A 72089-nucleotide genomic window follows, 5' to 3' on the forward strand; every position below is an offset into this window, starting at 1 on the left:
TTGACAGTTTTGAAGTGGGCTTGTTTAGTTAGGACCATTTGTTAGGTTGTTTTGTTTTAATTTTTCTGTTTTTGTTTTATATTTATAGTTGGTTTTTGGGAGGGTTTTATTATCTATTTGTAATTTCCTAAAGAACTTGTTTGTAACCACAATTTTCCTCTGTCATAAGTGAAGGTTTTTAATAAATTTTGGATGAGACCGCTATGTGGGTGGCTACCGGCTCTTTCTTAGAGTTGAATGGTGTTAAATGTTAGGTTAATGAATTTAGAGAACAAAATTTTAATAAGGAGGGGATGATGTAATAATCCTAAAAAATTTAATTAATTATTAATTATTAATTATATAATATAATATAATATAATATAATATAATATATATTTCAGGAGGTACTGGAGATCAGACCTAGCGAGCTTCGGGATGGGGTTAGATATATAGTTTAGCGTAAGTGTTTGTATGATATTAGTTAATTTTGTTTTATATTCCACGTAATGTAAATAATGTTATTTGGAGATACCTATGTAAATATGGTGGTTTAGTATTCTGGTATGATATTAGAGAAATTATTTGAGTCGTCGCATAACTGATTATAATATGTCCTACCAAATAAAATTTAAGAATGAAACAAATATCAAAGAATAGCCAAAAAAGGGAAGGGGAGAAGGAAAAAAATTAGGGAGCAATCAAAGAGTTCTTTTACTAAACTCACTTGAAAACTGCTATCGATCATCATAGTCCTTTGGCTCCTTCACACTATTAAACCATAACTTTCCCATTCATGGCCACCACCAATACTACCCTAGTGATGCTGCCTTCTCCTTTTACAATCTTTGCTCCTCCTTCTCCATGGCTTCTCTAGTGAATTGCCTAAGTGCAAAGAATTAGGCATAGTTGATGCAGGGGAAATGTAACAAACTTACCAATTTCAGTCATGCTTGGACAAGAAAATAACGAATACATGCTCAAGGGGAGGAGGAGAAGGATATCAAATTAAATTTGGGAGAGAAAATAAAAGAACTTACAAAATTAGCAAGTAGAATTGAGCCACTAATTTTGGTAATGCAAATGGAATTTGATAACACAATGGTAATAAAATGAGTAAAAACAGATATATAGAGAGATGAGGAGGTAGAGATTGGTGATGATTCTTTGGATTCTTCCTAGAAAGAGAGGAAGTACAAGAGACATTCGATTATTACTTATTTGGAATTTGAAAAAGGTTCCGAGAAAAGTTAAGGACATAGATGAAGGGACATGCACCAAACATTTTAGTTCTAGATTTTGGAATATAGAATATTAAAACTGTATAAATAACAAATAGAGAGTAAATTTAGAATCTTAATTTTTATCACTATCAAAAATTTTCCTTCATCCTTTTTAGGAATACTTTAATTCCATCTGCAGAATTTTCATTATTTTTCATTTAATCACAGCTTAAGGGTCTGTAGCAATGTGAATGTACTTATGAATAGAGTCAAAAGATATCCCAGGCCCATTTTCCAAGGCCCACCCGGGTGAGGCCCAAGTGTCGATCGATAGACTTTAGCTCGTGTCCGGACAATCAAGCAATAAAATACTGTAAAACAGAAACGGCCCTTTCTCGATTGTCTATCAATGGCTGCAATTGTTAATTCAACTCTTCTATGGTTCTCAACGCTAATCTCAGGCACAAAAAATCCACTGATCAGCTCCATCGTCTGAATCTTTCTCTCTCTTTCTCCTTCTGATCTTAGCTTCACGTAGAACCCTAGAGAACTCCTCCGTTCTATGCAATCTTGAATTCTCGGGGTTCTGCAATCACATACCAGTACATGCGATGGTGGTCTGCAAATGCCGCAAGGTTTGCCCCTTTCTCTCCCAATGTCATTGATGGTGTATGAGGGCTCCTCGCGGATTGACATTTGACCTGTTTGTGGTGGAAATTTAGTTTTGTGATTTGTTTCGTGTGGAAATGTATAGTAATTTGTTATTATAGATTTTAGATCTGATCGAGTTTGTGACTCGTAATTTCGGTGATATGTGCGAGATGTTGAACCAAATTTAGAGATTGCAATTGTTTAGGGATATTATTGTAAGGGCATTACTAAGCGGATCACGTTTCAGTGGCAGCGTAATTTTCTTTCACTGTTATTTTTTGGTGGTTTTTTTGAATTTAGGAGCTGGCTATGTATATTTTATTCGTTTATGAAATGTGATCTCAATGAAGCAATGAGTTGAAAACCAAATAGGAGGAATTACGAAGGCACTTTTGGGGTAGCTGTTGAAATAGCTGCATTGATCCGTTGGCTCTTTTGGAGTATATATTTTAATTTTTAAAGCCAACATCAGAGTAATTTTGGCTTTCAAAAGCATAGCAAGTATTTCTGTAAAGCTGACCAAATGATGTTGTAGCTGTTTTTACTGAGCTTCTGTTGTCTAGTGCTGTGTTGGATCATGGAGCTTTAAGCCTTTGATTTAGAATGGTGCGGACTGTGGATTTGGAAACATTCAATACAAATCTTCTTGAATTTTGAAAATTCCACATCATGCTAAATAGGGCTCAAATTCCATGTTATGTTGTGTAAGTGTTACTAGTGTTGATTTGGAAATGACATGTATTTCTGTTGTTATTTGTGACAATGGCTGTCTATTTTTAATCTGACTGCATGCTTTTTTGAATTCCCTGTTGATCAAACTTTGGCAATTGTGATTATTCTTTGACTGCTTTCTGTTTGTGCCTAATATATAAAAACTGGTTTTGGGTTGCAGGCAACTAAATTATACTGTTTTGTGCACAAGGTTCCTGTCTGTGGAGAATGCATATGTTTTCCGGAGCATCAAATCTGCGTGGTACTCTTATTAGATTTGTGTTTATTTGTTTGCATTTTATGCAATTCCAACTTGGGCATGAATTTTTTATTATAATATAAGTGATTATGTTTGTTTGTAATTTTTTTGATACTCAACAAAATTTAGTAACAAAGAGAGAGAGAGAGAGAGAGAGAGAGAGTACACTTATCATGGGAATCTGGAAAAACAAAGCAAAATAATAGTAACAAAGAAACCTAGAGAAAATTACTAATGAAGCAATGCTTCCTATCTTTTTGTCTATCAACCAAAGGCACTCCATTGAACTCACCAAGTAAGAGCACCAAAGTCAAGCAGAAAAATAGCTCTACTCCAAATTCGAGAGAAGTTCTAACTGTTGTGAAAATTCGCAAGTGCACAAAATCGTAATAAGTAATATAGTGATAAAGAAGGATGTCAAGCTCACAAGCACTATTTACCTATTAACTATTGAAATTGTTCTAATTCTAAATTATTTGAAAATCAAGAAAAGTGGTGGATTTTGAATCTCAAAAATAAAATAAAAACAAATAAAATAAAATCAACTAAATACTTAAAAAGAAGAAGATTTCACCCAATAAGAAAACACTAAGGCATCCGACTCACCTAACCAATCCAATCCCAAATCCTAATCATGCAATCAATCAATTATCATCCTATTTGACGGCAAAATATTCTAACTTATCTAAGACTCTCTCTCGAGTAAAATTAGAATTACCCAAAATACGATAACCTGTCATATGTCTATGCAAATTTAAAAGCATTTGAGTACATTAAGACTTATAATATTCCCCATAAAAGCCTCACAAATCATTTCGGCACATTCCTATCATTCGTTCAATTCATGGCATACAAGCATATGAAGCTAAACTACATGCATCATCTCTCGAATTAACATGCACAACAAATCACTCAACTATTGGTCAGATAATTAAAAACATTAAACTCAATAATGCATGCTCAAAAAGAATGATAAAATTATGATAACATATAAATAAGATTCGGAATTGTAATGGAGAGGTTACATCGTAGCCTTAGCAGTGGAAATTAGCTCATAATAGAATCAAAACAAACCATAATAATTCTAGAATTCATAATGCAAATTGTACAAAGAGAAGATGAAAACTGTGTGTAGACTGAGAATGTCAATTGTCAACAACTTCAATTTGGCCTTTCTCTTCTTCTTCTTTTTCCAAGCTTCAAATTCCTCTCTAATGGTGAAGAAAATCCTCCTTTTTTTTTTTTTTCCAACTTTGAATCCCCTGCTTTTATAAAGCTCTGGTCGTCCTCCCTTCTTATCTCCCTAAAACAAGATTCTCCAAATGCCCTCCATTTCTGCTGCTGCCTTGATGTGCAATTTTCTCTGTCGAGATCTTCCCATCTTTGAAAATCTTCAACACAAAAGTTGTGGGATTTTTTCTTAATTTTTCGTAGATACCCAGATCGCATTTTTTTGGAGTTCTCTAGCAAAAGTTATGCTCCAAATACTGAAAGATGTTTCAGGAAATTCGAGAGTGGAATTTGAGTTTGAAAAGGACTCTTGATGAAGGGAATTTGAATTTGAAAAGGAAAGTTTCCTCCTTAGCCCATGACTCCTTTAATTTATTTATTCCTAAACAAAATATAAACAAAATAAATCAAAACTCTAATAAATAATAAAATTAGACACAAACTAGCATAAAAATAGGAGTGAAAGTATGACAAAATTTGTATAGAAATTAAACACATCAAAATACCTCCAAACTTATGATTTGCTAAGTCCTCGAGCAAAAAGAAAAAGAAAAAGTAAAAATTAAACAAATAGAATAGGTTGATTTCTCACAATGATTGTCTCATGGATTGCATAAAGAAATTGATTCAAGGAAAAGTCTAAACTTTTTAACAAGTTTTTAGATTAAATCAAGAGCATGCTTAGGTTTATGTAGAAACCTTTGAGTGTGTGTGTGAGTAACCAATCTCAACTTGCTACTGTATTAACTCAGATCAATTTATGCAAACTTGATTCAATTATGATTGATCTCTAGGAGAATGGGCTTCTTGAACTTCATATGCCCATATTTCAAATCAACTCTCCACTAATGTAGTACAAACACACCACAAAAGATCAAAAGGTCTTAATAAAAGCTTGTATTGTTTGGCTTAGGGTACTGGCAAAAGAAAAAAATGTTATGGAATTCAAAGCAAGAAAATTCAACACAAGCTTCACCAATGGAGAGAGAGAAAATTTCATTTATTTCCTAGAGCAAATTATGAGCAATTTATTCATCTATATATATATATTTTTTCTTCTTTTTTTCAAGAACACATCCCGAAACAACCCGATCTACATAGACTAAGAGAAAGCACAATGTAAAAAATGTGAGCATTCAGTTAATAAATATATAAGAAGAAACCCCTTTTAAGCAAGAAGGGCAGACCCAATTCTCCCAAAAAACTCCAAACAACCCACTCTACATACTCTAAGAGAAAGCACAATGTAAAAAATGTGAGCATTCAGGTAATAAATATTCAGCCTCCTCACGTGTAATTTATTCTCTTTCTCTCTCTCTCTCTCTCTCTCTCTCTCTTTTGTTTTTGTTGTCTTTTGCATGATGTATACTGAATCTCAGGCTTAGGCAATTGAGGGATTGTATTTAATTTTAGATTTGGATTGGAATTCGGTTAATCTTTGGCTTGGAGTATATTAAAAAGAGTTCTAGTTTGAGAATAGTTTTGAAATAAGAATGCCGAACCTGTTCCATTTTTTGGTGAAATAGAGCTTTCAGTTAAGTAACATAAAATCAATTTTAAGCAGGAAGTTTTTGGCTTGTAGCCAATGCTTATTTAAATACTGAGATCCATAAAAATTTGAATGATCAAATCCCCCTGTATCTATGAAATTACTATGAATGATAAAGGGAGAGTTTGAACTCTTTAAGTGTGATCATTTAACCAGTCGAACAGTTTGATTTGTTTGATTATATGTCACTCTATTAAGCTCCTAGCAAGTCAATAGTTGATTAAATTTGGGATTAGGTGTCTATTTTTTTCAGGGAATTAAATAATGGACATCCAGGCAGGGTTGAGGCAAGATATCTCTTATACCATGTTTGGATAGACAAGAAAGAAAAGAAAAAATGGTTTCTATTAGTATTAATGGATAGGACGAAAATAAGAGTTATTTCCCTCTGTTGTTTAAATTACTAGAGAGAAATGAAGAGGAAGGAATATGGTTTCTCTCCCTTTCTGTTTGGATAATTGAGAATTTTATATTATTTTGCTAAATAAACCTTTCATTTACTAAGTTGGTGAACTTTCTATTTTCATTCACATTTTCCCTTTCTTGCAATGTTGCCTGTCCACTTGACAAATTGAATTGTACTTTCTGGCGACAAGTGCTTTATCTGAATTATAGTTTGGTGTTTTAAGTCAGAAATATATTAGAATTAAAAGAAAACATAATGATACAAATAAGCCCAATGGGCCTTTATCTTGGAGCACGTTTTTGTGACCTTCCTGTTCAAGCTGCTGTATCCTTAACCCAGTATGACCTCCTGGATAGACTGCTTATGTATCACAAATGGAAGGCGATGCTAAACAAGTTCTTGACTATTCAAAATAGTGATAAAAAGTCACCTAGAAAAATTGTAAAACTGGGGATCTGTGTAATGGAAAGAAAAAATCCTTAAGGATTTCAATGCCAGTTCAAGCTGTCTTCTAGATAGAGCAAGAAAAGGTATGCACCAGTGCAGTAGTTCAAGGCAGGTAGTAAAGACAAGCGCATAGGCAGGGGATTGGCGCAGGGGGACGTTGGGCCCTATACAAGGGGCTGCTTGCTGCTTGCCCCTATCTCTAAAGGGGCTTATGCATCATTCTTGTTACCACTAAACCATAAAGTCATAATTCCAGGCTCAAATTGAAATAGGAATAATTAAGTTTGCAATTTAGGGGGTCAAACATCATTGTGTGCCATAATTCCTTGCGCTTGTGCACTTGGCACCCAAAAAATGCTTAACCTTTTCCAGCATATTAATAAGGAAAAAGTATCTCTTCATGCATAGTTTTTTATCAATTCCTGAAGAGCTGGAAGAGGTTCTTGAGACTTTTCCATGATAAGATTTCCCTTCATATAGCCGATGCAGCATCACAAAGTGCAGACTTTTCAAAACTTTAACATTCTTTCTCAGACCCAACCTATCCTTTTTTATCTTTGAAAGAAGTTTTTCTTTTAAGTGCTTCATGAGAAACCATCTCAATCTCATATTCTTATCATTTCTAGTTCCAGGACACCAGTTTGTCAATGCTATGGATTGAATTAAGCATATTATTACTTCTTGAGGCATTCCATTCTTGTCATTTTTCCGCAGCCTTTTTAGCTGTTTCACATGTTGCCCTATCTTGTCCAAATTTCCACCGTCTTTTCATGATTGCTGGTGGCTCTAGTCGTCCATTCACTAGCCTTAGCCATTGTTTTAAATAGCAGCAATGGGTAGCGTAACAGCAACATTAATGGGTGTAGCGGGAAGCTAGGGTAGCGGACATTACATATTGGGAAATGGGTGTAATGACCGTGAATTTTTTTCAAACACACACAATTTTATGTGTAGTGGTATATTTGCATGTTTTAAGCTCTTAACTCTTCCTATAGAGTTTCAGTGTATTTTGGATCCTTTAATTCAACTCAGTTACATTGTTTAATAAGGGCAACAAATTTTACATTTGTTTTAAATTTCTATTGACAAATGTATATATATATATTTCACTTCTTCATTAGTCATATGCTTGATAAATTAATTAATTAGACTTAATTCATTGTACACTCCATTAGTCTATAAGGCACATAAGACATACAAAAAATACAATAAATTAAACAAGTTCTATTATTTTATTTGTTAAAGTAATAAAAATATAATTTAGAAATTATATTGTAAAACTATAATCTAAGCTTTAAAAAATATATAATCGTAAATTTTATCATTAAATAAATAAAGTACCATCAACTTGAACGAGAAAAAAACTAGAAAAGAAAAAGAAGGTTGAATTTAAAAAATATAGAAAAGAAAAAACAAATTACTAATATCAAAATAAATATACTTTTTTAGCAAAATATTTTTTATACTAAATTATCAGTTTTAATGTATAAATTATTAATTAATGTATTTCTTGTGAATATTTTAAAAATAAATTTTGTATCATTACTATCTACATTATGACACCCCCCCCAATGTAGTTTACCTAGAATAATTTATGAAAGGGGGAAAGAGGGAAAAAATGAGAATAAAAAATTTAAAAATAGTTTTTCCCATAATAGTCCTGTAGCAGTTATTTAGTGGCATCTGTAATGGCCGCTATGACTTTGATTTTTCTTCCCACTGACTTAGTGGTCTTTAATGGTGTTAGGGACCCAAAAAACCATTACATACGGTGTTAGGTAACAGTTGCGGTTGCTATTTAAAACCATTGGCCCTTAGGATTCACTTGTTGCAAGCTACACATATTTATTTGATAAGCACTGTGAATATCTTTTCATGCAATAATTGACAATCATATCACTACCAATTCTTTCCAAGTTCATAATAAATGCGCGGGTCATCAGGCTCCAAGCAAACCGCTTGCGTGGTTAAAAAATATATCAAAGCACTCGATTGTTATATGTAATTTTTATATATTTTAAAAGGCAATACTTTAAAGCACTTGTTAAAATTGTTCTTCTAATTTTTAAGCCGATTCTTTAACTCTGCGTTATCTAAATCAGGTCAAGTACCTCACAAAATTCATCTAAGATTTTTTCATTTGCTCGCAGAGTGAAAAATCAATTAATCCTATTTCCTTCAACTTGTTGGTTATAATGCACCAGTCATTGTACTGTCCATTTGAAGTGTCCATGAAAAATCTTTCTTTCCATTTGAAGTGTGTCCATGAAAATCTTTCTTTCTTACCCATCTATATCTATTGAATGATACATTGACCGATTTATAAAATAAAAAAATAGTTATTAAGAAAAATAATGAAAATACGTAACTAAATGTGACACAACACTATAATTTCAAGTCATAAAACATTAAAGATTTCCATCCTATTAGCTCGGTGGGAAGCATTTACAAAATCAAGTCCTATCCGTATCAGCATACTTTTGTGGCTGGAAGACAGATTATGGATGCTGCCCTTATTGCTGATGAGGTACTAGATACCTATATGAAGGAGAGTAAAAGGGGAATAGTGTGCAAACTGGATATGGAGAAAGCATTTGATCATGTCAACTGGAAGTCCCTTCTTTATCTCGGGAAAATGGGCTTTGGGGAGCTTTGGTGTAGTTGGATTGCTCAATGCATCAAAACTCCAAGCATCTCAGTGCTTATAAATGGCTGCTCTTCTGATTTCTTTAGCTCCTTGAGAGGCTTGAGACAAGGAGATCCCTCGTCCCCTTTTCCATTTATTTTGGTTATGGAGGTGCTTAGCCTCATGCTGATGAAAGCTACTGAAGAAGGGATTTTTAGAGGTCTCAAGGTGGGAAGAAAGGGAAGGCTTGCAAAAGTTTCTCATTGCTTTTCCGCAAATGATACTATCATTTTTGCGAAAATGATCCCCTTCATATCCTCAAACTCATGAATTATTTAGGGTTTGAGTTTGTCTCAGGCTTGAAAGTGAACCTTGGTAAAAGTGAGCTTATTCCTATTGGAGACAACACTTGGGGGGGGGGGGGGTGTTCCCGTTAGTTACCTCAGTTTCCTCCTCGGAGTCATATTCAAACAGAAAGGAGTCTGGGACCCCATTATTGAGAAGTTAAAAAGGAGATTGGTAGGATGGAAAAGAAATTTATTATCAAAAGGAGGCAGACTTGCCTTTATAAAGAGCACTTTGAGGAGTGTTCTAGTCTATTTCATGCCCCTCCTCCCATTACTGGCCTCAGTTGCTAGGAGGTTGGAGGGAATTCAGAGAAGATTTCTTTAGGGAAGCTTAAGGGAGTAGTTTAAATATTCACCTTGTTATATGGGGTGTGATTAAACAACCCACATGTTTGGGAGCTTTGGGGTTGGAATCCCTCCTCGCTTTCAATAATGCCCTCCTCGTGAAGTGGTTATGGAGGTTTATATGAAGGAGAAGACCACTTTTGGTGGGATATTATTGTTTCGAAATATGATCTTGAGCATAATGGTTGGATGACTCAATAGTAGGGGACCCTATGAAGTAGGAGCTTGGAAATTCATTAGGAAAGGATGGGATGAATTTTTCCAATTCGTAAGATTTCAAGTGGATGTTTACCTCTGGCATGATATGTGATGTGAGAGCAGTAATCTAGAGCTGTATTTCCTCCTACAGCTTGGCATGTGACAAAAATTGTCTTATCAGTCATCATCTCCAAATCACTGATCAGGGAATTTTTTGGAATATTTCTTTTACTAAGAATTTGACAGATTGGGAACTTCATGCACTCTCTGACTTTTACTAAAATATCTACAATTTCCATTACCAAAACATCCCCAATGAACCAAAATGGGCTTTGGACAAAAATAGTATTTTCACTGTTGAATATTTCTACAGGAAGCTCTCCTTGATGGGAACAAATTGCAACGACTTCCCTTGGATTCACATTTGGAGGACAGCAGCCCCTTCAAAGGTTGCCTTTTTTGTTTTGGAGTCCACACATGGAAATATTTTAACCCTCGACAATTTGCAGAAAAGGGGGCTTACAGTCACAAATAGGTGTTTGCTTTGTATGGCTGATGCAAAATCAGTCAACCACATTCTTCTTCACTGCCCCTGACAAGGAACTTGTGGAGTAGGTTCTATCCTTGACTGGACAGCAGTGGGTTACGTCAAATTCTGTAGAGGCGAGATTTGGGCTTGGAAAGGCATCAGAGCCACCAAGGAGAAACAAAAAGCTTTGAACCTCATCCCTTCTGCCATCTTTTGGTGTGCTTGGAAAGAAAGAAATAAGAGAGCCTTCAAAGATACAGCGACTCAGCTTTAGATTTGCAAAGAGCAGTGGATTGCTGTTGTTTCCAGCTTACTTAGTGGCATATTGTAAATGATCTTAATGTAATCCTTGATGTTTGCGACACTCTACAGAGTGGTTGATATTTTGTACTGTGGGATGGCATCCCTTTGATGCTTTGCTAATATAACTTTATCTTTACTGATAAAAAAAATTAATGATATCAATAAATAAAATGTTTGGTTTAAATAATCAAATTACAAAACCTAGATATTTCATAGCATTGAAAAGAAAGCTCAACAGGTCTGACCACTGTGCTACATATTCTGCTCACACATTAGCTGCTATTAAATTCTTTATAAGTTTTTCTTGTTTCACATCCTTGTCATCATTACTCAATGCATTCACCTCTTCTTCATGTTCTTGAAGGTTTAGAATTTCTAAAGCTTCAGAAATAATGTTTGGCTTTAGATACTCATTCATTGAATAATTATGTAAGAAACAGCTAGAACAATCTGCCTGTATCATCTATCAATAGAGTAATCTGGCTTGGCACACTGTATAGTGGGTACCTGATTACTTCGTACACCACGCTCAATTTTTTTTTCGTAAAGAATAATAGTGGAAGTTAAAACAAATTGCGGGGATTTTGTGGTGGATGGTTGAAGTACTATATCAAATGATAGGGGACAGCTCTATAAGGTGTGGTGAGATAACTACTATGACCGTATCCTGAGCCAATAAGATAGGATTTACCTATTAAAATAAAAATTATTAAAATATATAAAATTTTAAATAATAAAAAGGCACTAACATTTTATTTGAGTAATATTTACTGGGAGGAATCTGGAGAACATGTCCTCTTGCAAGTGTATTTTGTTCTTAAGTTGGATAGAGTACTCTCCCATTGGGTAAAACAAGTTTGAATTTTAAGTTCAAGAAACATGTTGGCAGCGCATTTTGTGTTGGATAACATTTCCCATCACGGCACCTTAGTACATCCTTGTTAGATTCTTACACATGAACATGTGTTCCATAAAGTGCCTGACACAATTCTAATGCAAGTTTGTTTGAATTTTTATGAGCAAATTCAACCATTCAAGTAAAAATTTGAACTATGAAATATAATAATATTTGTTTACCTTAAAATATGGACAAAACTTAGGATTTTTTTCTTATTTTTGGAGGGACTTTTGATCCATCTGGCAGTCAAAGAAACTGGTCTTCCAATGAGATTATTATTCTTAGAACTCCACAAAAATGACGACTTATAGTCTCCCTAGAGCGATGAAAAAAGAATATTATTATATAGTTCTTTACTTTATGACAATATGTGAAGAAACTCTACAACTTCTTCAATTGTCACATATTTCGTAGGTCAGGGATTGCCATTATTTTTCAGCATCTAATATAAATTTAGATTGTAGGTCAAAGACCATTATTTTTAAACATATCACATAAATTTAGAAACACTTTAGTTGCCATCCAAATAATGTTTCTACTAGTTGCATTCTTTATTTGTTATCTCTGTCATCTGTCACTTTTCTTTTTATGACTAAACTATGGTCTGGATAATTCCTATGATGATGCCTTTGACAATTAAACCACCAATACACTGCAGAAGAATCTGCTTATACAAACAGCTAATGCTGTGTTTGATCCCACTGTGATGAAGATGTTTTTTAATTAGAAAAAAGATTTCATTAATTGAAGAGAGAGAATTTCAAAGATTGGAGAATAACACATCCTCCTAAAAACAACCAGACAAACTGTCACCTAGAAGGCATATGTGTTTATGTACATGTATAACAGTATATGTATATATATATAAAAACACATGCACACACATATACATAGCTGCATCCACACCTATGAATATATATAAACTCTCACATAGAGTCGGAGCAGGCAGAGAACTATAACCAAAAAAACAAAAAGCAGCAGAAAATGGTCAACAGCAGGCCATCAGAAGCCAGTAGAAGCAATAGACAAGCTTTAGGTGCCTGTCACCTAGATCCAAAAAAACAGAGCAGGTCAACGTAGATTAAGGGGAAAAAAAACCGTTGCACAGGAGGGGGACATGGTGCATAGATCCAAAAGAAAAAATAAAAATGAGTAGGCCGGCACGTAGATTTTAAATAAACAGCTTTGGAGGGAAAACAAAGAGGAGATATTGGTTTGGAGGGAGGATGTGCCTTCTTTTGGAGGGAATGAGTAAATAAAGCCCCTAGGATATAAAAGTAATACTCTGGTTATTGTTGATGGGGTATTTTGTATTTTTAAAAAATGTATCATAAAGTCGGTCTCTTTTCTCTCCAAATCTCTTTGCTTTAGGAGAGATTCAAGAAGGGACTCCAATGGGGGTTCTCCCCCTCCGTTTCTCTTCTTTTCTCTCCATATTTGATGAAGTGCAATCCAAATGAGTGGTTTGGAGGGAGAGAGTCTCCCTTTATTTCTCCTCTCTCCAAATCAAAAAGGCTGTACCCAGTGCACAAGGCTCCCACATTGAGAGAGTCTCCCTTCATTTCTCCTCTCTCCAAATCACCCAATCCAAAAAAAGTGTTAGTGTGATAGGAGTACATGTAAGCTTAGGATACTACTAGGTGATTCTCAGAGATTGTGAGATATCTGAATAAACAATTTGAATTGCTTTATGATTTGCCAGCAAAAATAAAACTAATTGCTTTTGTTGCTGATACTTCACCCTTAGAAAGAATTTTTTAGAGGTAAAATAAGAGCGATCACATAGCTTCCATATCTCTTCTAACTCAGGGGGACGAGCATTATTCTTTGTCTGTCTCTCCATTGTAAACAATGGACATTGCAATCACTTTGCGTATTTGGTCCATTTGCAGGCCTTGTCAGTAATTTCAGGAATGCATTCCTCATCCTGAATTGAGTTGTCTTATATTGTTTTGATATGGATATTTATTACATTTTTGCTCCATTGTAACTGTCTCCTTACTTTTCTGGTTTTGTAGGTAAGATAAAATTTATTAGATGTAGGTTTATTCTAAACTTCAATAACTTCACTATTTACTAATTGTTGGATTTAGATTTTATTGACCCTCTATGTCTGACATGTGTATGCCACACATTTACTTTGGTAGTAAAGACATTCTATTGGGCTGTTTGTTTGATCTGAATGGTCTCTGAATAGATGCTATATTTGAATTGATTCACTAAATAAGTGAACCGGTCAAACATTAGGCTGTTTGGTGACAACTTTGATTCAGTAAGTGGAAAAGTTAGATGTCTCTTTTCCAATTTTATCCATTCTAAAAATTTAAAATAACAAAAAAATGAACACCGAAGTGGTTAAAATTTAAAAAATAAATTATAGTTTTGTATAAAAATAATTCATGTTATTTTTATTTAAAATAATTAATTAAATTTATGACAAGAAATTATTTATATTTGATAATGATCTTCTTTTTATGTAATTGAGGGAGGGCTGATTGCTCCTTTGTGACCTGTTGATCATGGGTTTGAGTTCAAGGAAACAATCTCTTGCATAAAAGTAGGGGTAAGGTTGCGTACACTATGATGACCCTCCCCCTACGCTTGCAAAGTGGGGAGCCTTTTGGTCCGTGGACGCCCTTTTTTAGTTTATGTAACTTTTTGGTAATTTTACAATATTAATACTTCTAAGAGTTGAGAAGGTAAAAATTGAAAAAAAAAAAAACAACACGTATTCATATATTAGATACCTAACAGTAAAAATAATTTAGTATTTAGATTTAGTGACCGGGTCAAGTTCAATTTAGAATTGGATCACAAAATCAGATTTAAATTCAGCGTTCAACACTTGACACTTAATTTTACCAATTGTCTCCTATATGTCTTTGTAATTTTATTATAAAGGCTTACCATAGATGATTGCAGTTTGGGTTGCTCCTGTCCTCGTTGCTTTGGCTAGTGTATTGGCAGCTAGTAACCATGGGCTTTTTTTGGTTGCTTGGTGAGATTTAAGTGGTTAATTCAACGACTGTGAAATTAGCTTGTTTGCAATGTGAACATATTTTGTCTTGGTAATATTGCTCACAGCCTACTGTATTATGTGCTGCTCCATCTAACCTTGTATAGATATAAATTTTGTCTCCATTGTTATCATGGGCCAAAGCATAAAGCATATTTATCAATTTTTTTCAGGTTCGTACCTACTCGGAATGGGTAATTGATGGAGAGTATGATTGGCCTCCGAAATGCTGCCTTTGTCAAGCTGTCCTTGAAGAGGGGAGTGATTCTCAAACAACTCGATTGGGTTGCTTGCGTATGTGATCGTGCAGTTATATTTACTGCTTATTACATGGAATTTCTATTGTAGTCGTACTTACTACCTCTTACTTGGAATTTTTCTCGCAGAGTTGCAGTCATATTTAATGCTTCTTACAATGGAGTTTCTCTTTTAGAGATATTTGCTGAGCTACTGTGCTAATAACTCTAAATTCTCTTTTTTCCTTAACACTAGATGTTTTACACTCAAATTGCCTGGTTTCACACATCAAAGGGCTTCCCCTGCACACTGCACCTGCTGGATATGTGTGCCCTGCTTGTTCCACTCCTGTAAGATTGACTTCCAGAAGTTATTGTAATTGTCTTCTTTAGTTGATTTCATTTTGTTTCCTTTACATTTATGAAGTCATGGCTGAAATATAGTAGTGTTTACTGCTGTGCCTTTTGGCAGACTAAATGCAAATGCAAATATCTCTTGGTTGCCGTGGTGTTCTTTTGACAAGTAATTTATTGCTAGATTTAGTTGGTGACAAGTTAAAAAAATGCAGTAGATTAAAGTTTGACCATTGCATATAGTGAGGTGTAATAGTAAGCATGAACGAATATGTTATCATCTGTCTTAACTGCTAATGATAAGCTTTAGAGTTCTATTGTATTCATGGTTTGGGCGCAGATTTTATGGACACTAACACTGTCCAGTTCCTGGTATGGCCTTAGGGTACAATAAATTTTAATTTCTGATAGGATGTAATAAAGCCTTGGAGACTTCTAACCAGTTAGAAAGTGCAAATGTGTCACCTATGAAGCATTTGTGGAAGAGCCAATATATAATGTCCTTAAGTGAGAAGCATGGGGGAAGTATTGGAATGAGTAATATGTGTAGAATTTTATTACTTGTTCTTATTATTTACTGTTTTGAAATTTGGTTAGAATTTGAGTTTTCATTATTATTATTATTATTTTTGTGTGGCAAATTTGAGCTATAAGCAGTTGCTCCTTGCTTCCCCCCTACTTTCCTCATTTTCAACCCCCTCCCATTTAAAAATAAATTATTGTAGTCCCTTTTTGTAATTAGATTTTTCAATTTTTTAAATTTTTTTTTAATTTTTTTAAATTTTTTTTTTTAACTTCTTGTTTTGGTACAATAGCATATGAAAACAGATGAAGATAACTCGACAACTTGAATGGCCACCATATCTCATCAAATATGGGGTCAATGATAACCTCCCTTGGGCATTGTAGGTCACGAAAGCATGCACATTGACTTGGTTGTGTTTTGGTCTCAAATGAAAGTCCTCTCTCCTTCACTCCCCTACACAAGTTAAAAATCAATTGTTGTAGTTCCTTTTTGTAGTTAGATTTTTTGAACTTTTTTTTACTTGTTATTTTGGTACAGAAGAAGATAACTTGAATGGCCACCATATCTCATCAAATATGGGGTCAATGATGACCTCCCTTGGGCATTGGAGGTCACGAAAGCATACACATTGACTTGGTTGTGTTTTGGTCTCGAGTGAAAGTCCTCTCTCCTTCTTCACTCCCCCACACAAGTGTGTTGCCTATCTTGTTTTTTTTTTTTTTTTTTTCGTTTTTCTGTTTTTCTTGGGTTTGGTTTTTGGCTTTTTTTATTTTTTATTTTTTATTTTCTTTTGGATGTGTGGGTGCCTTTTTTTTTTTTGGGGGGGGGGGGGGAGGTGGTGGGTGGGTTCAGTTTGTATGGGTAAATTAGGATTTTCCATCAACAAGATGAACTAAGAAAAATAATACTATGCCTTGATATCTTCCCCTTCATTTTGCACCTAGCACTTTAGTGTTTGTATAAACTCAAACTTTTCTTTTAAAAGTATCTGAATCTAACATTTGGTTGGAGTTGGGTATATTACATGGATACTCTTATCGAACACTTCAAAATAATGAAAACTCTAAAAGTAGGTAAGGTTAGCAATAGATTTGCACCGACTCCCACACTTACAGCTTTGCACGAGTCCATGCAAAATATTTGTATTAATGTGTACGTTGATGGCTCTACTATTCCCTAGGGTTTGGCAAACCAGAAATCTTATTCTTCTATAGTTTGTTAAATGAAGAAATCTATTCTTCTTGGGAGAGAATGACATGCAATTTAAGGAGATTATCTTCTATTTGCACTTTCTCAATGCTATAGTGAAGTAAAAGGGAAGAATATTTTGTATCTTTTTCCATCTTAACCATTCTATGGGAAGGCATAGAGTGTTTAATTCCTTTTATTTTGTTCCTTGTACTGCCTTTTTCACTGTGCTCCCTTTTTTTATTATGTCTTTCATTAAAGCTATATTGTGCAAAATTTCAATTCCTTTTGTTTTATTCTTTGGGGATAATTGTTCTCAATGATCTTGTCACCTTTATTTATTGAAGAACTATCATGCAATGGGGGGATGATGTATTTATGAGCTATTCTATTAATCACCTGCTGCTTGAAATAAAAAAATTGACTTGGCACCTGGTTGTTCATGCGTGTTGTGTGTCCCTTCTTTTTCCCCTTTGGGGGAGGGGTGTTGGATTCAATGTGTTATGAATTTGAGTCTCCACTTTTTTAAAGCATGCCTTAGATTCATGCTAGGTGCCTCAGTGCATGCCTTTGGACTATGCATCTACAAAAAGGGCGTGCTTGATGCATATTGCTAAACTGTGGAGGAATCTAGAGAATTTGGGCCAAGTTTTTAGATCTAGATAGTCGCTCATTGTTTTAGGTGATAAGGTTTTAGGCATTCTGCTTCGTAGTGTCCTAATCAAGGCACAAGACTTGCAGACAAAGAAGATGAACAAATTGAAGTGGTTGATGTTTAACAAGCAACATAGATTAATATTGGAATGTGAGGATTAGTACTTTGATACTCTTCATATAAGGTTAAAAGAAATGACTGTAGTTAGCTCAAACATGGTAAGTTTTGGGACATGGTGTCATCCGATGGGGGTATTGTTGGTAGGAATGGAGGTGATGTTTTGAAGGAAATTACTGGATTCTTTAGGGCTTGTTTTGTATCATTGTAGTTTTCGGTGTTTTTTTTCTTTTTCTGCATAGTGAAGAAACAGGTTATAAAAACGCGTTTGTTCATGTTGCTGGTTTTCTTTTTCTGTTGTCAGTTTTTAGTTGTTTACGAAAAAATCAAAAACCAAAATTTATGGTTTTCAGTTGTTTTGGCAACCTATTGCCAGAAATTTTAATACCTAGAAATTTTTTTCAATTAAATCATTCATTTTATACGCTTATACCACTTGAGTATGGCAAAAAGTGGGCAAAGGTGGGGTAGGTCATCGCCTCGAAGTGACGCACCGTGTCTGCGCCTGGTATGGTGTCAAATATGTGAGGATTCCTGCATCAGTTTTGGCGTGGGCAGCTAAAGAGGTTAGTTTAGGAGAGATTAGGATTGGATTAGCAACTTGGAATACGGAGACTCTTATAGGTAAAAGCACGGAAATTGTTGACACAATGATTAGAAGAAAATAAATATAATCTGCCTTCAAGAAATTAAGTGAGTGGGGGAAAAAGTTAAAGTAATTGATAAATCAGGATTTAAACTTTGGTATACTGGAAAAAGAAAAAAACATGAGAATGCGGTAGGATTTATTATAGACTAAAACTTAAAAGATATCGTTGGTGATGTAAACAGAGTAGGAGATAGAATTATAAAAATCAAGATGGTCTTAGGCTAAGAGATAATAAATATCATTAGTGCTTATGCTCCTCAAGTAGGCTTAGAAAAAAACCTTAAGAGAAAATTTTGGGAAGATATAGATAATATTATAGAAGGCATATCAAGGATTGAGAAAGTATTCATAAGAGCAGATTTGAATGGACTCGTTGGAAGGGATAATAAAGGTTATGAGAGGATACTTAGAGGATATAGATATGGAGACAAAAATGAGCCCTAGGGAGATGATCGTAGACTTCATTATGTCATATAATTTTATTGCAATGAATACTTTCTTTAAAAAAGAAAAGAACACTTAATAACCTTCAAAAGTGGACAAAATAAAAGTCAAATAGATTTTTTATTAATTAGGAGGGTAGATTTTTTATCATGTAAGGATTCTAAAGTTATCATAGGTGAAAGCTTAACCACATAATATAGAGTTTTAGTGTTAGATATATGTATTAAAAAATGGAAGACAAAGGATAAAATAAACTAGTGTAAGAGAACTAGGTGGCAGAACTTAAAGGGAGAAAATATAATAAAATTTAAAGATAAAATGATCAAAGATGGTGATTGGACTATAGAGGATGGTATAGACACAAATACTCTTTGGAGTAGGATAGCTAGCTCTATTAAAAAGATAGGAAAAGAGATTTTTGGTGAATCAAGAGGAAGATTCTCAAATAAAAAAGAAAGATGGTGGGGGATCAAGATGTCCAAAAAGCCTTAAAGACAAAAAGAATTTGGTATAAAACATGAAAAACATATAGAAACATGGATAGCTTTGAAAAGTATAAAGAGGTGAGAAAAGATGCCAAAAAGGCCTTTAGTGAAGCGAAACATAGATCATTTAATAATTTGTATGATAGATTATATTCAAAAGAAAGGGAAAAAGATACATTTTAACTTGCTAGAGTTAGAGAAAGAAAGAGTACAGACTTAGCTAATGTAAAATGTATAAAATGTGAGGATGATATTGTGTTGGTTTAGGAAGAAGATGTAAAAGAAAGATGGTGAATTTACTTTAGTAAGCTATTTAATGAAACCAAATAGAAGGCTTAAACTTAGAATTGATAAATGAGGAAAAAACTAAAAATATAAGATTTATTCGCAATATTAGAGTTAACGAAGTTAGTTTGCATTAAAAAAATGAAAAATGGAGAAGTTATAGGACCAGATAACATCCTAATTGAAGTTTGGAAATTCTTAGGTGATAATAAGAATTATATGGTTAACTAATTTATTTAACAAAACTATAAAAGCTAAAAAAAAAAAATGCCAGCTGAAAGGAAGAAAAGAACTTTAATACCTATATACAAAAATAAATGAGATATTCAAAATTATAATAATTATCGTGGAATTAAACTTATGAGTCATACGATGACATTGTGGGAAAGGGTAGTTGAATAAAGATTAAGGCTAGACGTGAAGGTCTCAGAAAATCAATTTGGTTTTATGCCTAGAAGATTTACTACAAAAGCTATATATCTTTTAAGAAGATTAATGGAAAAGTTTATGGAAAAGAATATGGACTTGCATATGGTATTTATTGACTTAGAGAAAGCGTATGATAAGGTACCTAGAGATGTCCTATGTTGGGTTTTAAAAAAAAAGGGTGTATGTAGTAGGTATATTGATGTCATTAAGAATATGTGTAGTGGAGTAATGACTAGTGTAAGGACTATAGGTAGAGAGACTAGAGAATTTCCACTCACAATAGGTGTACATGAAGGATTTGCTTTGAGTCCTTATCTTTTTGCTTTAGTGATGGATCAAATGATTTGGAGTATCCAAAATAAGGTTCCATGGTGTATTTTGTTTGTAGATGATATTGTATTGATTGATGAAACTAGGGGTGGAGTAGAGTCTAAGTTAGAATTTTGGAGAGAAACTTTAGAATCTAGAAGCTTTACGATAAATATAAATAAGACGGAATCATTAATAGGAGGAATATTGGAGACAAAATTAAACTTGATGATGAAGAAATAAATAGTGCTAGCATATTTCGATACCTTGAATCTATTATGCAAGATGAAGGAAAAATTGAAGAGGATGTAATGCATAAAACTAAAGTTAGTTGGGTAAAATGGAGAAGTGCTTCAAGTGTGCTTTTTGATCGTAGAATACCCTTAAAATTAAAAGAGAAGTTTTATAGGACGACTATAAGACCAGCTATGCTATATGGATCAGAATGTTGGGTGACTAAGAAACAATATATCCAAAAAGTAAAAGTTATTGAGATGAGAATGCTTGGATGAGTGGTATAACATTGAATGATAAATTAAGAAATGAACATATTTGCGGTAAGTTAGGAGTAGCTCCTATAGAAGATAAAATAAGGGAGGGACGACTTAGATGGTTTGGTGACTTGCAATGTAGTCCATTTAGTGCTTCAGTGAGGAAAAGTGAGTCGTTGTAAGGGGTAGTGGAAGGGGTAGAGGTAGACCTAAAATAACTTGGAATGAGATAATAAGTAAGGATTTAATAGCCCTGAATGTATTGAAAGAAATTGTCCATGCTTGCAAAAATTGGCAGAAAAGGATTTACATAGCCAATCCCACCTAGTGGGACTTAAGGCTTGGCTTTGTTGTTGTTGTATTTTTTAATTTGTATTATTTTAATTATATTATTTGTAATATTATTTGATTTAAAATGAAAATGAGCATTTTTTAATTAAGTTTTTAATTTGTTTTAGATAATGTTAACTAAACAGGTTGGTGGTTTCTGATTTGTAGTTTCTTTTCTAGCTTTTGGTTTTTGTTTCTGGTTTTCATTTTCGTAATTTTTGACAGTGATACCAAACTGCCCCGAATAATCTTTTCAAGGAGATCTCTTATTAACCCAAATCATAGTGGAATGGGGTTCTATTTCTGATGATTTATCAGGTTGGTTGGAGAGATCTTTTAAGGAGGATGCAATTAAGTAGGCTATGTTTGGTATGGATAGGGAGAAAGCTACAGGTCCAGATGGGTTTAATTTAGTTTTCTTTTTTCTTCCAAAACTGCTGGGATGTGGCTAGGGTGGGCTTGTTAAAGTTGTTTTAGGAGTTTCTTGCTGATGGAGTGAGCTGCAAGAGTATGAATTCGACTTTTTATTACCTCAATTCCCAAGAAAGATTGATTTGTTAGAGTTAGTGATTTTAGACTTATCAGCTCAACTATGAGTGTGTACAAGATCATTCTCTAGTTCTTGCTCATAGGATTAAGGATGTGACTGGAGAACCATTTCCAGTTCTTAGGAATTGTGTGGGAGCTAGGTATATTTTGGATGCTGTCTTTGTAGCTAATGACATTGCAGAGGATGTTAGGAGATGTAAGAAGCATGTAGTTTTTAAGCTGGATTTCAGAAGGCCTATGAGAGGGTTTGTTGGCAGTTTTTGGCTAGGGCCTTAGACTGGAAGGGTTTTGGTGAGATAGGGAGCTGGGCTAGGGTTGTCTTTCTCCTTCTTTTTCTATGATTATTATTGGTCAACCTAAGACTTGGTTTTCAGCCTCTAGGGGTGTGAAACAAGGGGATCCTTTGTCTCCCTTCCGTTTTATTTTGGTTGATGATGTATTAAGTAGGATGATTGAGAGGGCAATTAATAGGGTTTTATTCATGGTATTGCTGTAGGTAAGTGCAGTTTGCTGATGATATTATTCTTTTCTGGAGCTCTTTTTGCTTTATTCTCACTCTTCTGCAGGTCTTTGAGTTAGTTTTGGGGATTAAGATTAATTCAGGTAAGTGTGGTCAAGCTGCTGTTTGAGTCCTGTGGTGACTTCTAGGTCTGCTGCCCTAGTGGGACTCTGGGATTTTGCCATGGCCTCTGCCTTTTTTAGGAATCCTTTTAGATCGGAATCCTTAGTCCTTGATTTTTTTGGTTCCTGTGATCACTCAGGTGTCTAAATGTTGGAGAGGGCAAGAAAAATTGAAAAACTGAACCAAACCTAGAATCCTAACCAAATAAAACTGAAAATTTGGGTTAACTGTTCTTTTTTGGTTTGGAATTTTTTTTTTTCAATTATTATTTAGCCCTTCAATAACCATAGTTAACTGAACCAAACCAATATATTATAAAGTATTTTAAAAAAATATTATATAATTATATATTGTATAATGTTTTAATAATTTGCATTCAAACAAAAAATACAGCCATATTCCAATTCTGTATTTCCCTCATCCCCAAACATATTACTCTTTCTATTCCCATTTACATTCAAACCTCCAAAACTTTAGCTTTAGGTGTCTCTGCCACTGCTGTGCCTCCCAATTGCAGGCCCCCATTCTTGCACTCCGCTATTGGCAAGTTGCACCACCTTTCACTCTTGGAGTTTCCAATTATCCGAACCACTCTCTGTCCAGATCTTGGGTACTTTCTCTCCCTCTCTGCCGGGGCCCAAATGCTGAAGTGTCAAGTTCTTCTGGTTCTTCAATAGCTTCTGTTCTCTCTCTCTCTCTGCCATGGCTGAAGTTCCAGTGTTCTTCTGGTTTCTTCAACTGTGGTAGCCTTCGTCAGCCCTAATTCTCTAAACCTATGTCGATCTGTCTGCATCTGCCAAACCGAGCTGCATGGATTCCCAAGTGTTCATTGCTGATCTCTTATTTAGTGGGTGCATTGATGGTCATGAAAATTTCAATTTTCCTGCCATGTACTCAATATTGTTTGGGAAAGGATTGGAAAAACAAGGTCTTGGAAAAGAAGTTATAGTCAAAGCTATTGATGGCATCTCTTGAGTACTGGTGTCACCTTTTGAGACAACACCATCTTCGTCAAATTGAGATTTGAATTGTGAATCAAAATTCCAATTTTGGGAGTTGAGAATCATGAATCGAATTGGACTGTAAGATTTGATACACATTTCCAAAATCAATTCTGAATGACATGCATATATTGACAATAAGAAGCAAAATAGTAAAATACATATAAATTTTGATAGTAAAAAAGTTGTATTTTATGTATGCTTTCCCTAAACAAATGAAAAATAAGGGAATGAGTCAATAAATATTAATAAAAAATTGAACTTTATGCTGTTTAAGGGAAGGAATTAAGAAAAAATATAAAATAATATTTCATGCATATTCTTTTTCGAATTAAAAAAAAAAACTTTGAAAAATGATATGTTAGGATTTCCAAATCAATCGGGATTTCTAATTAATGTGTTATGATTCAAAAATCAATTGGATTCTATTTAATGTTAAGATTATTTAATGTTTGTTAGGATTCCCAAATTAGTTAGGATTCAAGGGGATATTCTATAGTCCTAAAAGGAGTCAAGCAATGAAGCAATAACATAATTCATAGCCTTTGGCTAATTTGGAGGCAGATCCCCTCAAGGTGATCAAACTCTATCTCTTTTATTATTTTTCATTCTTTGATTTTCCTCGATTTCTCCACAATAAAACCCTAGGGTCTTACCATATGGTATCAAAGCCGACGTTCTTGTGGATGCCGGTAACCCACCAACAAAAGTAAGATCTTGGAATTCTTGATCTTCACTCATACTTAATGGCCTCATAAAATTCAGCAGAGTCTCAGATGAAAGCTAGGCTAAAGGCTAAACTTAAACTACTCATTACATTATCCCATAGAAAGAGAGAGTATGATGTCTCTGCATTAGCTAATTGTAGGAGCAACCGTACATGCGCGAAGGAGGTTACCAAGAAGTGCATGATCATGGTCCTTCTCGTATGAAGATGGAATTTCCTTGGTGGGGCATATTGTCCCTACCGGTTGGGTTTCTAGGGCTGAAAAATACTTTTGCTTTGACTGCACTCTAGAAATATCTAAATTTGAGATTGCTTCTATTAGTTTGAGGCTCGTTTTGGAATGCCTTCATGGGTAAAATTTATTTTTGGATTACATAGCCATTTTGGGCCCATTGGATATGAGAATATCAATGAGGAGCTTGCTAAGATATGCCAAACTAGCACTGTCTTGGAGTATTAGACACGATTTTAGCGACTATCAAATAGGACTAAATATTGGAATGAAAGCTAACTTGTGGGTACTTTTATTAAAGGTATCCTACCTGACATTCGATGCAAGGTCAAAATGCGTCAACCATGGACTATGACCACTACTATTTCCTTTGCACACTTAGAAGAAGAGAAGTTGGGAGAAGAACAACTCCAACAAGTACCGAGCAGAATGTTAGCAATAATATCACACCACTTACTCCTCATAATCCTCCTTCCAAACGATTGACTCGAGGAATTTAAAGAGTGAATGGCAAAAGATTTGCTGGCATTGTGATGAAAAGTGGATAGAGGGCACCATTGCAAAAAAGGACAACTCTTGATGATTGAACTAGTGGAGGGGCCAGAAGAAGTTGAGGGTGACCCCTCTTATTTAGATCAAGAAGGTATGGAATCTTATGATAATGATGAATCTATCACTTCTTTAGTTCATGCTTTAGTTGGTTATGCTAATCCTTAAACAATGAAAATTAGTGGCTTTCTAAAACGTCAACCTATTACTATCTTAATTGATACGGGTAGATCTAATAATTTCATGGACACTAAAATTGCTAATGACTAGCCTATCTTGTGAAGCTATGTAATAAGTTTGATGTGAGGCTTGTAGATGGAGGGACCTTGACATGTCAGAGCAAGTGTAAAAAGGTTAAACTTACCATGCAAAATCATGGGTTGTATGTTGATTTCTTTTTGTTGCCACTAGAAGACTATGAAGGGGTTTTGGGTATTGAATGGTTAAGGACTTTAGGTGATATAGCTCGGAATTTCACTAAACTGGTTATGAAGTTTGTCATGAATGGCCAGAAAGCGACTCTCAAAGGCAAACGTTGTGGTAATGTCACTACAATTTCAAGCCATCAGATGGAGAAGCTCCTTAAAAAGGAGTAACATGTTTGCTTGGTACAATTTCGAGTATCAAAGGAGTTACAACATCAATTTGGGCAAGATGAAGGGCTAGAATCTCTTATTTTATAATTTTCCGACCTATTTGTGGAGCCATAGGGGTTACAACCTCAGCAAACACATGATCACCGCATTCTTCTATTGCCAGATCATTTAGGTCATTTGCAAACTATACTTACCACTCTTCAATAGCATCATCCGTTTGTCAACTATAGTTTTGCTTGATCCGCACGTGGAATACCTTGGTCATATTGTTTCCCAAGAAGGTGTTTTAGTTGACTCGTCTAAAATACAAGTGATGATAGACTAGCCTATTCCACAAACAATAAAAATATTGCAAGGATTTTTGGGGTTGGCTGATTACTATCGCAAGTTTGTCAAGGATTATAGAATGATTAATGCTCCGTTGACCACTTTATTGAAAAAGGATGCATTCAAAGGGAGTAAGGAAGCTGAACAAGCCTTTGTCAAGCTTAAGCACACAATTTCCACCACACAAGTTCTTGCCTTGCTCGATTTCAACAAGGTGTTCATTGAGTCTGATGCATTAGGAGTTGGCATTGGTGCAACTTTAATGCAAGACAGACGCCCCATTGTTTTTACCAGGTTGGCTTTTTCTCCATCCCATATCGGCATGACTAATAGAGAGATGCTAGCCATTGTGCATGCAACTACAAAGTGGAGAGATTCTTGGAGTTTATTGCTGCTCAGCCTTTAGGACAAGGCTGATTTGAAGAGGCAGGAATGTTAGGATTCCCAAGTCAATTGGGGTTCTAAGTAATGTTTGTTAGGATTCCCAAATCAGTTAGGATTCAGGGGGATATTTTACTGTCCTAATAGGAGTCAATTTCTCTACCTTATATATATCAAGCAAGTAGTGAAGCAATAACATAATTCATACACTTTGGCTTATTTGGAGGCAGATCCCCTCGAAGTGATCAAACCTTATTTCTCTCATTATTTTTCATTCTTTAATTTTCCCCAATTTCTCCACAATAAAACCCTAGCGTCTTATCATGATAATAGTTGTACTAAAATAAAAATTGAACTCAAATTAAAAAATTGAGAAATAATTCACTTAGAAAAATGATAGCAGTTGTGCTTAAAAAAAAAAAAAAAAAAAAACTAATTCTTGAATCTTAACAGCACAATGAAACATGAGTGTTGTCTTAATCGAGGAGCATTCTGCCCCTTTTTCTTAATGGCAAAAAACTATGTTCCTCCAAGAATGAAGAATGATTTTGAGAAGGCACCTTAAGGCCTAAAGTTCTAATTTCTCCTCTTTTTTAGCACAAAACTAACGTAGAAATGCTGTTGTTAGGGTTTTAAACTGACTGGCTTGTGAGGATATTGGGGGAGAAAGCTAGAGAAATTGATAAGTCAGGATTTAAACTTTGGTACACTTGAAAAGAAAAACATAAGAATGGAGTAGGAATTATTATAGACAAAAACTTAAAGATAGCATTGTTGATGTAAATAAAGTAGGGGATAGAATTATAAAAATCAAGATGGTATTAGGGCAAGAGATAGTAAATATCATTAGTGCTTATGCTCTTCAAGTAGGGGATAGAATTATAAAAATCAAGATGGTATTAGGGCAAGAGATAGTAAATATCATTAGTGCTTATGCTTCTCAAGTCGGTTTAGTAGAAAATCTTAAGAGACAATTTTGGGAAGATATGGATAGTATTGTACAAGGCATACCAGGGACTGAGAAAATATTTATAGGAGGAGATCTGAATTGATGCGTTGGAAGGGATAATAAAAATTATGAGAGGATGCATAAAGGATATGGATATGGAGACAAAAATGAGCTTAGGGAGATGATCTTAGACTTCGCTATGTCATATGATTTTAGTATAATGAATACTTGCTTTAAGAAGAGAGAAGAATACTTAATAACCTTTGAAAGTGGACAAAATAGAAGTCAAATAGATTTTTATTTTTTATTTTAACTAGGAGGGTAGATTGTTTATCATGCAAGGATTGTAAAGTTATTCTAGGTGAAAGTCTAACCACACAACATAGAGTCTTAGTGTTAGATACATGGTCTTAAATTTCCACGAAATTGTCGAAATTTTCGATTTCCGTCACCCTCGAAATCGAAATGGCAATCAATTTCCGTCTTGCATAATTTCCGTCGAAATCTCAACGAACCATCTGAAATTTATCGAAACCTCGAAATTTTAGCGAAACTTGTCGAAATTTTAACTATGCAATGAAATTTTGTCGAAATTCAAATGAGGGATTCAAGAGTGAAGTGAAATTTCTCTTTTAATTTATTTTATTGAAATAAAAGGTTATCACAAGTGCTTTTGAAATTATATGAAAAAATAAACTTATAATAATATTTTATTTAACCATTCATGTCTAAATTATCAATATTTGTATAATAAAAAATTTTTAAATGATTTATGAATTTCATTTGCATTAACTAAATATGTTTAATGTACATTATCTTACAAGCATGTTTGATGCACATACTATTTTACGACTTTTCCACTTCATACAAAACATAGATGTATTTAATTTGTAATATATTAGTCTTAAAACTTATATTATTATGTTTGTTAACCATTTCTAAAGTTTCACAAATAATTTCATGCTTTACTACTAGTTTCCGTTATTTTTTCAAATCGAAATCGAAATTTCCGTCGAAATTTCCGTACTTTTGGAGCTTCGAAAATTGAGTTGAAATCGAAATTTAAAACCTTGGTTAGATATATGTATTAAAAAATGGAAGAAAAATGATAAAATAAACTAGTGTAAGAGAACTAGGTGGTGCAAACCTAAAAGGAGAAAATATAGTAAAATTTAAAGATAAAATGATCAAAGATGGGGATTGAACTATAGAGGATGGGATAGATACAAATACTCTTTGGAGTAGATTAGCTAGCTTTATTAAAAAGATAGCAAAAGAGATTTTAGGTGAATCAAAGGGAAGATTCTTGAATAGTAAAGAAAGTTGGTGGTAGGATAAAGATGTAAAAAAAGCCATAAAGACAAAAAGAATTTGGTATAAAATGGGGCAAAAATGTAGAAACAGGGATAATTTTGAAAATTATAAGGAGGCAAGAAAAGATGCAAAAAAGATTGTTAGTGAAGTTAAATACAGATCATTTAATAAAATTGTCAAATGAGGAAAAAACTAAAAATATGAGATTTATTCACAAAATTAGAGTTAACAAAGTTAAGTTTGCACTAAAAAAGATGAAAAATGGGAAAGGTATAGGACCAGATAACATCCCAATTGAAGTTTGGAAATACTTAGGTGATAACGGAATTATATGGTTAACTAATTTATTTAATACAATTATAAAAACTAAGAAAATGTAGATGAATGGAGGAAAAATACTTTAATACCTATATACAAAAATAAAGGAGATATTTAAAATTGTAATAACTATCGTGGAATTAAACTTATGAGTCATACGATGAAACTATGGGAAAGGGTACTTGAACAAAGATTAAGGTTAGAAACAAAGGTCTCGGAAAATCAATTTGGTTTTATGCCTAGAAGATCTACCACAGAAGCTATATATCTTTTAAGAAGATTACTGGAAAAGTTTAGGGAAAAGAAGGGGGACTTGCATATGATATTTATTGACCTTGAGAAAGCATATGATTGGATACATAGGGAAGTTCTATGGTGGGTTTTAGAAAAAAAGGGTGCATGTAGTAGGTATATTGATGTCATTAAGGATTTGTATAATGGAGTAATGACTAGTGTAAGGACTATAAATGGAGAAATTAGGGAATTTCCAATGACCATAGGTGTACATCAAGGATCTACTTTGAGTTCTTATCTTTTTGCTTGAGTGATGGACCAATTGACTAAGCGTATTCAAAAGGAGGTTCTATGGTGTGTGTTGTTTGCAGATGATATTGTATTAATTGATGAAACTAGGGACAAGTAGAAATAAGACAGAGGCTTTGAATTATGGAGAGAAGGTTTTGAATCTAGAGGCTTTAGGATAAGTAGAAATAAGACAGAATATATGAAATGTAATTTTAGTAATGATAGGAAGAATATTGGAGACAAAGTTAAATTGGATGATGAAGAAATACATAGCACTTGTAGATTTCGATACCTTGGATCTATTATGTAAGCTGAAGGAAAATTGAAGATGATGTAATGCATAGAGTTAAAGCAGGTTGGGTAAAATGGAGAAGTGCTACAAGTGTGCTCTATGATCGTAGAATACCCTTAAAATTGAAAGGAAAGTTTATAGGACAGCTATAAGACCAGTTATGCTATATGGATTGGAATGTTGGGTGACGAAGAAACATAATATCCAAAATGTAAAAGTTGCCGAGATGAGACTGCTTAGATGGATGAGTGGTATAATATTGAAAGATAAATTAAGGAATGAACATATTTACGGTAAGCTAGGTGTAGCTCCTATAGAAGACTAGAAAAGGGAGGGACGACTTAGATGGTATGGACACTTGCAACGTAGGCCACATAGTGTATCAGTGAGGAAGAGTGAGTTAGTTATTGTTTGGGGGGGGGGGGGGAGGATAGTAGAAGGTGGGTAGGGGTAGGCCTAAAATAACTTGAGAGGAGATAGTGAGTAAGGATTTTATATCCCTGAATCTATCAAAAGGAATGGTCCATGATTGCATAAATTGGCAGAAAATGATTCATATAGAGACTCCACCTAATGGGACTTAAGGCTTGGTTTTGTTGTTGTTGTTTCTCAAACAGTTTTGATGAATTGTGGTTTTTTTTAAATATGTTTTAAATCTTTTTTGGCATAAAACGTATAACTTCAAGGTTAATTATGGTTAACCATTGATGTTGGTCTAAAAATTGGTCAACCAATGTTTGGTTAACTGTTTGAAATGGTTCGGTTTAGTTGACCTTTTTGGGTGAAATGATACATTGGTCTAGCTATCTAAATGTCTATATGGGTGGAAGGGTGTGCTCTTTTCCGGTTGGGGTGTTTCATGAACTCAAGAGAATAATGCGAAATTTTTCTTGGTTTGAGGTGGGTGAGAAGAGAGTTCATATTGCAAGCTAAGGGATGGTAGGTCCTGGGAGAAGGGAAAGGTCTGTAATTTAGCATCTAAAAAAATTGCTCTGGTAGGTAATGGTTATGACAGTTTGCTTTTGGAAATTGATTCTCTTTGGCTTAAGGTTATTAAAAGTAAATTTGGTTTGTAGGAGAATAGTTGGGATGCTAATATTATAGCCTAGTATTTCACATGTAAGCCCAAGGAAATTCATCTTGCAGGTAATTCCTTTCTTCTTTCTTTGCTTCTCTATTGTTTTCTATTCCATTTTTGGTTTCTCTTTTGTATCTTGATGCACCTATTTCTTATTTTCTTCTTATGAATAGCTCTGAGGTTTGTTGGGATCTTTAGTTTCATTTTAATCTTATTGATAGGGAGGTAGAAGAACTTCCTTCATTCTTGGGGTTGTTTGGATAATTCAGGTGTTCTCATGCAAATCCCTCCACACTTATCTAAATAGGCCTTTTCATTCTTTTCCTCTTGTCAATATATTGCGGAGAGCTAAAAATCCCTAAAAGATAAATGCCTTTTTTGGATCCCATTTGTAATAGAGTTAACGCCAATGTTTTGTCATAGGTTCAAAGATCATACATGGCTCTCTTGAGATGCATGTCACGCGTAATGTATTACGGTAGTAAATAAGGATCTTGCTAATTTAATTTAGCATGCCCCGTTGCTTGGTTTTTATGGAACAAACTTTTGGTTTGTTGGAAGAGTGTTGGGTGTGTGTCCTTATTCATCGGAGGCTTTCTTGATGGTTGATTTGGTTTTGGAATGCATAAAGATTAAGGATTTCGTGGTGGTGTTATATTTTTTATTATTATTTGGATTATTTTGATCAAATTGGTTTGGGACACGATTGTGCTTTTTAGTGTCCACATGGGTGTTCATCACTACAAGGTGTTTTGGCTATACAACTATCTTTTTTTCATAGTCAATGGGATTGGCTGGCTCTTCTAACTTAGCCTTGAGTTTCTTTTTGTATTAGATTCTCATGTTTTTTTTTTTTTTTTCTCATTTTTTGAGGATTCCTCATTCTCTTTGTATATTCTTATTCCTTAATAAATTCCTTTTCTTGCCAAAAATAGTAATAATAATAACTAAGGGGCCGGTTGGTATCACTGTCAAAAATTAGAGAAACGAAAACCAAAAACTAGAAAGAGAAACTAAAAACTAGAAACTAGCAACCTGTTTGGTTAATATTTATATAATTAATACAAATTAAAAACTTAATTAAAAAATTCTTATTTTCATCTTTAAATCAAATAAGATTATAAAAATATAATAAAAATACTAAAATTACAAATAATACACATTAAAAAAATTACTATAATAAAAATAATATTTATTATAATTTTTTTTACTTAATTGTTCTACTTTCAAATTTTACTTTACAATAAAAATTTTATTGGACATGACAATTAAAAAATTGTAAAATTATTTTGTAATTGGCTTTATTACTATTTTTTTAACTTTATGTATATTTTTCTTTTGATTATATTTAAATTCATATGATCATTTAATTTTGATTTTAATTTAAAAGTATATAAAATGAATAATTTAATCCAAAAAACTATTTTTCGAGATATTAAAATTTTTGGCAATAGGTTGCCAGAATAGCTAAAAACTATAAAATTTGGTTTTCAATTTTTTGGCAAACAGCTGAAAACCGGCAATAGAAATAGAAAATTGACAACATAAACAAATGTGTTTTTATAATCTATTTCTTCACTGCGGAAAAACATAAATGGAAAACAGAAAACAACAACGATACGAAACAAGCCCTAAAAAGTCAAAAACATGGTTGATTTATTTATTTAAATAGATAAGTGAATATATTACATAGTTTTCAAAAATAACTCAAGGAGTGATTAAGTCTATACCAAACCATATAAAAATAACTAAACCAAGTAGATACCCAACTTACTTTCCCTAAACATTATAAAATTTTCAAAAAGCAAATCAATTGTTATCAGTTATTTAGTATTATTACTTATGAACCGTGTCAGTTAATGAGGGTTTTGTAGTCATTGTGATGTATTTGACATATGTTATAAATAGGGGGAGATGTATCATGGTGATTAGGTTTTCCAATTTACAAAACACTGTTATCATGGTATTTGAGCATTGTCCCAAGACCTAAATTCTAACTGCTGCAACCACTGCCAAAACGGAGCCCTGTACCTCACAGTCCTGTGCAGCTTTACCACTGTTGGAGGATTCTAAACCCCAATGCAGGCCTGTAACAGATCCAGCAGCTGCTGGAAAACGCAGCAATCTCCAGAAATTCCTGGATGATGCTGTATGTTAGAAACATTACCATAGTGGCATAGCTACTCAGAGACATTGCCAATCTATAAAGGCTTATGAATCTCTTTGCCGAAGCCGCCCCTCCTCAACCCCCCAGGCCCGCTGCCCATCAGCTCTTATGCACCAGTTGAAGGATGACAATTCCAATGACATGCACCAGCGCATGAGGCTCTGTAAAGTCCTGTTTTTTGTCTGATCTGGTCCTACATGGTTTGAATCCTTTATAAACCATATTATCAAGTTTTGGGTCGTGGATTTTAGTCTTAAGGATCACTGGAGGTTATTTGACAGTGGTAGCTGAGTTCATTGGTGGTTGAGGCAGTGTTATGTTTGTGATTCGTTCCAGCAATCTACCTTGTTTGTTGATTGGTCTTGTTTGTGTGTGTTGGGCTGGAGTCCATGAATCCCAGAAGTATGTTTCCCTCTTTGTTGCCCTAGATTACAAGCTTACAACTGATGGAAGTAACTATGTGTAGTGGTCTAAGGCTCTCAAGATCTATTTGAAAGGCTTAGGCAAGTTCAAACACTAGCATCTATTTTGGACTCAATGATGACAAATGGAAATAAGTATGGGTGAAGATGCATTGATTGTATCCCTACTGTGGAACTCAATGAAAGCCTAGATTGCACACATTTGTATGCATCTAGATATATGTAAGGAGATTTGGAACTATGTCAAACTCCTATGCTCTAGTAAAATAACCCATATGTATGATCTCTCCCTAGGGTACTTTCAACTTCAACAGGGAGTGTGTCAAAGAACTTTGTGGAGATGGAGCACATCCATGAGGAGATAAACATCGTGCAGCCCATAGTAGTCGATGTCCACGAGATGCCAAGGTAGGAGGAGTAGATAGTTTTTTAGGTCTTAGTAGTTTGAGCAGATCAATCTTAGTCTTGGCAATGTAGAGTTTCCATTGTTTGGCAACGTTTATTCTCACATTGTGCGTCCCTCGACACTCATTTTTTAACTCCTAGTTCAGGTGTTTTGACCTCTAGTTTTTTTGGGAAGTTTGCATTTATCAAACAAGGCAGTTCTCGTTTTTAGTTTGGTAATAGTAGTTCTCGAGGAGGTTAGATTTATCTTGGACAAAGTGATTGATGTAGTAACGACCCCATGCAAGTGTACTTTTTGTGCGCAAGGGGGTATTGAGTAGTGTTGGCATCTGCATGGTGAGCCCCTATGTATTGCTAATGCTGCAACATAGATTTCACTTTGGTTCAACTATTGGATAGCAGAGAGGAGTATTTGAAGATTCAACAGCGTTAGGCATCCTGACAAGCTTCTTTTCCAATTGTATCTCTAGCTTAGATAGGGAAACCTAGAGCTTGCGTGTCGTCGAGTATTGCTTCCTCAAATCCTTGGGTTATAGATTCAGCTGTAACCATATGATAGGTATAACCAATATTTTTTCGCCTTCTATTGTTTTGAAAACTAATCTCATGTTACCAATCTTACAAGTCCACTTCTACAGTGTAGGGATTAAGGACAGTAGATCCTACTCTCTCTCCCTCTCTCTCATCTACTATTTTTTTTTAATATTCCTAAGTTCCTTTATAATCTCATGTCTATTAGCAAGATTACAAAGAAGGTCTTAAATTTTGATTGACTCAAATTTAGAAGCTCCAAAAGTACAAAAATTTTGATGGAAATTTCGATTTCGATGTCAATTTCAATTTTGATTTGAAAAATATTATAAATCAATAGTAAAGCATGGAATTCTTTCGTGAAACTTTAGAAATGGTTAACAGATGTAATAATGTAAGTTTTAGGACTATATATTACAAGTTAGATGTATGATATACATCTATGTTGTGTATGGTGAAAATGTTGTAGTATATCAAACGCATTCAACTAATACAAATGAAATTCATGAATTATTTAAATATTATTTATTTTGAAAATAATGATAATTTAGGTATGAATGGTTAAATAAAATGCTGTTTTAAATTTATTTTTTCTTATAATTTCAAAAGGCCTCATAATAATCTTTCTTTTTTGATAAAAATAAATAAAATAAATTAAGAGAAAAATTTCACTTCACTCCTAAATCTCTTGTTGGAGTTTTGAGGAAATTTCATTTTATAGTTAAAATTTCGACAGGTTTCGCTAAAATTTCGAGATTTTGATAAATTTTTGATCATTCGTTGATATTTCAACAGAAATTATGCAAGATGAAAATCGATTGCCATTTCAATTTCATTGGTGACAGAAACCATGAAATTTTGATAGACATTTTGATTTGTCGAAATTTAAGACTATGATTACAAATGAATTGTTCCTTAACCTTCTTTGTTCATTTTGTTGTCATTTAGGATTTGAAGATGAAAAATAGGATTGAGGAAGGACATGAGGCTAGTGGACTTTACCATTTCATTGTCTCCTTGTATTGCCTGCATTGTTGCTACTACCCTACTTCAAACCCATTGTTTTCTTGGTCATCCTTCATTGGAGTGTTAAAACAATTGATTTATAATTTAATTTTTGTGTCTAGCCTCAACTGTGAGTCAATCAACTGCCAATCAACCTTTCATGTTATTTCCTTCTAATGTTTGATTTCTAGTCAGTGTTGCATCAAAGTTGGGTTTGAGATATCTTATTATTTCTGTAGATGACTATCCAAGGATGACTCGCCTTTATTGATAGGATAATTTTGAAATTAAAAAAAAAAAAAAAAAAATCTTTTGTGCATTTTGTTATGAAATAAAGACTTATTTTGATTTACTTGTCAGAATAGTGTAGTGAAATGCTAAGGTGTAGTGTAGTTCAATACTCAATTCACTACCTATATGACTAAATCTAGTATGAACCACCAATCATCTTGTGCCAACATGAAGAGAGGAAGAATAGACATCTCCTTGAAGTCATTCGTAATCTGTTATGTCAGATGAATGCCTTTGGAGTGACGCCATTCTCATTACTTGCTCTCTTGTCAATTCAATTCCATGCTTTGTCCTTGGTGGTAAAATAGCCTATTTGGTTCTGTTTTGGAATGCTCCTTTCTTCTAACTACCTCCCTCCTATATATTTGAGTATGTGTCCTTTGTCCATTAGTTAATCCAAGAGTGGATGAGTTAGATTCTTGTGCTATCAAGTGTATTTTTCGGATCACTTTTGTACTTAAAAGGGATAGCCCTGTTATAGCCCTACTTTGCACTGTTCTTTTGTGTTACCTTCGTTGAGTCAACACTATATTATTCTAATTTCTTGAGTGCAGACCCAACGAGTCCTTTCCTCTGCCTAGCATTCTGAATATTGGCCCATTTTCTCTGCCCATTTGTCCTCATTAGTCCTTCTAGTAGTCTGGATCATCCTCATTTTTAGCCTTTTAGGTATACACATAGAGTGGCTTAAGGGAGGAGAGCCTTCTCCAAATCCTCATGCTACGCCTTGGTTTCCTTGTGATCATCCAACTTCCCATGATATTGATCTTTTCATTGCTATCCAAAAAGGAAAGTGCACATGTACCCAACATAAAATCTTTAATTTTGTCTGTTTTTTATTCTTGTCATCCTCATATTACTATTTTGTTATAACTGCATCGACTGTTTCCTTTCTCAAGTCTGTATATGAAGCCTTATCCCACTCTAGGTGAAGGGCTGCAATGGTTGAAGCAATGCATGCCTTATAGCTATAGGATAATGATACTTGGGAATCACTACCCCTTTGCGTTGATAAGTCTATGGTTGAATGTTGCTCTGTATGCATTGTGAAGGTCTATCCTGATGGTTATATGGTTCACGTGAAGGCCTTTTTTGTTGTAAAAGAGTATTCTTAGGTTGTTTGGACTATTCTAACACACATGGTCTTAAATTTCCACGAAATTGTCGAAATTTCCACTTTCCATCACCCTTGAAATCAAAATGATAGTCAATTTCCATCTTACAAAACTTTCATTGAATTTTCAACAAATCTTCCGAAATTTATCAAAATATCGAAATTTTAGAGAAAGTTGTTGAAATATTGATCGTAGAATGAAATTTTCTTGGCATTCAAATGGAAGATTTCAACGCAAAGTGAAATTTCTCTATTAATTTTTCTTATTTTATTGAACAAAAGATTATTACAAGAGCTTTTGAAGTTACATGAAAAATTAAACTTAGATATTAGCAACAACACTTTATTTAACCATTCATGTCTAAATTATCTTTATTTGTATAATAAATAATATTTATTATTTTAACTAATTTATGAATTTCAATAATATTAACTGAATAAGTTTAATGCACATATTATATTACAATTATTGCGCTTCATACACAACATAGATGTATTTAGTTTATTACATATTAGTCGTAAAACTTACATTCTTATGTCTATTAGCCATTTCTAAAGTTCTATGAAAGAATTCCATGCTTTGCTACTAATTTCCATTATTTTTCCTATTTGAAATCAAAATTAACACTGAATTCAAAATTCCCACCAAAATTTCCACAATTTTAATTGGACATTTGAAATTTAAGACCTTGTTCACACATTCTCCTCGATCTCCAAGCTCACATTAGTTTGGATTTCTATCTCCTTAGCCACCACTTGTCATTGACTTTTGTTTTATATGCAAAGAAGTCCTTCCTCCATAGTGATCTTTAGGATGGTCTCCATGGAGCAATCGGGTTTGTTGCTCAAAGGGAGTCAACATTGGTGTGTTGTCTCAAGAATCCTTATATGATCTAAAGTATTGCCCTAGAGCATGGTTCGGTAGGCTCAACTTCGTAGTGCTTGTGTTTGGCCTTTAGCTATGTCCAGTAGATCACTCCGTATTTATTTATTTTTTTGTATAAAAAATGAAAATTTTGTTAATGGGAAAAGGGTTTACAAGAGGGAGAATGAGAAATCTCCCAAAATATTTTTGGAACAAACCAGAAAAACAACAAAAACCTACAGAAAAAAAAAAAAAAAGCTCAAAAAGTGAACACGTTCCTCGAATCTCTTGGAAACTATTTCCTCTGAAAATCAAAGCCAACTCACTGTAGTGATGGTAAGAACTAGATCTTATCCTCCCAAATTAACTTTTCCCTAGAGAAAATCCATGCGTTCTGTTCCATCCATAACCCTCATAAAATTGCGAATACAGCACACCTTCATAAGGCTGCCCTATCCTTTTGCCAAAACCTATGAAAGAAATGGCTAATAAATCTTCCGCTGATATCGGGCATACCTAACTCTTCCCCATATTACCAAACAACTTATTCCAAATCCTCCAAGCAAAGTCGCAGTGTAAAAGGGGATGAGAAGCTGTCTTAGAGTCCTAGAAGCAGAGCACACAAACATCAAGAGAAAGAGCCTTCAAAGGTCTTCTAATTTGCAACAAGTTGTTAGTATTTATATTATTAAGCACTACCAACCAAGTGAAAGCCTTAATTTTTGAGGGAGCCTTTGCCTTCCAAATCTTAGGATAGAGTTGAAATGAAGAATTAGAGTGATTCAACAATTTTAAAAAAGATTTGCAATAATAAACTCCCAACTAATCCAAGGATCAAGTGTGAATACCTCTCCACGACAAAAGATACTTCCATTCAATAAGGATAGCAAAGAAGAAAACTCCTCCACCTCGCTCTCATTAATAGGTCTCCTAAATGAAGATTCCAGGAAACCAAAGGACTACTCAAATCCCCAACGAAAAAAGATATGGCTCTATTTTGCTAAACACGCAAACGATAGAGATGAGGGAAAGAAGTGGATAGAACTTCATTACCTAGCGAAGGGTCTTTCCAAAAGTGGATACATGACCCCCTTCCCACCACATAATTAGTATGATGGGTAAAGGAAGGATCAATCTGCAAAATGGACCTCCATGGACTCCCTAAAGAACATCTTAGATTACTATTGGTATCCCGCCCATTCTCATCCAACCCAAACTTGCTTCTTATTACTTGATGCCAAAGGGAAGGTTGTTCTAGAGGGAAGCACCCCAACCATTGAGCTAAAAGGGTGGTGGTTTTAGACACCAACTTACCTAGACACAACCCACCCTCCTTTTTCAGCTTACAAACCTCATCCCATCTGACTTAGTGATCCCTATGGTCCTCCTATGCTAGACCACATAAAGTTTCTCATGATTTTCTCCATTTTACTAGCAATCCCTATTGGAATCTTAAAACAAATAGAAAATAAAGGGAATGCTTGAAGGACAAGCTTGAATTAGAGTAAAAAAAATGCGAAAAATACCAACCAACAAAGCACAAAGCAGCCAAACCCACAAAGAAAACAAGCCCAAAACAATTACCTGCCCTAGAAAGAGAAGCAACTCTGTGTGCAATACAATCTGTCCAGCACAACTGGTCACCCCAGATCAAGCTGACAGCCTCTAGGTCTCTCAGACAGCCACAAACTCACACCAGAATGTCTCTACAGCACCACAATTATGCCCAGAAACTACTGGCCACAAATTCTCCCAAGAATGTCTTGGCGGCACCACCCAAGAATGTCTCGGCAGCACCACAATGATGCCCAGACACTACCGATAGCCCCAAAACTCACACCATAATGAACCCCTAATGCCCAGAGATTCCTGAAACCAAAGAAAACTGCCTAAGGTGACTCAACAACCCCTCAATCACTAAAGAAATTGACCCAGAAAACCTAATTCAAGTTTTTTGTATTGAATCCCTTCTTTGTGAGGGTTCTTCTCATTATATAGCAACGTTTGAGCTAATTACATGGCAGCAACTAATTACATGGCAGTTACATGGCAGCTAATTACATGGCAGTTACATGGCTGCAGCTAATTACATGGCAGTTACATGGCTGCAGCTAATTACGTGGCAGTTACAGCTATAATACAATAATCATGCCATAAATAGATAGGCTAATTATAGGTTCATTATGGCTTGATATAATCTTACTGACATAAGGAGGAGAGCCCCATTCAACCCTCCTAACCTTTTCGTCACCATCCCTACCACAGTACCTCTGGATTCCAAAACCCCAATGGTCTAGGATTTCCCCCCAAAGGAACCCCTAGATAAGCCAAAGGCCAATTCAGAATGCCACACCCCATTCGATGGCCCGCTCCCTAACTTGCTTGTTGGGTATTCATAGCTGCTAATCCACTCTTCCATGCATTAATTTGAGACCCAACACACTCTCAACGATTTGGAGAATACCAAAATACTTCAAAAGGAGGACTGTAATCATCAAGAAAGAAAATGGTATCATCAGCAAAAACTAGAGATGTAAGATCACCACATCCTCTCTCCCTACTTTTACGCCTCTAACCAGCCCCCTCTCCACAACCCTATCCACCATCTTGCTCAACACATTTGGCTACAAGAACAAATAGAAACGGGGATAGAGAATCAACTTGTCTAATGCCCCTAGAAATGCTAAACCAAGATTTATGTTCACCATTAACGATCATCGAAAACCACACGTTAGAAAGATAGCCCCTAATCCAACGACGCCAAACCCTTCTTTGCAAAGACTTTATCCAAAAAGCTCCAACTTACTCTATCAAAAGCTTTTCTCAAGTTTCATTTAAAAACAACCCCCTTTTCTTTTTTCCTACGACAATCTTCTAACATGGTACCACCTCATTTGCCACAAGAATGGCATCCACAATTTGCCCCTTCCCCCCACAAACGAACTTTGGGCACAAGAGATTGTATTAGCAAGCACCACAGTCAACCTATTAGCTAGAACCTTATTGATAATCTTGTACACACTAGAAACAAAACTAATAGGTCTAAAGTTCTCAACCTTAATAGATCTATATTTTGTAGGCACCAAGGCTATAAAGGACGAGTCATGCTTTTGGTCAAAGTATTGTTCCCAAAGAATTCAATAAAAACTTTCAACAAATCATTCTTAACAACCTCCCAACAATCTTGGAAAAAAGTGATGTTGAAACCATTTGGACTTGTGGCCTTATCCCTTTTTGTCTCAAAAACCACCCCTCTTATTTTCTCCTCCTTAAACAGTCTCTCTAGCCAACTCTTTTGATTGCCGACAATAGTATTCCAATCAAGCCGTTCTAACATTGGTCTACAATTTTCATCCTCCGAATACAAATTTTGAAAGAAATTTGTAATAGCATAATCAATGTGATGAAGGTCATTAGAAGCTCTCTCATCCCCTATGTCTAACTCCCTGATCAAATTCTTATTCCTTTTACTACTGACTAGCCTTTTTTTTTTTTTTTGGGGGGGGGGGGGGAAGGAATTAAAATCACCATCTTTTACCTGTTTAAGTTTGTCTTTGTCTCCAACTCCTCAAATTCTCAAAAAATGACCTCTTCCAACTCATTTTTCAAGGAAACTTTCCTACTCTCCTAGCTAACTAGGAGACTAATCTCCTCCTCCTTTTATTCGAGGATTTCAACTCACCCATAATTCTTGACTTTCTAATTCTAACATCCCCAAAGTCCTCCTTATTCCATACTTCTAGCTTCTCCTTCAAACATTTCAAGTTTCTCATAAATCTAAAACTTTCCCACCCCCTATTAATTCCAAAAGATTTGAAAGATGCACAATCCAGCCATATATTTTCAAACCTAAAAGGAGTAGGTCCCCATGTCACCGTATTAGATTCTAACATAATAGGGAAGTGATCCGATGTGGTCCTAGGGAGAGCACTATGGGTAAGGCTCAGAAACTCGCCCGCTCACTCCCTACAAATCAAAAACGTATCCAACCTACTAGCCATTGCTTTTGCCCCCCTAGGGGCCAAGTAAAAAAGGTGTTCCCCAAGGGGATATCTCTCAACCAACAATTCCGAATCAAAGAGTCAAAGTTCTGCACACTAGTAGAAAATCTACTCCCCCATTTCTTCTCTTTAGGAAATCTCATCACATTGAAATTGCCTTCAACGATCCTCCTAGGGGAGCAAAAACCATAAATGGAGTACAATTCCTCCTAGAAGGAGCTTCTGAGTGTTGGTTGTGAAGTTCCTTAAACTAAGGAAACCCACCGTTGTCCCCTCTCTCACTTCAAAAAGCACGAAAAGGGTAAAAAACCTACTAGTGTGTCAACTTTGAAAACTTTCTGAGAGTCCCACATGACAAGGATGCCACTAGAGGCTCCAAACGAGGGAAAAAATTCCCAATCCCTACTATGACTCCAAAATACTGCTAACAACCCCCCGATCTACCAATTGTAGCCTAATTTCTTGGATAAGTACTATGTTTGAGGAGTACTTAACCTAAACTCAATCAGGTTCCTCTTCTCCCCCCCCCCCCCCCTAAACCTTTGACATTCCAACTAACTATCGTCATAATTTGACACATTTTCCTCCTTTCCCTACGTCTCTACGGCCCTCATAATTTATCGACAAGACCAAGCCTTTAAGCTCCTTTTGAACTTTCTTTTTCCTCCTCTCACACTTCCTAGGGCTCAAACCCACCTTCACCAAATGCCCATTATGGTCAAATAATTCCAAGCCGAGGTCCTCAAGGAGTTTTTATGGGTCTTTGTTGTCTCTCTAGCCGCCCTTATAGCTTAAATCGCAGTCCTCCGTTCTATTATAATCTTCCCTATGGCATTTAGTTGTAGAAGAAAGAAAGTGCTGATTAAGAAGAGGAAGAATTCTTTTACTAATGAAAGATGTACTAGGATCCTACGAGAGACAATCACCCTTCCTAGATTCACCCCCTCTCCTCCCTTCCCTGAACACCAAAAGAAGGAATAACTGGATTACTAGAAGGGGAAATATTAAGCCTAATGCTGTGGTTAGGAGACAAATGCCCCTCTTTATTTAAAGCAAACCCATGATCAAGATTGTGATTAGTAAAATTTACACCTTCTTGAGCAAAAACAAATCTGGGTGAAGACAATCTCTTGTTCTTCTTGTGGAATTTTTTCTGAACTATTACTTTCACATTGCCCTTGCTCCTTGAAATATCTATTATTGTCTATTGTCTTTGACGAGCTGTTTTGGTCCTTCCTTTTCTGCATGCTCAGACCAGCTCTCATCTGATCGACCAACAATTCCATTTTATCCAGCAATGCTGTCCAATTTAGACAGTTCATCTTCTAATTCCCCCTCTTGTCTCATCGTCATCTCCTCTCTCAGCACTGAGAAAAAAAGAAGTGATCTGGTTGCAATTTTCAGTCTGGTCCCATATTTTTATGATCTGGTCCTTGCTCGTCGCAAGGAGTACTGCGCCATCACAAGCACTTCTGGCCATTGCCAGCCAAAGAACGTCCTTGATTTTCTGAACTCTGCCTAACCGAATTACCCGAGCTTGCAGATTTTGTATTTGCTCTTTCTACCTCAGCCTCAAGCTCTACAGGCTGAATTTCTTGAGTTGGAGTCTTATGAGCAACCCCCTATTTGGCCAGTGCTTTGTGTTTCAGTAACCCATTTTGCTGTTTGTTTTTTAGGCTTGTATGAATAGGGCCTTTGAATTTCTGGCCCAACCTTGTCCATAAGAGAATGATGATTCCTTTCTTTCCCGCCACCATGTTGTATGAGTTTGGAGTTCCTATAAGGAAAAGAGCCTCCCCAATTCCTAAGGCTTCAAATGATTGCTTTTCTTGATTCATTCCCCATAGTTGCAGGAGATATTCAGTGAAATTCTCTAGAACATGCTTGTTCTCTCTGCGCTTTCCTGTGACCTGACATTCTTTGAGCCATAGTTGGCACATCTCTAGCTACTAGTATTGTTTTCACTGGGTTCGTTTGTGGGCAAAGAGAGTTGCAGCAAAGCGGCAAGAAAGGCTCTCCATATGCTTTTTTTTGTACTCCTTCGGGGACTCGCACTCAATAATAGGTCCTCTGTTCTCCTTCTTCAAACAAATATATCTACCTCTGCCATTTTCTAAAGTCTGGAGGTTAACTTTGCTGCTTGCTTTAAAATAAATCTCTTACTACATCCTTTGCTCCCTTTGCTAGCTTTGCTAATCCCCTCTGTCAGTTTTGTAGCCATAAAAGCTCCTCTTTCTCTACCTCAACAATGGAGACATTTTTCCTTGCAAATTCCATGATAGGGTATGTTGAGGAGAACCAAGTAACTAAAGAGACTACCTTCCTTTCAGTTTTGAAGGTTGCAATGCCTCCCTTCTTTATTGCCATAATGAACTAGGCAACCAAGGTTCAGTTACTAACAAAAAATTAGGGGGTTATTCAAGGAGGTAAGCGTGATCTAGGTAAAAGAAGGGTATGGGAGTTGTGGGTCTCTTCAGAGGGACGAGGGAGGGAGGAACTTATTCATTGGGATTTAGAACTAGGTGAGTGAGGTTGTTATTATGGTAATCAATTGTTATAGAATGGTTTGAGGACCAAGAGACATTAGGTGATGATGCTTTGATGATGGTTGAGGGTTACCATAGCACTCAATCACGACAGTCGAAGGCGCAACATTTATAGTGTGCTTCAAGCGTTTGAAGGTGTAAACCCTTTTGCAACGTTTCTTGATAGCCAATACCGTATGTTTGTGTAAACCCTTTTGCAATGAGTCTCGCCTTATTTCTCTCTATATTGCCATCAGCCTTGCATTTAACTATAAACACGCACTTGCAACCAACAATTTTCTTTTCCTTTGGTAATTCAACAATTTTCCAAGTATTGTTATTCCGTAGTGCATTCATCTCTTCAAGAATGACTAACTTCCAATCCAGATGATCCATAGCTTCCTAAATGGTCCTCGGAACAAATAGGTGAGAAATATTGGATGCAAAGGCCTTATGATTATAAGAGAGTCTATGGTATGATAAATATTTGGAAATGGGGTGCGTCGTACTGGTTCGAACTCCTTTCCTAATGGCTATAGGTACACCAAGGTTAGTGATTGATCAACTGGAAGTGTAGTAGAAGGATAACCTGGGATTTCCAAATGACCACTTTTTGGAGGTGATGATTAATTCTGCTCTGAAATTGTGGGATGATCCTTAGTATTAGAATGATACCTGCCTCTTGTATAAACACGAAGCTCAGAAGAGGGATTATTTTGTAGCAATTCTCCTCCTGTTTGTGATTCCCTTATGCTTTGTACAGGCAGATTCGTATTTCCATTTTTTTCACTATTTAAAATTTCAGCTCCTTGAATGTTTTGTAGAGGGATGTCAATGTCAAGGAAAACGTTAGACATTGGTATAGTAGTTTTCTAAAACTGATCTTCACTATTCTCTTTCTCCCCATGAAGATAAGTTTGGTTAAAGTAAGACTGATTTTCAACAAAAATGACATCCATACTGATGTGAATTTTTTTTTTTTTTTTGTTTTTGTTTTTGGATTCAAACATTTGTACCCTCTCTTATTGGGAGCATATCCAAGAAACACATTTTTCAGCCCTAGGATCAAGTTTAGATCTAAGGTTAGCTGGAATATGAACAAAAGCAGTGCATCCAAATACTTTTAGAGGCAGATCAGAAATTATCCTATTATTAGGAAAGATTTTTTTAGGCATGCCGAAGGAGTGATATAATGCAGCACACGGGTAGGCATTCTATTAATAAGGTAACAAGCAGTTAGAATAGCACCCCCCCACAAATATTTTGGAATATGCATAGAAAACATTATAGCCTGTGCAACCTCAAGTAAATGATGATTTTTTCTTTCAGCGATGCCATTTTGTTGTGGGGTGTCACGACGCTTTGATTGATGTTGAATCCCTCTTTCTTTCAAAAAATTTCCCAAAACTTGGTTAAAATATTCTGTACTATTATCCGTACGAAGTATGCTTATTTTTGTGTGAAATTGATTTTCGATCATACTATAAAAATTCTTGAATAATATTTCAACTTTATATTTTCCATTCATCAAATATACCCAACAAATCTGAGTATGATCATCTATGAAAGTCACAAACGATTTTTTTTTGGATAAGGTAGTAACCTTAGAGGGACCCTAAACATCACTATGAATCAAATAAAAAGGTTTTGATGCACGGTAGCCTTTTGAATTATAAGGAACTTGATGACTCTTTGATAAATGACAAACGTCACAATGAAGAGAAGTACAATCCAAATTTTTAAACAGACTAGGTAACAAATATTTTAAATAAGAAATGCTAGGATGCCTTAATCTTAGATGCCAAAGCATTATTTGATCAGGGATTGAACTAGTACTACCACTCAAGCCCTGAGCTTGTTTATTGTTCAACAGGGTATCATCAAAACAATAAAGGCCATCGATCATCCTAGCACTGCCAATCATCGCCCCTGAGTTCTGGTCCTGAAATTCATAGTAAGAATCAAAGAATATGATACGACAGTTAGAATCACAGAATAATCTACTAACAGACAGAAGATTGCAAGTAAGTTTAGGAACATGAAGAACATATTTTAATTCTATTTTCCCGGAAATTCTAATTGAACCTGCTCCTGCAATCCTTCTACAATCCTAACCTTTTTATTACCTGGACAAGGATAATAAGATTGAAACAATTGAGATATACTGGTCATATGGTTGGATGCACCTGAATCAATAATCCATGGTACAAAGGCTAAAGAATTGGAATAAGCACTCGGCATATTACCTGTTTGGGCCAAGTAACCAATAGAAGTACCAGATATCATATTGGATTTCTGCAGTTGAAGAAGTTGATCCATCTGCTCTAAACTTAGAACATTGGTGGAGGCTTCATTTTCTCTAAGAATCACTTGGGTGTTTCCAGGTCCAGGTTTACTGCTCTTCCAATTTTCTGGTTTTCCATGTAATTTCTAGCAGGTTTCTCGGGTATGGCGTGGCTTATTACAAGTCACACTACACACAAGATTTTTGATTGGGATATGACCACTGTACCGAGGCTTTAGCAGCAGCCAAAATAGTAGGATTAGCAGCAACCAAAGCCGAGTTCTCCACTGTTTCATCAGCCCCTATTTTTTCTTTAGCTTAACATTTCGACGACAATCTTTACATCTCACTTCAGAAAATACCTCTCCGATTGGAGGCAGGGGTTGTCTACCAAGAATCCTCCCCCTGACCTCATCAAACTCATCATTGAGTCCAGCCAAGAATTTAAAAGTTTTGCATTTTCCACCATCTTCTTGTTGTTGCAATCATCAGGGCTCTTCCATTCATAATCATTGAATAGATCCAAGTTCTGCCGCAGTCCCTTAAGACATTAAAATACTCAGTCACACTGCCTTCCCCTTGTTGGGTCTTGCCAATTTTTTGCTGCATTTCATAATACATTTGACTAACATTATCCTAGAGTTCTTTTGCAGTAGGATACCACATGTAATTAGCACTAATATCTTCATCCATTGCATTCCTAAGCCAAGCCATAATCATGGAATTTTCAGCATCCCATATAGCATATGATGGGTCTGCTCTGTCAGGGGCCTTGGTTTCACTAGTATAAGGTACCCAATCTTACCTCTCCCGCAGATATAAATTCGAACTGACTAGACCATCTCAAGAAGTTGGCTTCATTGAGACGGATATTTGTGATTTGGAATGAATGGGGTTCGGTAGGGGTTACTTTGGTTTCAGTTTTGGTGTTGACCACAGGTTCAGGTCTGGCCATGTTAGAAGTTTTGGAAATTTCAAACATAATGGAGGCTGAACAGGGTTAAGGCAATAAGGCCTAGGTTTTTGAGGCTATGACTGCCGAAAGGAAAAGAAAACCAGGCTTTGATACCATCTAGAAGTGGAGAAGGATTGAAATAGTATTTCTTATTATTTTAAAATAAGGTACAATCTGAATGTCTTATAGACTACAAAGATAATATAAAAGGAAAGAATAATAAAGGAAAGAATAACAAAAGGAAAGAACAACAATTGCTAACAAATCTCCTAGAATATCTCCTATAAATATATCCTAGAATATCTTCTAAGAATATTTACATAATTACAGAATTTTCTCCTATAATCAAGGAGAGTTGACTGGATAAATTTGGGAACTTTCCAACAGAATTCCGTACTTTACAACTGATTTCTATTATTTTTTTTCAAATCGAAATCGAAATTGACATCAAAATCGAAATTTCTGTACTTTTGGAGCTTCAAAATTTGAGTCGAAATCGAGATTTAAGACCTTGTTCCTTGCATAATGATCATCTCCTTGGTCCCTACCCAACTCAATGGGATCAAGTTTTTCTAATGAGGAAGAATTATTGTAAGACATGAAGCCACGAGGTGGATATCTGTGAAGTGTTTGTTGGGTCCTAAGCCCAATAGAGCCAGGTTTAATCACTTAATTACTGGGAGTGTTTATTTTTAATTAAGTAACTTTTTGGGATTTTTATTTGATTCATAAGGGATTTTGGTTGTAATTTTGTTACTTTTAATTTTTATAAATTCACTTGATGTAATAGGGTTTACTAGGCTGGCTTATTTGTAAATGAAGTGAATTAGTCTGTTTTCCCTCTAATATCATTTTTTCTCTTGTCCTTGCCTCTCTTGGCAGGACAACAACATACAACTATAGGCATAGATTTTTATTTGAAAATTATGGTTAATTATGTGGGGGAAAAAAAATGTAGGAAAAGTAGCTTGAAGCATAATTTGTTATCTATAATTTTCTTTTATTCTAGTGTGAAACTGAAATTTCAATTTAGCAGGGAGGGAGTAAAAGAATTTATTAACATTATCATATTTCTTATCTTACTTTTTGCAAATTAGGAGCTTGAAGAGCATTTTTACCTATTGAACTGCCAATCAAAATTTATCTTCTATTTGCTAAATGCTTTAAGTTCTACCTCATAGTGGATGAATATATGCAACACTGAATGTTCTGTACTCCCCAATCATGCTACCTTTTGTGGCCTCCTCCAGTTAATGTAGTTTATTTTGTTGAGAATATTTTTTTGAAAATTTTTTTATATGGTGGTGTTAGATGTTATTAATGTCTGAATATTGCTTTATTTTTGCAGATATGGCCACCTAAAAGTGTCAAAGATTCAGGTTCTCGTTTTCATTCAAAGCTGAAGGAAGCAATTATGCAGGTAAGATCATGCTAAAATTATTGCTTGCTTTTAATAATCTGGCCATCACTGAATTGCAGAACTTTCTTACGTGCTATTCATCATGATCTAACACCCAATTGTCATTCTGAATATTGCTATTATTGAATTCTAATTTTGTCATTATTGTCCTTTTTTTGTGTTGCTTTTGACTCTTGCTACTGTTGAGATCTAGATAGGATTAATGATGGATTATTTTTTATTGTTGTTATTTGTATTTTCTATTCTTCCTTTGTGTTAATTGCAAAAGATATTGTCCATATTTCTGGTGCTGTCATTCTCTTTCAAGTGGATTGGATCTAGCATTTTTTTCTTTTTTGGTGGGGGGCAGGGGAGTTGCATCTTAAAGTAGTAAAAAGGTGGTACTTTAGAAAAGTCAATAAAATATTTTTTGTTCATTAAATGGATTTCTGAGTAAGGCAATAAAATTAATATTGAATCCCTTAAACACATATAGAAAATGAACTAACTCCATGTTTGGGAGCTTGGAGTTTGGATTTTGGATTTGAAATTGTGTGAATTTGGATAAAAAGCACTATGAAATTATATTGACTTTCGTCCAAAGCCACACAAATTCAAATCTAAAGCATGAAATTCATGCTCCCAAACACAACCCAAGAAAAATACAAGACTATCAACAAAATTTTTATGATGTCTTCACAATTATAATTAAAAGTGGCTTTTCCCAAAACAATAGTTCAGAGCCACCTTTCCTTTCAAACCTGGAAAGAAAGCTCCTCCGCCTAAAAATACCATTGGTTATGTGTAAGTGCGTAACTGAATATGTCCTTTTCCCCTTCTGAGTTCTGACATAGGTTTCCAAACTTTCTAGGGGCCTAATTATCAAAATGATAATTAGTAAAAAAATTGCACTAATCCTGAGAGAGAACATGCACACGTGTGGATGCCTAGATACAAAACATCATTATCTAAATTTTGCATGTGTAGTAAAAGCTTGTTACTAGCAGTGTTTCGAGGCATGTCTATCTGTTGGTCAAATTATTTAGGCAAGCTATATCTGCTTCAGAATCCCCACCTAGTCAAACTCAAGGCTTCATTATTGTTGTTATACCTAGTTCGGAGTACGTTGTATTCGAAAAGGCTTTTTGTCTTGCCATCTCTTACACTAGAATTGGAGATGGTCTGGAACATTCTGACGTGCTAAGATTGTGAAAAAATAGGGCAATATAACTCCAGTTCATGTTTTATTTTTTTTCATGAATTCATTTTTTTTGTGTGAGGATTATAGGTAGGTGGTGTTGCAAAATTATAGCTTCTTATTCCTCATTTTCCTCTTCTTCATTATAAGAAGATTTGAAGGAGTTTTTGACTGAATCGTTTGGAACCACTTATATAAGAGTACTTTTTTGGTAGAAGTACTTATCTAAACCTCCATTTGGGGGCACTTAAATAAAGTGCTTATAGAGTACCTATCACTTTAAATAAGCATTTATATATATATATATATATATATATATATTAAAAATTGTGGTGTTTGGCTTGTACTGTAATAAGGGCTTATTGTAAAAGGTGTTTTTCCAAAACTACTTTTTTTAGAACTTTTTAAGTGAATTTTGAGAAGTAATAAAAGATAACTTTTTGGCCACTTATAAGTGGCAATGTTTATAGGCAGGGTCAGCTTTGTAAATATCAAAATTTTAATGGCAATTTTATAATTTAAAAAAATATATTAGAAAATAGTCATATATGATTTTACTATGTATTATAACATATTAATTATTCATGATGTATAATTCAATTCTAGAATTAAGAAGAAGAACCATCTATTGATTTAAACTAATATTAAATAAATTAAAAAAATTAATTTAATTAATAATATTATTTTAACATAAATTAATATGACAATCATATGTTATTAATATACATTAAGAAAAAGATTATTGTTGATTAAAAAATAATATTATATTATTTTTTATTAATAAAAATATTTAATTGTTAATTAAAAATGATAATAACATATTTATTAAATAAATTGTTAGTTAGAAAATATTTCTATTTTAAATTTAACATATATTGAAAATAATCATCTATTTTTTATTATATTATAGCATATTAATTATTGATGAAATATTATTCAATTCTAGAATGAATAAAAGAACCATCTATTGATTTAAGTTAACATTAAATAAGTAAATTTTAATTTAGTTATTAATATTATTTTTAACATAAATTAATGTGATAATCATTATAAATATTCATTAATAACAAGATTATTGTGAATCAAAAATAATAATAATATGATATTTGTACTTAATATAATTTTTTTTCATTTTAATTAAAAAAAATTAACATAATTATCAATTAAATTTTTAATTATAAAATTGTAATATTTTTTAAAACATAATAAAAAATAATCATTTATCGTTTTATCAGGTATTATGACATATTAGTTATTAATGAAATATAATTCAATTCTAGAAGGAGGAAGAACTATTAATTTAAATTTACATTAAATAAATTAAAATTTTAATCAATTAATAATATTATTTTTAAAATAAAGTAATATGATAGTCATATGTTATAGATATACATTAATAGTAAGATTCTTGTTAATTAAAAGTAATAATCCCTTATATTATTTTATTTAGCAGAAAATATTCAAATGTGAATGTAACATAATTAACGTAATTAACATAATTTCTAATTAAATGTCAATTAGAAAATGATATATTTTTAATTTAAACTATACTTTAAAATATTTATATTATTTTATTAGATATTGTAACATATTAACTATTGATGACATATAACAATATTTAAATGTTATTTAAACATAATTACTATTTAATTTATTAATTATAAAATATTATCTTTAAATTTAAAATATAATTTAAAATATCATATATTATTTTATTAGATTTTATAACATGTTAACTATTGATGACATATACAATATAAATTCATATAGCACCAAAATAAAAGTGAGTATCCAAATACCACTTATTTTAAATATAACTAAATGCCTTTTATGACTTTTAGCACTTTTTCAGTTTAACACTTATTATCGATACTTATTAAATTTAGTACTTTAAATTCAACTTTTTTTCTATAAAGCATTTCTCCATATGTGGTACTAAACGATTCCTAAAAGAAGTTTGAGATTACTTATTGTAGGTGCTTTGTCAGATATATATTTTTTTTCAGAAAAGTATTTTCTACAGAAAATACTTATTTTCGTAAAAAAATTAGTTTGGAAAAGTACTTTATTAAATAAGTAGTTATTTTAAGCGTAAACTGAACACTACTTGTTGACTTAAGTCTTAATCTAAGTACTTTTTATAATAAGTTGTTTTTTAAAGACATTCCAAATGGGGGGCCTTAGTTGGAGTAGAACTTGGCAAAGCTGTTTTCCATCCAAGAAAAATCTCTCGTTATCTTGATTGGCTGCAATGCTGAATGCTAGAAAGTAAATGTATAAACTCCTATCAAGAAACAGTTTCCCTTTGACCATTATAATTTCTTGAAAATTTAAATGTGTACAAGACTGCTGGATTATATATCTGAAATAAATTGGAGAATGATTGAACCATGCTGCAGCATGCATTTCTTTCTTTTGGATTTTTGGACTCTTATTTGGCTCTTCACTTTCTTCTTGGAAAAGCTGATGAGATGAGAGTGGCTGCTGTAATCATTGGAAGTGAAGCCATTGAGTTGGAAACGATGCCTTTGGGGCAAAAAATTGTTGGATTTCTCCACAGGCTCCAGAGCAATTGAATTTAAACAATTTTGAAGTTAATATTTATATTATTTTCTGTGAGAACAATTTCAATTATGTGGTGCGTTGTAGATTTAACTGCCTAACTCACCATGGTCGCTCTGAAGAACCGAGGAATGAGAGGGTGGTGGAAATGCAGACTGGAAGGGGTCTTCCATGTACTGATATTTAATTTGGTATTTTTGGTCTCATTAAGGCTTAAGTTCTATGTAATCCTGACTGAGTGGAAGGTCCGCACTGCTCCACTTCTTCTGCCACCTTTATAACTATTACAATTCATGAATGATAAAAAATAGCGAGGGACAATATATGCAATTTCTTATAAAAAAGTTTCATTCTATGTTCTTATAGAGGGAATGGGGGGCTGAGTCAATCTTTCTAGTTTGTTCGACTTCTCATTACTTCTGTTTGCCGCTGTGCAGACTGGATTGGAAAAGAACCTGTTTGGAAATCATCCTGTTTCATTGCCAGCAACAGAGTCTCATGGTCCACCTCCCGCGTTTGCCTCAGACCCACTGGTGCATCCTGCTGGAGGCAGAGAGTATGGTGCAAGCTCATCATCCTTGGTAGCGAAAGATGAAACAAACTTGATTGAAGGGTACTCAGGTGCAAGTGGAGTAGGCCCTTCTGGACATCCAAGCATAGATATTGTGGAGATGGATGGTCCTAGCTCAGTGGGGAATGAGCCCAGTTTCATGAAAAGTGCTAGTCCTACTGGTGTAAGCAGGCTTGCTGTTAAACATTGCATATAATATTGGGTACTTTAGTCGAATAAATTTCTGATTGCATGTATATACCAGCTTGCTAGAGAGTGCATGTGTGTGTGTGTGTGTTTGTTTGAGGGGAGGAGGCGGGAGGTGTTGCAGCTGGGTTGGTGATGGTGGTGGCCATGGGGTAGCTTCTTATTTGTTTCATGTCTGTTGTCTTATGGAAATCTGTTTTTAATATTGCAATGCAACACAGCCAGGAGCTACAACACGGAAGACAGCATACCATCTTGACAAGCAAAACTCAGAGGTATCATATTATGCAGATGATGAAGATGGGAATAGGAAGAAATACACTCGAAGGGGTGAGTAACAAAATTATGAATTACAATAAGGTAGCTGAAGCAGCACTTCGATGAAAAATGACCAAATTATTTCAACTTCTGATGTTAGATTTGACTTAATTTTTCTCAAAATATTGCCTACATCTAATGACATAAGGTTTTAATGTAAACTTTTAACTTTTTTGTTGGAGTTTTCCTTGTAGATTTTTAGTGCAAGGCTTCGTATCCTTTCTTTGAATATCTATATCAATTCAATTCTTTTTCACCAATGGATCTCTCAATTGTATAGGACCTTTCCGCCATAAGTTTCTTAGGGCATTGCTACCTTTCTGGTCTAGTGCATTGCCAACTCTACCAGTGACTGCACCACCACGAAAGGATGCATCAAATACAGATGATGTCCCGGAAGGCCGTTTGCGGCATCAGAGATCTTCAAGGATGGATCCAAGAAAAATCCTTCTTATCATAGCAATCATGTAATGGCTTCCTGTCTCATTTCTTTATCATATCCCTATGCATTCTACATCTTCGTTTTTTTAAGGCAGAGAATAAATAAAAAGGAGCAAAGAAATAGAAGGAATCAGAAGTTTGAAAAATGAATGTCCAGAAAGTGGATCACATGATTCAGCGACTACTACTATTGATTTGCTTGTCGGTGACTTGTCCGAGTGAGGCATTACAGTGAGGGTGTTAGTAGTTGGTATAATGTAGTGAAGTGATGATTGTGTCCCAATTGAGCAGTTGAAACTTAAGTGTGATCTCATGTCTTGTGCAAATTTGATTTATACTTCACTATATGTGCATTCGAGTTTGTGCTTCGGTGCCTTGATTAAGGAAAAAATAAAATAAATTGTTATGGTTTTTCACTGATGCAAGTATTCCAAAATCATGTGCAGGGCATGCATGGCCACCATGGGTATTCTGTATTACAGACTTGCTCAGCGTGGTCTTGGTGAAGAGCTTCTTGATGTTGAGCAGCAGTGATTTGATGTGCAAGGTTATGATGAAGCACAGTTGATGGCATATTGTCCATTCATCAGCGTACTCTGGGCAGAATCTCCTGGTTACTGGTTAGTGGTGTCTCTGCTGCTATTTTTTTTTTTTTCTTTTCTTTTTTGTTTCACTGCATGTGTGGACCAGTCGTTGGTTCTGGTTTTCATTGAAACATGATTGTAATCTTCTGTTGGTATACAAAATTTTTTAGTTCACTATCTGATGAGAGCAAAATGTTCATTGCACTTGTTTCTGTTTCATTTTTGAAGTGGGAGAATCAGGTTGAAGGCAAAATTTTTTCTTTACTATTACTTTGTAATTATATATTTCTGGTTAATGAACCTGCAAAAACCAAAGTTGTGTACTAATTTGAATTCAGAATATCCAATTATGTTTCCTGAGCTTGCAGTGCTTCAAAATTTTACAGCGTTGAATATATATTTGTCTATGATGTTTAGAACACGTTTTGTGCAACTTAACGGCCAATAATAGGTTTTTTGAGTATGAAGAAGGGTTTTGGTTGGTAGGATTGTGGTGGTGTTGGAGGCTGTGTTTTGTTGTCACCATCCATTTTGTTAGGTGAAAGAATTTTGAAACAAATTCAATGCTCCTTGCGAGGCGTCTGGTTCATTCACTGAATTGGGCATCTTTGATGCTCGAGTCTGGTTTATTTCTCAAGTGGCCATTTAGGATTCTTGGAACCCATAAATGCATGAAATGTTTTTCATATCGTTTTTTGATAATCTGGCCTCACATGGGAAGGACATTTTTTCCAGGCGTAGGATTTTCGAACTAAATGCCCCTGTGAGCTTACCATCGGATTCATTTTCTAGGCCTCTAGCTGTCAGTGACTCGTGAAAGATCATTGGCTTCTGAAGGTCCAGCTCTACTGCCAAATGGCTCCAAGTTCAAAAGAGATGCTGATTTAATTTTGTCGAACACCCATGCTGGCACACAACCTCTCGTGAACATCTGATCAGACCCATGAATCCTGGCATGGGGTCTCGTGAACATTTGATCATTGGTAACTACAAATTGCAACCCATTTATAAAGTGTTGACCGCACAAAGGTTGCCCCATTCATTCCTAGAGAGACAGTGCAGTGGTTTGTTCTTGGGGCATCTTGGGATCCTAAAGCTATAGACAAAGTACTATACTAGACAGTTCAAGCATCACACTTGAAGAGAAGAAAAACTTAAGAAATCCTCCTCGGGAGATTTGAGAACAGAAAGGAAAACTATATATCAAAAGCTCACCAATCACAGTATAAGCTGCAAAAGGCCACAAGGTCATATATTGAATCCTATCCCAACGAATAGACAAAAAATGTTTTCATGTGAACATATGAGCATACTCCAATAATTATCCACCAAAAAAAAAAAGGCCCTCGTGGTGCACTTCCACAATGCCAAATCATCTCTGCTCCATGTAAATTACTAAAATCTATAGATGAGATAACTAATAAATCTTTTCCACCAATTTTGAACAAACTTAACTCTCTCCAAATAGATCAAGTATGGTTCCACTTGCACCCTTCATGAAAAGAAGTTATGAGAAAGAAATTATGAACTATAAAATGTTAGGCGGGGATTTTAGTATTTGAAATTGCATAATGAAGCGGTATAGTAGGGCCCGAATCTCGTTCCCTCTTTGGCTTAGTTAACCAGACTTGAGAACAGTGCTTGAACCTGTTTTTCCTTCTACGAGGCTATCTCAGTTCTGCTAACACAAGAAATTGCTCCTCTAAAAGCGGATTCCATAGTCAAGGAAAGGAGTCCAATTGAAGCAATTAAGTCTTTCTTTTCCTAAAGATAGGATCCCACCCTGCACTACGAGGTTAATAACATCAGAATTTCTTTTAATACTATTATTAATATTTGTTGGGGAGTTGTTTGAGATAGAAGAGGGCTACTTGTTGTATAGTGAGAGGTTCAATACACGTCTATGAAATTGTATAGGAATCTATCTCTCTATGTTTGTTTTCTAGATATGAAATATATATTGATGGGAGCCTCCTTTCTGCTCTCATTTATCCGGGCGGCTCGGCGAAAACTCTCATTGAACCATCGGAACCACTTCTTTCTATCGGTATAACCCATAGATAGATCTATGCATAGCGAAGTTTCACATTAGCTAGCATTTTTTATGTCTAGAAAATAAATACGCACACCATATGATATCGTATAGTTTTGCCAATCCCCTAATGAAGCAAAAAGGAAAATGCTGCTCGCAGTATTACTCAACCAAAAAAGGTTAGCGGTATTGCCGCCCGCCAAAAAAAACAAATGGTAGGCCGAAGATGATTTTACAATGGTAGCTAATGCGTGCTTCTTTATTCCTCCAATAGGCAATAGCCACCTGGTTAGTATATAGTTTAGAAAAGAATCAAGAAAGAGGGTATTGCTTACACAGCCATTTCTCCAAGTCATCAACTCCATTGCATGACAGGCCCTGGATTGCACACAGGCACTCCATCTCCATTCTCTAATTGTCTTTTTTCGTATTTTCTTTTTTTTCTTGTTCTCTCTCTCTCTCTCTCTCTCTCTCTCTCTCTCTCTCTCTCTCTCTCTCTCTCTCTCTCTCTCGGTTTGGAGGAAGGTGTTGGTTACCTGCCTCAGATGCAACCATCAACCATCAGAGACTGTCAAGTGTCAACCTTACAATATATTGTGAGGGTTTAGGTGTTTGCTGGTTTTACTTTTTTCACGTACTGCCAGTTTACCTTCGGTTTAAATAAATGCCTCCATCATTTATTAAAACATGCACAAAATATAAAAGATACAACGAACTGTAACTCTTTTCATCACAATTAAGAAAACTATTACAATAACTTCTCACAATTGATGTGAAATCCCGTCATTCCATATAGTTTATTTGATTCTTGAGAAGTCCAAAATTGTATTTGAGATGACACATCATTCGTAAAAACATTTGTGTCGATTTTGTAGAACTTCTCAAAATGGAATAATGAGGAAGCATGTGATTTCATATAGTCCAAGTTTTCCCATGCACTATAAACGGTATCATATCGGTGGGGACGACCAATTCCTTCCCCTTTCATGATTCGAAGTTCAAACCCAATTCCTGCTGTCTCTTGGGTCAGTATGAGACTCAAAATAATATTGGTCAATCTATGGTACGGTTGGGAGTCCAAGCTTCGACTATTAATTTGCCTTGGATTATATTGTAACTTTAAGGAATTGGACCAGGCCAGCTTTAGTCTATGGAGGAACCAGCAGCAGTCATTTCCAGGACCGATAGCTAATTGGAACAAACACATTAATCAAAACATAATTATATCAACGTTCAAAGTTTTTTATTAAATATTCAAATTGAAAACTAGAGGGCCACGCATCAGCAACGCGGAGTCTGACTCACCTATGCCTCTCTTGCCATGTATGTGCCTGCATGTCTCCCTCTCTCTGCCAAATGAAGCCTTTTTTTTTCCCCCGTTTTCTTTTCGCCATTTCTTCTCTTCTCTTTTGTAGACAACTGGTAACTGATAAGTCTTGAATTGTTTAGAAAGAAGGTGGGTTTTAACCATTGATGGCTGCCATTTGCAGTTTAGAATCAATCACCACTTTGTTGGAAATTAAGAACAAATTTCCGAAACCTATGGGAAACAAAATAGAGAAAGAATATATACCAAAGAAAAATCAATTATACACACAAGACAGTATTTACGTGATTCGGTAATTTTGCCTACATCTACGGAGTTGCAGGGATTTCACTGTTATCAGGAAGAAAAATACAAAAAGTGTGGCGGTACAATGCTCTCTCTCTTTCGCTCTTTCGCAAAGTGTGACCGCTTATCCTAATCACCAAAAAACAATCATTTTATATGCTGCACACGGGCTTCCGAATGGGTTACAAAATGAGTCCAAAAAATTTTCCCGAAGGTGTTGCCCCCGGACCCCCACGAGTATGGCTTGGGCTGCTTAGTCCATGAGCGTTGCAGCTTGGGCCTTGCGGCCCAATCCTTCACTCCATAAATTAAGTCTTAGGATAGAAATATCTCATTAAAAAAAGATCGGATCATCATCCAAATTTAACGCAACTAGACTCGACAAAAAGCCCAACACACTTGAACTTGATTACGATTGTTTCAACATTAGAGTGTGAAGCATCAAATGAATATGCATGTCTTAAAAGTCAAACTTACAGACTAGTAGTACGCATATACTTCAAGTGGGAGGACAAACCCATTGATTAATTCTTTCTATCCATTATGATGTCTTGTTAGTTTGCTGAATAGAATGAATGGATTTTTTTTTTTTTTTTTTAAAGAAATGGAAAAGCAAAGTGATAAATTCAATTTCATTCCACCTAAATTCTATTCCATTCCTAAGAACCAATGTCCAATTAGAGATTTTGGATCTTGGCTTAAGTGGCATTTTGGATGGCGGGAGCGACGTGGGTGTCGAGCACATGAATCCCATCATTATGTGTTTGATTGACCACCTGGGACAGATATATGACCCTCCTAGGACATCAAGCTAGCATTTCCCTTCTTTTTTGCATAGACCTCTCTTTCATAATCCAAACCTATCATTGGCTCTACATATCTAGGAGTGTTGCTATTCATCGCAGGCCCACAGGCTAGGAGATAGAGGAGAGTGCATGTAGGTTTGTTTCCTCCCGTGACATGAGTTCGTGATATTACAGGTCCACAACGTTAAATATTTTTCTATATCAAAGATAGCCTTATACACCTTCATTCCCGTTATCATTTTTATAATCCGCTATTGTTTTGTTTTAAGATATCTCTGAATAAGAGACTCCTATTCTCGAGAAGAGTGGTCATACCATGGGCTATGATTATCATGAACACATATGGAGCAATTAGCGAGGAGGGTATATATACAAGCAGATACTCTCTCTGATTGCATTACGTGGATTCATGATGTCATGGGTTTGTGACACTTAACTCTTTCAAGAATAAAATATTTATTACACGAGAATTTTTTTTTTTGTTTAATTTACACTAGATAACTGATATATTAATACATCACTTTTTTTTTTTATTTACTAATATATTAACATATCACTTTTTAACTATAAATCAAACTTAAGAATGAGAAACTGTACATCACATTTCTAGGAACTTTAAAATGTCTTACAATCCAAACATCACATTTATAACATATTTAAGGTGCACCAACACCCCCACATGCCCCACGACCATCAGTTGTTGAAGTTATTTGAAACTTTCACATTCAAGGTCTGAGGTTCGAGACTTCAGAAGTGCATTGTTCTTTCTACAACAAAGGCAGAATTCATTGCAGCAACAGAAGTGACTAAAGAGTTGTTATGGGTAAAGAAGTTCTTGAGAGAACTTGGATTCGAGCAGCAGAGGTATGTGTTGTTTTGTGATAGCTAGAGTGCTATTCATCTTGTTAAGAATTCCAGTTTCTAAGCAACATTGAAGCACATTGATGTAGATGGTGATTCCCTCCACATAGTTGGAAAGGGGGAAATTTGTTGGGTTATTTCCTTCCATGTGGAGGAAAGCCCAAGTGGCTTTATTAAAAGCCCAAAGCCCAGCCCTTTTAGTGTGAAAAACCTAAAGGAAGTTACAAAAAGAGAGGGGAGAAGAGAGGACCTGTCACTTCTCAAAAGAAAGAGAGAAAAACATGATTTTTCTCATGCTGCCCAAATTTCACCAAGACTCCGATCCCGCTTCGTCTGTGGTCCGATCGAGTTAAAATTTGGAGGAGAGGTTCATGACTCAAGGAGCTACAATCTAAATGGTGGAGATCGGATTTGGAGTTCGGGAGTTAGGATTTTTTCCCGTGAACAGTAACCGCGAATTTGGTATATTCTCTCCAATTCTCTTTGTATTTGCCAAGATTGGTGATATCTTGATGAGAGATATTTATATCCTCTAATTACGATTAGAGAATACTTTGTGTACCCATTATTTGATTGATAGTGGAGATTTTAACTGGACTAAGTCCCGTGGTTTTTCTTCCTCACATTGGGGAAGTTTTCCACGTAAAAAATTGATTGTGTTCTTGTGGCTTGGTGTGATTAATTATTTTTCTTATTATTTTTAGCACGTATAAAAGTAGAGATACACTATATTTGCTTGCATATGGGGAGAAAAATTATTCCGCAGTGGTTGTTTATTGATATCTCTCCCAACAAAGTGGTATTAGAGTCCGGTTAACAGATTGTCAAGTTGGCAGTTTGAGTTATGGAAGCAAATACTAGTAGAATGATTAATCTCAATGGTTCAAATTATCATATATGGAAAGGAAAAATGGAGGATCTTCTTTATGTGAAAGATTATTACCTACCGGTATTTAGTGCTGAAAAATCAGAAAAAAAGTCTGATGTGGAATGGACTTTGTTACATTGAAAAGTGTGTGGGTATATCAGGCAATGGGTAGATGATAATGTCTTGAACCATATTAGTGGAGAAAAAAATGCACATTCTCTATGGAATAAGCTTGAACAGTTATATGCTAGAAAGACTAGAAATAATAAGTTGTTTCTGATTAAACAAATGATGGCTTTGAGGTACTAGGACGAGACTCATTTATCTGATCACCTGAATACATTCCAAGGAATTATTAATTAGCTGGCTGGAATGGGTATTAAGTTTGATGATGAGATACAAGGGTTATGATTGCTTACTTCATTACCGGACTAGTGGGAGACGCTTAGAACTTCATTGTCTAACTCTGCTCTAGAAGGTGTAATCACAATAGATATGGCCAAGAGTTGTTTGCTAAATGAAGAGATGAGAAGAAAAACATAGGGATCCTCTTCACAGTCAGAGATCTTGGTTATAGAAAAGAGGGGGAGAAGTAAGAGCAGAGGTCCGAAAAACAGAGATAACAGTAGAAGCAAGTCCAACAAGTTTGCAAATGTTGAGTGTCATCATTGCGAGAAAAAGAGACACATCAAGAAATATTGCAGACAATTGAAGAAAGAAAATAAGAATGAGAAAGGGAAGGGAACAAAGAATGGAGATGAAAAAGATGGTTATGATAGAGTTGCTACCACCACTCTTGCATAATTCCTCATTGTTTATGATTATGAGATAATAAATGTTGCATATCATGAGACCAGTTGGGTGATTGACAGTGGTGCCTCCATTTATGCTACATCTCAGAAGGATCTCTTTATATCTTATAGATCTTGTGACTTTGGAACAATAAAGATGGGCAATAATGGCTTGGTTAAAGTCATTGGAATTGGGGATGTGTATCTGAAGACAAATAATGGCACGAGTTTAGTTCTTAGAGATGTGAAGCATATTCCTGACATTCGTTTGAATTTGATTTCTCCAGGTAAACTTGATGATGAAGGGTACTGCAGCACTTTCAGTGATGGCCAGTGGAAGCTCACCAGGGGTGCTATGGTTGTGGCTCGTGGCATGAAACACTCTGCATTGTACATTCTGCAAGCAAAGATCTCCAACGACATTATTAATGCGATGAAGGATAATGGTATAGTAGAGTTGTGGCACAAGAGACTGGCTCACATAAGTGAGAAAAGAATAACTCCACTGGGGAAGAAAAGTCTACTATGTGGACTGAAAAGTACACTTCTGAAAAGGTGTACTCATTCTTTGTCAAGGAAGCAGAGCATAGTTTCCTTCAAGAATTCCCCTCATTCGAGAAAGTCAGATGTGTGTGGCCCTATGAAGACGAGAACACTTGGTGGCTCCAGATACTTTGTGACCTTCATAGATGATCATTCAAGGAAGTTGTGGGTATATATCTTTAAGTCAAAAGACCAAGTGTTGGCTAAGTTCAAGAAATTTCAAGCCCTAGTTGAGAGACAGACCGGGAAGAAACTGAGGTGCATTTGGACTGACAATGGTGGAGAGTATTCTGGTCCATTTGATGAGTATTGCAGACAACAGGGTATTCGGCATCAAAAGGCTCCTCTGAAAACTCCTCAATTGAATGGCATAGCAGAAAGGACGAACAGAACACTGCTTGAGAGAGTGAGATGTTTGCTTTCACAAGCCCGGTTGCCAAAATCCTTTTAGGGGGAAGCATTGAGCACTGTTGTTCATGTGTTGAATCTTACACCCTGTGTTCCTTTTCAGTTTGATGTGCCAGACTGAGTTTGGACAGGTAAGGATGTTTCCTATAATCATTTGCGTGTTTTTGGGTGCAAAGCATTTGTGCATATTTCAAAAGATGAAAGGTCCAAACTTGATGAGAAAACGCGACAATGTATATTCCTTGGCTATGGTCAAGATGAGTTTGGATACAAGCTTTATGATCTAGTTGAGAAGAAAATTGTGAGAAGTAGAGATGTCATCTTTGTAGAAGATCAGATGATTCAGGATATTGAGAAGGTAGAGAAATCTATGTCTCAACAGGGTGACAGTTTGATTGATGTGGATCTAGTTCCTTTAAAGAATTTTTCATCTCAAGTTGAGAATGATGTTCAAGATGACCACCAGGGTAGAGGTGATATGGATGTTCCCTTACAGGTTCAGGGAGATGTTGAGACTAATGAACAGTTGACAGTGCCAGAGATTCCACCAAAGATTCCATCTAGGAGTTCAGCTAGAGACCGATATCCTTCCACTCGGTATTAAGTAGAACAATATGTGTTATTGACTGACGGGGGAGAGCCCAGTGTTTTGCAGAAGCCATGGAAGATGAACACAAGACAAAGTGGGTTGAGGCCATGCAAGATGAGATGCAGTCATTGTATGATCACCACACCTTTGAGTTAGTGAAGCTGCCTAAAGGAAAAAAAGCTTTGGAGAACAAGTGGATTTACAATAAGAAGCCAAATGAATTCTCTTCACGACCACGATACAAAGCTAGATTGGTTGTAAAAGGGTTTGGTCAGAGAAAAGGTATTGATTTTGATGAGATCTTCTCTCCAATTATAAAGATGTCATCAATCCGTACAGTACTCGGTTTATCAGCTAGTCTTGACTTTGAAGTTGAGTAGATGGATGTGAAAATTGTCTTCCTTCATGGTGATTTGGAGGAAGAGATTTATATGAAGCGGCCAGAGGGTTTCAGAGAGAAAGGGAAAGAGGATTATGTGTGCAAGCTGAAGAAAAGCCTATATGGTTTGAAACAAGCACCGAGACAATAGTATAAGAAGTTTGAGTCTATTATGGGGGAGCAAGGCTACAAGAAGACAACTTTATATCACTGTGTATTTGTTCAGAAATTCTTTGATGATGATTTTATATTCTTACTGCTTTATGTGGATGACATGCTAATTGTTGGCAGGAATGCTTCAAGGATTGACCAGTTGAAGAAGCAATTGAGTAAGTCATTTGCTATGAAGGATTTAGGGCCAACAAAGAAAATTCTTGGCATAAGAATCAGTTGTGATAGGAGTACCAAGAAATTATATTTGTCACAAGAGGAGTACACTGAGAAAGTGCTTTAGAGGTTCAATATGGACAAAGTTAAAGTGGTTAGCTCTCCTCTTACTACCCACTTCAGACTAAGTACAAAGGAATGTCCTTCTACATATAAGGAAAAGGAAGACATGGAAAGAGTTCATTGCGCCTCAGTAGTAGGAGGTTTGATGTATGCAATGGTTTGCACAAGACTAGATATAGTCTATGCAGTTGGTGTAGTTAGCCGATTCTTGTCAAATCCAGGAAGAGAGCACTGGAATGCAGTGAAGTGGATCATAAGGTATCTTTGAGGCACTTCCAGTTTGAGACTTGGTTTGGGAAACGGACAACCATTGTTAGTTGGCTACACAGATGCAGATATGTCTAGGGATGTGGACACTCGTAAGTCTACTTTGGGCTATTTGATAACTTTTGTAGGTGGGGCTATAGCTTGACAATCGAGACTTCAGAAGGGCATTACTCTTTCAACGACAAAGGCAGAGTTCATTGCAACAACGGAAGCGACTAAAGAGTTGTTATGGGCAAAGAAGTTCTTGAGAGAACTTGGTTTCGAGTAGCAGAGGTATGTGTTGTTTTGTGATAGCCAGAGTGCTATTCATCTTACTAAGAATTCCAGTTTCCACACAAGATCGAAGCACATTGATGTACGATACCATTAGATCAGAGATGCGTTGAACGATAAGTTATTGAAACTTGAGAAGGTTCACACTAATGATAATGGTTGTGATATGTTGATAAAGACACTACCAAGGGAGAAACTTGAAGTTTGTTGTTTGATCGCCGAGATGGCGATTCCCTCCACATAGTTGGAAAGGGGGAGATTTGTTGGGTTATTTCCTTCCATATGGAGAAAAGCCCAAGTGGGCTTGATTAAAAGCCCAAAGCCCAGCCCTTTTAGTGTGAAAAACCTAAAGGAAGTTATAAAAAAAGAGGGGAGAAGAGAGGAACTGTCACTTATCAAAAGAAAGAGAGAAAAATGTGATTTTTCTCATGCTGCCCAGATTTCATCAAAGCCTCGATCCCGTTTTTCTTGTGGTCCGATCGAGTTGAAATTTGAAGGAGAGGTTTACAACTCAAGGAGCTACAATCTGAACGGTGGAGATCAGATTTGGAGCTCAGGAGTTGGGATTTTTTCCCGTGAACAAGAACTACGAATTTGATATATTCTCTCCAATTCTCTTTGTATTTGCCAAGATTATTGATATCTTGATGAAAGATATTTATATCCTCTAATTACGATTAGAGAAGACTTTGTATACCCATTATTTGATTGATAGTGGAGATTTAAACTGGACTAAGTCCCGTGGTTTTTCTTCCTCACACTGGGAAGTTTTCCACGTAAAAAATTGATTGTGTTCTTGTGGCTTGATTTGATTGATTATTTTTCTTATTTCCAGTACGTATAAAAGTAGAGATACACTATATTTGCTTGTATATAGAGAGAAAAATTATTCCGCTGTGATTGTTTATTGATATCTCTCCCAACAGGTCTGAGGTTTAATAAGGGTGAAAACAGGCATGGAGTGAGAGATGGTTACCTCTAATCTTATAATGTAGATTCAAAGGAAGCCTCTGATGATTTTTTTTTTTTAAAGTTATATATATATATATATATAATATTCTTTTTCTTCCACCGGAGATCTGGTTATGTTAATCTACAAATTAAGGGAGAAATTTCAAAGTAGACATTGACCTATGAGCTGTTTGGTTACTATTTAAAAGACAGGGAAATTCTATTTTCATTCTTTATTAAAGCATGGAACACTCTAATCTTATCCTCCCTTCTACTGTTGTACATAAATAAACAAACAAGGCATTAGAGATTACTATAGTCCGCGATGAATTACCGTAATTTTATTTGTGATTTCAACACTCGACAGCTTTCTACCTCTATACCAGAGAGAAAATGAATTCATGCCCTTCATTGAAGTCAACAATGTACCTGCTGCAAGAGTATTGCGTGTTGCATGCTCATAGGAATTGGTGCATCTCACTGATCCCAATTCCCATGATTCAATGTGAATTGGTTCTCCTTATCTTCAATTATAATTTAAAATGCATACAAACCCATATTATATGCAAAGAATAAATGATAACTAGTACAGAACATGCAATTTCACTCTTCTTCTTTAAGGTTTGTGTCACTAATAATGTTGCAATTATGAACCAAACACCCTTGTTCTTGCATTTTTTCCTTAAGAATTGAAAAAATAAGGTAATAATTGATGGTTGAAAATAATAAAATACTTTAAAGATATGAATCACTAACTCATCACTTCCTGACATAGTTGGAACAATCTCTTTCTAAAACATATTAGAGATCCCTCCAGCCTGTACATTCGAATCGCACATACTGATATGTTTGTCATGTATAAAGTTCGCAGTTGTTAAGTTCAGACTTTCCTCTCAATAATATCTTTACACGATATTTTAAAAATACATATAAAATAAATAATTAGAGTAAATATATATCATAAGGGTGCTTACATTAATTAGAAGCTTAGACTTGCATTTTATATGTTAGTGTCACAAACTACGAGGCAAGACTAATTAAATGTAGATCTTTTTAGTAAACATACAAACATATAAAAATGATTTTACAAGCTGATCAATACATACTTATAAAAATTAAAAAAATATCATTTGGAGTTTGGAATCTCCTAATGCTAAGAGGGTGTGAGGCTGATGAGTGACAACTCTTCAAGAAATGGCAAGTGGAATCATGAAAAAGAATATTTTAATTTTATGGGCTCTAATCTGCCCTACTATAAAAAGAACAAAGAATGGACGGGTGTTTTCGCGTACAGTCTGAAAGGTGTGTATCTCCCTCTCTCTCTCTTTCTCTTTCTCTTTATTTCTCCACCGTGTCAGTCCGATCTGACACAATAGTTTTGTCGCATGCTTTCACGTTCTTGGAGCGATATCTCGTTTGTTGAATTGCTCATATGACATGGCTTTGTCGGTTTCATATTCTTTCTTTACATCTCTTAATTACGCCACCATCAAGTTTCATATATTATAGTTCTAGCTATCAATTCTAATCCAAAGTTTCTTTTTCTTTTTATTTTTTTTTATGCTCAAAACTATTTTAGCAATAATATCATTGTATTTCAACTTTTTAATGGTATCAATAACATAGATAGCCATTTTATTTTTTTTTTATCACTCTATCATTCATGTTTTCAATTTACTGCACCTATTATTTGTCGAGGCACCATTTTTTTTTTTTTTTTTGCTTTTTTTTTTTTTTTAATACTTATAAAAAATAATTCACCTAAAAATAAGGGTAGACGACCGAAGATGATGGATTTTGCCTTATGCTCCATAGCAAAATATTCAATGTAGAAAATGGAGTGCAAGTGGAGAGTAGAAAATTAGATCTTAGTTAATGATAATTATATTTGAATGAGTTTGCTTATACCCTTAATAAATATTGGCATATTGTGTTGATAATTTATTCTACATTCCAGTTAATTATGCAGATGTTAAAGTCTTTGCGTGGTAATGAATGTTAATTAGTGAAGCAAGATAGGTTTAACTAAATCTTATAATCCATAATTATTTAATGCAGCCCAAGTGATGTGATGCATTGAACCAATTAAGGTGATCCTTATTCCATGCACTTGGACTTCAGTTCAGCGACTTCGCCAATTTTATCTTACCCTTAATAATGATTGGAAGAAGAAATAATTCGTGGACAAGGTTCCTTTTTTTTTTTTTTGAAAAAAAAAAGTTATAAAATGTTGATGACTTCTTGAAAAATATATACTGCAGCAGTTTCATCCGTGAAATAAATTTATTATTTATTATTTTTTTCCTTTCGATCTTTCACTTTGAGCACGAGGAGATTCTAATTTTTTTTTTTTTAAAAAGTGGGTAGTTGAGCTGGGCTAGGGATGAGCATTGACTTGGATAAATATGTCAAACCAATTGCACCAAGCATATTTAGTCAATTCAATCTATCCCCTCTTTGAATATGAAATTTGAAATTTAGATGAATTTAAACAAAATATAATGTAATGTAAAATTATATTAAATTTCATTCAGATTCATACGAATCTAAATTAAAGAGTCCAATTTTAGACTGCGATTCCGAAATACATATGTAGCTTACAAATTTTAAAGCTTTTAATAAACAGTATGATCGGATAATGTGATTGTGACAGTACAATCACTAGGCTGATTGATTTGACGTGTCAAACCATTTTTCATAATTAATATTGCATATGTTTATACACATCACCAAGTCAAACTTAGATTTACAAATAACTCTCAATATTTGCCTCAAATATAACTAATTTTAATTTGTTCGATGCTTGACAATTAGTCTTTCTCGGCATAAATATAATCATCTTTTTAATGTGAGCGCTTTGTTGCAATTTCTTTCTTTCCGATAGAAGATGATGCAATCAGCTCTTTTCCTTTAGTTTGAAATTAAATTTAGTCGTTATATCTTTCTTATGATGCGCAAGGCATCTACTCGGGACCATTTAGAAACTTCACGGACAATCTAAATTTTGGGCAATATTTGACTTGCTTCATCTTGCCAAAGTTAAAAACCCAAAATATGGTGGAGTCCTTGGTCCATGGTTTGCCTTGTATAAGTGATCATAACCTTTCGAATGTCACATATACCCAATTGTTAGGCCCTTTGCATCTCACTTAATGGGGACGTACAAAAATTGTACAATCAGAAAATAAAACTAATATGTACCTTCTTAGGCTTTGTTGTTTTATCTATGCATGAATACTAACTATAGAAGTTCAATACTTTTATTTTGGACATATTTTTCTTTTAAATCTTTTCATTTCAAGGCTACTTTAACATTGTAATGTTTTATTTAAACACTAACTTAAAAGCTATTGAAAAATTTTCTAAAATACATTTAAAGTTATGTGGGTTTGTCCTACATTGTAAAGAGTGAAAAAAGAAAAGTCATTAATAAATGATAAGGTGAAATATTATCTTAAAATTGATTCAAAGATAGTGCTAGTGTGTACTCAAGACCTATCTGCACACGCGTGCGCGTGTGGCATGGGCTGTAGGGTGCTAGTGGCGCACAAGTGATCATGATCGGATGACTTAAAATTAATCTTATATTTTTTTATAAGATTAAGTGGTGTGATTTGAACCATATAAATAATCTTACGGTCAGAATAATTGAATTTCCAGAATGTCTTGACCAGGGCGTGACCAGGAGACCATGGAAGTGTGATTAGGTTTTCTGAACATGAAGAAATAATTGGTTTTCCAGAATGTGTCGACCAATGCTCGATCAGGTCGATGCCTAGTGCGACTAGGTCGACGCTTGGTGCATTTTAAGAAATCTGTTTCGTGAATGAACAAATATAACCTTTCAGAAAAGGTATGATTTTCTCTATTTAAAGACAGAATTCACTCTAAGAATAATATTGAAAATTCATCGTTCTCTCATTCTCTTTCTCACATAAAATTTCCACAACTTATATCTTCTTCAATTCTAGATTCTGTTTTCTGTAGAAATAGAATACCAGAAATGTAAGAATAAAATTAAATAGGAGAAATACGGTAGATTAGAAAATGCTTCAAGGCACGTTACAATGTCGTTTTCCTTAAAACGTTTTTTGCCATAACCAGATTGGTGTGTATTGAGTCAGCAAATATGTTTTCAGGATACAATGAAGCTCATAATATAGTTTGATATCAGTTTGCATTATACACAAACAAAAACTGATCACAAACACCCTTAAAATAAGCTGAACAAATTTTGTGAAATTATATCTATGTAGAAAATAGAATTCGGATTTGAAAAAGATGTAATTTGTGGAATCTTTATGTAAGAAAGAGAAGAAGAGAATGATGAATTTTTTGTATATTTCGTAGATTTAACTCTGTCTTTATATAGACAAAATTATGTCTTTTTCGAAATGTTGCATTTGTTCAAATCGCGAAACATATTCAAGCAAGTCACACTTGGCGTCGACCTAGTCGAGACTCTTGGGAATTCATGTTTAGTCGATGGTACTGTCAACCAGGTCGCACCTGGTCTCCTGGTTGCGCTACTTGATCTTAAAAAATACAAAACTTATCCGATCATGATCAGTGGTCACAATCTTGCAACGATACAAGTGTACAAAGTGCTTTTGCGACAACTAAATGTGCCACTAGTGCCCTACAGCCCACGCCACACCACGCCACGTGCGTGTGTGGATGATGCGAGTACTAAAGTACACACTAACACTATCTCTTAACCAACTTTAAGAAATTATTCCACCTTATCATTTATTAATAACATTTCCTTTTCTACTTTTTCCAATGTGGGACAAACCCACATAACAACAAATACTCCTCATGAATGCTTTAGAAAATTCATAAATGGAAGACTTTAAAAACCCATAAAATCATATATTTTAGAAAATAGTTCAACAAGAAATTTATTTCAGATTCTTCTAAGGGTGCTTATGATCAGTTTTCCCTTGTGTATAACGCAAACTGATATCAGAATTATATTCTGAATTTCATTGTATCCTGAAAACGTATTTGCTGACTCAATACACACCAATCTGGTGGGGGCAAATAACATTTTAAGGAAAATGACATTATAATGTGCTTTGAAGCATATTTTGTTCTACAGCATTTTCTCTATTTAACTCTTACAAAAACATTACGGTACCAAGAATTATATCTTTTTTTTTTAAAAAAAAGTTTATAACCTATTTTAAAAACCAACTTATGGATCTTAAGAGGATCATCTATGGATCGAAAGGCTCGTAAGTTACGAGGTGTGGTAAAAACATACTCATAAATCAACATGTTTTACTTTACTTTGGATATTTTTTCTATGTATAAACTTATATTCCTCGGTTTCGTGTGCCATTAAAATATCTAATTTCGAGTTATGACGAATTAATATTAACAAACATCTCATCTAAAAAAAATATAAACAACCATCTCATTGCGACTTATGACCACATTAGTCTCATGTTTTTATTAAGTTCAAGAAGAATATGAGACATGCTTACTTGTGGCAGGAGATGAAGATTATCAAATTAATTACTATATATATACTCTCTTAAGAAATAAAAATAAAATTTAAGAAAGCCATTTAAGATTACTATATTGCACGTATTCCACCGATATTTCTAATGTTATTAAGAAACTGTACAGCTGCCCTTGCAGAAAATAAAGAAAATAAAAGATAATTAAAACAAACAAACAAACAGCTTTCAGTCAATAAATCAGTTATATATTGAGAAAGAAGATGGGATCAATTGTTTATATTTTATTTATTTATTTAAGGCCTGTTTGAATTAAGGTTTTCGTTAGGAAAAGGAAAGTAAAGGAAAAGGAAATTTTCCTCTATATCAAATATTATTTAAAATAAATATTTATTTTAAAATTGTTAAAAATTAAGAAAAATCAAATGTAAGTGATTCGTAAACTCATATTTTTATTCATTGATTTGGTATATTTTTTATTTTATTTCTTACTTTCCTTGATAACTAAACATGAAAAAGTGAATTTCTTTATATTTTTCTTTCCTTTCTCTAAAATTTTCCAAGCTCCAAACAAAGTCTTATATTCAAAGGAAACCCCCTAAGTTGAACATGTCATTTGGAGGATCGAAGCTTAATTTGGTCCTCCTTGATTCCTCCGAGCACTAATTACGGAAGAGTGTTTAGAAGAATTTATGAAAATAAGTGACTAAGTAACTTATGACTAATAAGATACTTGGTGCTTGCTTCAATAATTTCTCATAATTTAGAGTTTATTATGCACTAAAAAAGACAGCTTATAATTCAATAATCAAATAAAATTCTCCTAAGGTATATTATATTAGTGGTAGCATTCAACATCTCTAAGTTAGGCTAATATTTTGCTTGTTTTCTTTTATCGGTTTTGTTTAATTTATGTTGATCACTTAAACAAAAAAAAAAAAAAAAAAGAGGATGTCGGCACCTATAGTTCACATAGATTTTATGTTTCGGGAAAAGAGCCTTCTGAACTTAATTTCTATCAATATATATCTCCATTCATTCAACAAAACAAAATTTTTACTAATTTATTGTCACATGAAAAATTATTATGATCGTATTATAATGCATCTTGTGGAAGAACAAATGCATAAGGAAAAAGTCTTTTGGAGGAATATGTTGATAGTTAAGAGTTTTGTATTTCCATGTCGAGGTTTTATATTTCTTTTAATCTTGAAAAGCAGTAAAAAAGAGTACATTGCGAGAGATAAGTTACCTCCGTCCTCAATAGACCTAGATAATGAAATTTTTTTTTTTTT

The 72089-nt window shown here is 34.7% G+C and overlaps 1 protein-coding gene across 1 annotated transcript; it reads left to right on the forward strand.

Moving 5' to 3' along the window:
• Nucleotides 1-1498: 1498 nt before the first annotated feature.
• LOC131155557 (uncharacterized) lies at nt 1499-54877 on the forward strand. The gene is made up of 9 exons (XM_058108777.1): nt 1499-1837; nt 2746-2826; nt 14891-15011; nt 15210-15304; nt 48589-48660; nt 52837-53133; nt 53378-53486; nt 53755-53941; nt 54362-54877. Exons 1-9 carry the CDS (start codon nt 1814-1816, stop codon nt 54447-54449), a joined length of 1074 nt encoding a protein of 357 aa, XP_057964760.1. The 5' UTR covers nt 1499-1813; the 3' UTR covers nt 54450-54877.
• Nucleotides 54878-72089: the final 17212 nt, after the last annotated feature.

This window comes from Malania oleifera, chromosome 5, assembly GCF_029873635.1.
Source record: "Malania oleifera isolate guangnan ecotype guangnan chromosome 5, ASM2987363v1, whole genome shotgun sequence".
In the NCBI taxonomy this organism is placed as follows: domain Eukaryota; kingdom Viridiplantae; phylum Streptophyta; class Magnoliopsida; order Santalales; family Ximeniaceae; genus Malania; species Malania oleifera.

What these genes read in the sequence shown, in the direction of transcription:
- LOC131155557 (XM_058108777.1), top strand. Translation starts at nt 1,814, where the DNA reads ATGGTGGTCTGCAAATGCCGCAAG. An exon ending in CGGAGCATCAAATCTGCGTG is followed by an intron (nt 2,827 to 14,890) that starts GTACTCTTATTA and finishes AATTTTTTTCAG; the next exon opens with GTTCGTACCTACTCGGAATG. An exon ending in TGAAGGAAGCAATTATGCAG is followed by an intron (nt 48,661 to 52,836) that starts GTAAGATCATGC and finishes GCCGCTGTGCAG; the next exon opens with ACTGGATTGGAAAAGAACCT.